The sequence below is a fragment of the Saccopteryx bilineata genome, chromosome 6, assembly GCF_036850765.1.
Source record: "Saccopteryx bilineata isolate mSacBil1 chromosome 6, mSacBil1_pri_phased_curated, whole genome shotgun sequence".
Taxonomy (NCBI): domain Eukaryota; kingdom Metazoa; phylum Chordata; class Mammalia; order Chiroptera; family Emballonuridae; genus Saccopteryx; species Saccopteryx bilineata.
The window spans coordinates 66181102-66253190 of NC_089495.1; positions in this window are offsets into that span (position 1 = coordinate 66181102).

The following is a 72089-nucleotide window of genomic DNA, read 5'->3' on the forward strand; positions in this document are numbered from 1 at the left end:
GACATACTTCAAAGATATAGAACACATATTCCAAAAATTTATATAGAATCAAAAGAGAACACGAATAGCCTCAGCAATCTTAAAAAAGAAGAATAAAGTGGGAGGTATCACACTCTCTGATATCAAGTTATGCTACAAGGCCATTGCACTCAAAACAGCCTGGTACTGGCATAAGAACAGGCATATAGATCAATGGAACAGAACAGAAAACCCTGAAATAAACCCACAGTTCTATGGACAACTGATATTTGACAAAGGAGGTAAGGAAATACAATGGAGTAAAGACAGCCTCTTTAACAAATGGTGTTGGGAAAATTGGACAGTTACCTGCAAAAAAAAAAATGAAACTAGATCACCAGCTTACACCACTCACAAAAATAAACCCAAAATGGATAAAAGACTTAAATGTAGGCCGTGAAACCATAAGCATCTTAGAAGAAAACATAGGCAGTAAGCTCTCGGACATCTCTCGGAGCAATATATTTGCTGATTTATCTCCACAGGGAAGTGAAATAAAAGACAGGATAAACAAATGGGACTATATCAAAGTAAAAATTTTTGCACAGCTAAAGACAAACTACACAATGCGAGAACATATTTGACAATACGTTTGATAAGGGGTTAATAACCAAAATTCATAAAGAACTTGTAAAACTCAACACCAGGAAGACAAACAATCCAATCCAAAAATGGGCAAAAGAAATGAATAGACACTTCTCCAAAGAGGATATACAGATGGCCAATAGGCATATGAAAAAATGCTCAACATCACTAATCATTAGAGAAATGCAAATTAAAACCACAATGAGATATCACCTCACACCAGCCAGAATGGCGCTCATCAACAAAACAACATAGAATAAGTGCTGGCGAGGATGTGGAGAAAAGGGAACCCTCCTGCACTGCTGGTGGGAATGCAGACTGGTGCAGCCACTGTGGAAAACAGTATGGAGATTCCTCAAAAAACTGAAAATTGAACTGCCTTTTTACTCAGCTATCCCACTTTTAGGAATATACCCCAAGGAGACCATAGAACGGCTCCAAAAGGAGAAATGCACCCCCACATTTGTGGCAGCATTGTTCACAATAGCAAACATCTGGAAACAGCCCAAGTGTCCATCAGAGGACGAGTGGATTAGAAAGCTTTGGTTCACATATACTATGGAATACTACTCAGCCATAAGAAATGATGACATCGGATCATTTACAATAACATGGATGGACCTTGACAACATTATACGGAGTGAAATAAGTAAATCAGAAAAAAAATCTAAGATGAATCCATACATAGATGGGATATAAAAATGAGACTCAGAGACATGAACAAGAATGTGATGGCAACAGGGGTGGGGGTTGGGGGGAGGAGGGGATGGGGTGAAGAAGGAGAGGGGTTGCGGGAGGGGAGGGGCACAAAGAAAACCAGATAGAAGGTGACAGAAGACAATTTAACTTTGGGGGAGGGGTATACAGCACAATCAAAAGTCAAAATAATCTAGAGATGTTTTCTCTCAACATATGTACTCTGATTTATCAATGTCACTGCATTAAATTTAATAAATAAATTTTTTTAAAAAGGTAAACAAGAGAGAAGAACCTATAAATAAACTCATCAAGGACAAAAAAGAGAGGATCCAAATAAATAAATTTAGAAATGAAAGTGGTAAAGTAACAACTGACACTGCAGAAATACAAAGAATTTAAATTTATAAAAAAATACTATAAAAATATATTTGCCAAAAATTGGACAACCTAAGCAAAATGGATAAATTCCTAGAAACATTTAATTTTCCAAATCTCAATCTGGAATAATCAGAAAACCTAAACATCATGATTACAACAAATGGAATTGAAACAGTTATCAAAAACTCCCAGCAAGCACAAGTCTCAGACCTGATGGCTTCACAGGTGAATTTCACCAATCTTACAAAGAACTAACACTTACCCTACTCAAGCTGTTTAAAAAAATTCAAAAGAAGAGAAGACTTCCAAACTCCTTTTATGAATTAAGCATTATCCTCATTCTAAAACCAAGTAAAGGCTCTACAAAAAAGAAAACTATAGGCCAATATCCTTAATAAGAATAGTTTCTAAAATTCTCAACAAAATATTAGCAAACTGGATCCAGCAATATATCAAAATGATCATATATCATGATCAAATGGGATTCATTCCAGGTAGGCAAAGCTGGTACAACATTTGCAAATCAATAAATGTGATTCATCACATAAAAAAAGAAAGGATAAAAATCACATGATTTTATCAATAGATGCAGAAAGAGCATTTAATAAAGTCCAGCACCCATTTATGATCAAAACTATTAGCATAGTGGGAAAACAGAAAACATACCTAAATATAATAAAGGCCATCTGTAACAAACCAACAGCCAACATCATATACTCAATGGGCAAATATTAAATGCAACTCCTTTAAGATCAGGAACAAGGCAGGGGTGTCCCCTTTCACCACTCTTATTCAACATAGTTTTGGAAGTCCTAGCCACAACAATCAGCCAAGAAGAAGAAATAAAAGGCACCCAACTTGGAAAAAAAGAAATTAAAACTCTTATTATTTGCTGATGACATAATACTGTACACAGAAAACCCTAAGGTCTCAGTCAAAATACTACCTGACCTGATAAATGAATTCGGCAAGGTGGCAGGATATAGAATTAATATTCAGAAGTAAGTGGATATTTTATGTATCAACAATAGACTGTCAGAAAAAGAAATTAAGGAAACAATCCTATTCACTATTGCAACAAGAAAAATAAAATGCCTAGGAACAAATTTAACCATGGAGGTAAAAGACTTGTTGTACTCAGAAAATTATGAGACATTGAAGAAAGAAATCAAGGAAGATACAAACAAGTGGAAGCATATACTATGTTCATGGGTAGGAAGAATAAACATCATTAAAATGTCTATACTACCTAAAGCAATCTATAGAATCAATGCAATTCCTATTAAAACACCAAATGGCATACTTCACAGATGTAGAACATATATTTTGAAAATGTATGAAACCAAAAAAGAACCTGAATAGCCTTAGCAATCTTGAAAATGAAGAACGAAGTGGGAGGTATCACACTTTCTGGTATCAAGTTATAATACAAGGCCATTATAATCAAAACAGCTTGATATTGACAGAAGAACAGACATACAGATCAATGCAACGGATCAGAGAACTCAGAAATAAACCCATGCGTTTATGGTCAATTGATATATGACAAAGGAGGCAAGAGTATACAATGGAGTAAAAAATATTCTCTTTAATAAACTGTGTTGGGAAAACTGGATAGGTACATGCAAAAAATAAAACTGGACCAACTTATACTATTCACAGCAATAAACTCAAAATGGATAAAAGACTTAAATGTAAGTCACAAAATCAAAAATCTAGGCAGTAAACTTTTTAATATCTCTCATATCAATATTTTTGCTGACTTATTTCCATGGGCTAGTGAAATAAAGGACAAAATAAACAAATGGAACTATATAAAACTAAAAAGCTTTTGTATTGCGAAAGATACTATTAACAAAATAAAAAGATAACCCACACAATGGGAGAACATATTCGCTGATATGTCTGATAAGTGGTGAATAACCAAAATTTATAAAGAACTTCTAAAACTCAACACCAGGAAGGTACACAATCTAATTAAAGTATGGGCAAAGGAAATGAACAGACACTTCTCCAAAGAGGATATACAAATGGTCAATAGGCAGATGAAAAAATGTTCAATGTCCTAATCATCAGAGAAATGCAAATTAAATCCACAGTGAGATATCACCTCAACCTATCAGATTGGCTTGCTTTAAGAAATCAATACAAAACAAATGCTGGCGAGGGTGTGGAGAAAAGGAAACTATCCTACACTGCTGGTGGGAATGCAGACCTGTGCAGCTACCGGGGAGAACAATATGCAATTTCCTCAGGGGAAAAAAAATGGAATTGCCTTCTGACCCAGCTATCCAACTTTTAGGAATACATCCTAAGAATTCCAAAACACTGATTCAAAAAAAGATATGCACCCCTATAAATATTGCAGCATTGTTTACAATAGGCAAGATCTGGAAATAGCCCTAATGTTTATCAGTGGACATGGATTAAAAAGCTATGGTACATTTACACAATGGAATACTACATGCCCATGAAAAAGAAAAAATCTTACCTTTTTGTGATGGCATAGATGGACCTGGAGATTTTTATGCTAAGTGAAATAAACCAGGCAAAGAAAGACAAATATCATACGATCTCACTTATATGTAGAATCTAATGAATACAGTGAAATGAGGAACAGAATGGAGGCAGAGGTGGGGTCATGGGGAGCATAGATACAGCTGTCAGAGGGAAGGGAGGTGAGAGGACTGAATCAGAGAAAGTAAAGAGATTAGTGAAATTATATATATATATATAAATTATATATATATAATTATATATATTTATATAACATATATATATATATAACACATAAGTACAGAAAACAGGACAGCAAATCCCAGAGGGAAGACGAGAGGGAATCACAGAGAAGGAGTCAAACAGGGTGTAACAGGGGCTCATTGTCGGGGGGTGTGGGTGTTATATTGAGTGGGACACTTGAATGCATCTTAACACAATATATCATATTTTAAAATTAATAAAAGTACAATATTTTTTAAAATTGCTCTCAAAAGAAGAAAAAAGAAAACTATCACTATCCATTTGCACCCACGAGTCTTCTCCACTTAAACATACAGATTTGAAATTTGTATGATGATTTTAGGTAACTTAATGAGAAAAGACAAATAACTAAATGAGGAAATATAAAATAACCCATGGTATTATTGTAAGGATAAAGTTTTCTAGGAGTAGAGATCTAAGAACTCATTTAAAATGTTCAGATTTTGACTCATTAATAAAATTAAAGATGCAAAAACAAAGCAAGGAGAGATATTTTGTGGCAAAATCCATAAAAATTGTGGCATTATTTTGTAGATAGATAAAGATAGAACTACATAGCTATAAATTATGCAAAATTAAAAATGAGAGAGCAGAATATTTTAAATCATTTTATTGATTTGAGCTAAGGAATTTATTATGAATTACTCTTCAAGTTTTGTGATGTATTTTAGAATGAAGAATGATCAAGCCAGGTAATTGGGAACTAGCCAGAAATAAAATTGGCTGCATATATTAAACATTATGTCTCTGTATTTTTAGGAAGCTCTCAGAAAAACTCGTCAGTCTTGCAGTACATGAAATCTTGAGCAGAGATTGTGTTAGACTGCCTTGCATGATATTCTTGGCAATAAATAGCTACAGGTTATCAGGCAGCTTGTCAACCACATATCATATATTTGTTCTTCTGGAAAAGAAAACTCATTTTTCAATGGAGAACTAAAATCTATGCTATGGCAAGTCCTCTTTCTGGAATGAAATAGAAAACTATGGGACAAGATATTTCTTATTTGCCCTCAGAGATGTCAGTTTCTTTTATTAAGTTAGCTAGATTTTTTTTCTTTTTAATTGTAGTGTGACTTATTTCCTATCTTATGTGCTCTAAATTAAACTGGGGATTTTACTTTCCCCGTGTAGAGTAAGATGACTGTGAATTGCAACAGGGGAAGTAGATGACTGGAAGTATGCCAGTATTCATGAAAAAGGAGTGTGAATGTGAACTCTGTGTTTTTCATTTAAGCCTTTTCTGTCTTGCTGACAGCATCAGGGAGGTGAGTTGAGCAAAAAGCAGCTGCTGATATATAAAAAAAAGAAAACAAGTAGCTGAGAACTGAAATGGATAAGCGGCCCCAGTTTTTAACTAAGAAGGTTAGAAAGCAGTCATTTATAGCAATCTGCTAAATGATGTAGAAACCATTTGAACTCTAAAAGAACTGAAGGTTCAGGAAAGCCTAGTGGAAAATAATACAGAAAATGCTTAAAGAAATGTGTCAAGAGTGAAATTACGTGTTTTAAATTATATATTTTATATGTGAAACTCTATTCAACATTCTTTTATAATTCTACAGTGTAATAGGAACCCAATGTTAAACATCCCGTCTTGCTTTTAAGCAAGTTTGGTAATTAAAAATTTAATGACAATGTGGGATCAGTGGTTCTGTATATTTCTTATTGGTTTTCAAGTTATTTTCATATATTCCTTCCTAAAAATCTTAATAATGTCAATATACCCAGGTGATTGTACTAGACTTCTATTTTATCGAATTCTCTATCTTCACCTTTACCCTATTTCTGCTATTACTGTTATGCTCTTGCGACTCTCAAAAATTAAATCCTCTATCATTTCTATTCTGTTCAGCTATCCCTCTCTGATTATCACCTTTGATTCCTGTGAGCTTCCTCTACCAGAATTCCATTAATGTGGTTCCATGAGCTTTTTGCTGTCTCTCAATTTGTTTATGTCTTTTCTTCTGTTCTTAATCAATTTAAATCCCATGATCAGTCATTATAAAACTATCTTACTTATCCCAGAACCTCACTGCCTTTCTCATTTTTCATCACTCTGTTGACAAAACCACAGCCTTGTTTAAATTAAACTCTCTACCTACCATATCCTTGCTCCCATGCAGCTTAATGTGGCGTAGGAAAATATACCCACAGTAATTCTTTCCACTTTAAATTTCTAATTATAAACCTGATGTTGATTTTAGTGCTATCCAGAAGTCATACTATATTCCTCTAATCTGATCATTGATTCACTCTCCTAGATGCCCCTCTGACAGTGGCTCCTCTCTTTGTACTTCCTACTCTATCCTCAACCTTATTGTGATTATTCTTTACAAAATTAAGTAATCAAAAGAGAACTTCCATAGCATCTAATTTCAGATTTACTCCCATCCTCTGTTTATCTTTTGCTGTACATTAGCTGTTTACATTCCTATCAAAAGCTAATACTTACACCTGTAATCTTGATTGCACCTACTTAAAGACATTGCTTCAGCAATCCCTCTTTATTTCACTTATATTACCACTTTCTACATTTCTACAGTCATTTCTTGCATGATATAAAATAATGTTATTTCTTGATTCCTTTTACAGTACAATGGTTTAAAGAATGTGTTTATATTTACAGATTTTATTCTTTATTTTTCCAATTTTATTTTCATCCTATACCATTCAGTCTTCCACTCCCATCCTTTGATTGAAATAAATTTTTCACTGTCAATAAATTCTATGTCACTAAACTTAAAATTTGGTGTCCAAGAGTCGTGTTTTATGTTGTTGATAACTCTTTTTCTTGACAAGCTACTTTTCTTATACTTCCAGGTCATTGGTCATTGTTGCCATTATTTTCTGTCTTTTATCTTATTCAGTTGTTGCTATTGCTCAGTCTTCATGACGGTTCTTCTCTCCCAACATCACAATGAACCAGGCTCAGTTTGAGAACCCATTTTTCATATAACTATGCTCATTCTCTTGGTAATATGATCCAATTTATGACTTTAAGTTTTATTTATTATTATAAATAAAGTGAATACATCTAAGTCCTAATTTCCAAATATGTATCTTCTACTCAGACATATCTTTGCAAATTCATTTGTACAGAAGCCTAGCTGATAATTTCACTTATAAAATTTAAATGTATTTAAAATTTAACTCTTGGTTCTCACCCCCCATTTCAAAAGAAAAAGAAAAAGAAGACATTCCACCCACATTCTTTTCCATTATTCTCAGTTGATAATAACATAATTCCTCTAGTTTCTCGGTAAGAAAAGTTGCAGTTATTATTAATTTCTCCCTTGTCTCAAAATCAAGCAGTCAAATTTTCCTGTTGGCTCTACTTTCAAGTGAATTTCTTTCCATCTACCTTATTACCACTTCGACCCAAGCCACTGTGGCTTTTAACTTGAATTCTGCAACAACCTCTAAATTGTCTCTGTAATTTCATCCTTGCTGTACACATCCTACATCTTAATCTCAAAATGCTTCAATTATTGCTCTTTGAAAAACTATTAAGACCTTATCATGTCCTGAATATCCCTACATTATTTGCCTCCAATTCATTGTCTGTCTTACTCCTCCCACTATTATCTCTCTCTTTTATACCTGTAGACCCACATTGATTTTTTGATATTCCTTAACTGTTCCAGACAAACTTCCCAATTAGACCATTTGTGCTTACTAATCTCTTTGCCTAAACATTTCCCCCTAGATAACTGTATGTCATCCCTTAAGTCTTTGCTTAAAAGATCTCTCAATAAATTTTGATATGACTACCTTATTTAAAACTACAATCTTCCCTTCACAAATTCCACATATTTATCTTACTATATTTTATTGCACTTATCATAACCTAATATAACATAAAATTTTTAAATTTACTTTTGTATTTTGATTAATATTATAATCCCCATTAAACTCCAGAAAAGCAGTACTTTTGTCAGCTTTTGTTTACAGACTATCTCAAATTCCTTAAATTGTGTCTGCAGTGTATATTTAATATATCCTTATCAGAAAAAAAATTATTCTGTCAATGGTAATAAGATTAATTTAGAATGATGGGTTCAACATCAGACCTTAGCTTCTTTTATTCACTACTAGCTGTGTGACCAGAAGTAACTTTAATCTCTGTAAATGTGTAAAATAGAATAACAATAATATCTACCATGTACAATAGTTGTTAATGACTGAATTTTTTAGTCATTATAAGCACACAGTAATAATAACAGTAAATGATAGCTCATTTAACACATGATAACCATTTTTGTTATTATAATTATTTTAATAAAAATCAACATACTTAGAATTAATTTAACAAATAATTTGTTTGTAAAAGTGAATTTTCTCCAAACTATATAAAGCTGTTCAATTGTCAACAATCTGGATACTATATTATATTTAGTAACTAAAATTAAACTTTTAAAATCTAAGATGGCATAAAATTTATCATCTTACTTTTTTTACATTTATTAATTAATACAGTGGGCACATAGGAGATTCAAACTGTCCATTAGTATTGAATTGAATTGACTACAAAGTAGGGTTAATGAATTTCTCGGTTTTTCACTTTCCCAATTTTAATGGTCTTATATTGTTGGAGCATGCCTGCTCCGTGAGGGATGATTTGGCTGAAGGCAGGGTGGTACATTTTCTAATGCTTTTTTGCTGTTTTATCTCTGCTGCTTCTGATAGTCCTGTTGCTGTTGCTGTTATTTCTGTTTTTGATGCCCCTCCTGGTCTCCTCAAGTCTCAAGTCTCCTGAATTCTGATGTTTCCCATTTCCCATCTCCTCTGCCTAGTCATGAGGGGGCACGTAGATATAGGGTTTAGGAACAATAGCGGCATGGAGCCAATATCACATCAACCATTACCTCAGTGTGGTGATGTAAAATTGCTGAGCCCGCTAGCCTATACTCAAAAAGGTATTCTTCCAGGCAGCTGACCTAGAAGCTCCTGGAAACCAAGGCTAAACTAGCCCAAATATGTAGGGGAGCTGACACCTGGGCAGGCTGCCCAGGACAGAGGAGTTAGTGCTGCTTGTAGTTTCTCATGAGAATCAGAACTCACAGCCTGGTCTTCAATATTAGTTTCCTCACACAGATAAAAAGAAAATTATTTTTGGTGCTCCCTTGCTTCCAATATAAGCAAAGAAACCAATCCCTCATTTCACCATTTATTGAATACCTGGGAGACTTAAATGATTTCATTACTTCTATGTAATTCCCAGTCAAGACTGAAAAGAAAAAGTATTAGTTTGGGCTACTCCTAGATTGTTACTGCAAGTCTTGGTTGATGTGAATAACAAAGGTGGTTGAAATCAATCGAACTGGAGTGTAAATACTAAAAGCAGCCATTTATCTGGTAGAGATTTATCAAAAGATTAAAGAGACTTCATGGAAAAATCACATTTGCAGAAAACAGGATTTGCCTGTTGCTGTTAATTCTATTTTGCTATCTCTTAGAGGCCATTTGAGGAAAATTTAAGATCAGAAAGTGAAAACATTGTGCTGGCAGTAATCAGATGAGGAAAGACAGCTGAAAAGTTACCTGCTTGTCTGAATCAATTTGTATCATTTTTTATGTGTGGAGATCCTTGCTTTCCTGCTACCTCTACCCACTCTTCAAGTTTGATAGCTTTCTAACTCCTTAGTCATTGTTATTGTGTCTGAAGCTGACCTGGGCATTTTGGCTTGAATCCTTTAGGCTTATGTGATTCTTCTTCTATGACAGTGCCTGCTCTTATAGGTTTTAGTTATATGTTTGTCTCAGTCTATGTTTTTAGACGTATGTCCAGCTACATAACTAGGAAAGGCTGCCAACACACCATTCTCCTCCTGTTAGGGACCTCCACCAGGTTTAGCTGATCTCTTAGTTCTTCTCTAAAAGTCCCCAGCCTATAAGTAGAAAAACCAGTGAGGCTTTGAAAATCTTTTACCGACAATTATTAGCTGACTAACCCCCTTCTCTTTCTCACACAGCTACAATATTGCTATCCAACATTCCAGCAAAGATTCTCTGGAGAATCCGTAGTGATTTCTATAAAGATGATGACCACTACAGGCATATAATCACATACACTGTATTTCACTGCTATCATGGAAAAGGAACTTATGTAAAATAAGTAGCTGCTTTTCTCCATTGTTTTGCTACAGAGAGTGGTTCCTTTACAGCAGGCCAACTAAATGTTATAAAGTCTATAATTTAATTTCTAACACATCATTTTAGAAAGCCTAGACAGCACAAGACAAAAAGGGTGTAATGATGTCAACTACACTCTAAGGCCCACTCTATTTGCCCCACTTCAGTGCTGGTCAGCTGGTAAAATTTGTCTATCATTAATCAGCTCAAGAACTATTAGTAATTGGTTCTCTGATTAAATTTACAATTGTTGATATATGAAAAATTGCTAAAATATTTTATAAAGGTAAGACTCACAGGACTGAGGAGCAATATATGTATAAATGAAAGTTATAATCAGATAAATAATCATAGTTTACATAAAAATTTTTATTCATTCGATGTTAGAGTGGCTGAATGGAATACTTTTTCAGTATAATTTAAGGGTTTTTCAATTAATGTAATTTAGAATTTGACTAGAAAAATTTATTTTTTTCTTACTAGCTAAAATTGAGAAAGCTAAATAATCTTACTAAAGGGTAAGATATTTGAATAAAATTTATAGATGTATATAATTAGAATTGTTTTACTTAGCATGCCATAATGACAGGAAAATGGAGTATTTAAAAGCCTGGTACATAATGCTCATTTATTTTCCTTAATCACAGAAGTCATTTGAAGGGTAAGTCATCTGTTCTTCAGGCAAGATCAGAGAATTATTGCCTGCTAAGATTTTTTTTGATATGTTTTCAGAAACAGAGCAATCGAGAAATGCTTTTTTAGTGGGAAAAATATTTTAAGAAACAGGAATTAATGGAAAATTATCTTCAGAAATATTTAAAAGGTAGAATTTGTGAAAAGAAATGGCAAATATAATGAGATTAATTCCTTTGTGTGTCCTTAAGTTGTTACATATTGTCACAATCACAGATAGTTCTGATCTCTTTTTTTCCAAGCTTCCGCACTGACTGGCAGAATCCAAGGATTTCATGATTTGATATCAAAGCAGTATATATATTTTTTTCATCTTATGTGTCAATCTCAGTATTTCCTTGAAAAGAAAATAAATGAGCTGAGCCAAGAAAGCACAACTATAATCAAAGTTTGAACAAAATGTGGGAAAGGATTGAGAGACTGTTTTATGGCCTTTAAACCTAGTATGAGAAATATCTACCTTATATGTAATAGTCATTAGGAATGAATCAGAAAATAAAAAATAATACACTGACAAGTATATGCCTCTTGTTTTATGTTATATTATACAAATTCAGTCATTATGCATGATATCTAGTCACCATCCCACTCTAGAGTCTTGTGATAGCTTATATCAAAATTTCTTAATATTAAAAAAATTCCAATCATACTATATAGTCATCATTGTAGTAAATGCAGTTTCTATTTGTTTTTATTTTGATTTGCCTTTATATTTTTAAAGTTTCAAGTAGATGTTTTGGCTAATCATCTAGTTTTAAATGTTTTTCTATTCTAGAAGTTCTTCTTCAAGTTATATCTTACCAAAAATTAATATATACAGTGGTACCTTGAGATACAAACAGACCAACATATGAATTTTTTAAGATATGAGCTGTAACTCGGTCCATATTTTTGTTCAAGATCTGAGTGAAATTCTGAGATATGAGTTGTGATTCAGGAAGCTGCTGCTAGTTGGCGCGTTGGCGCATGGGTCCAGTATAGGCAGTTTGATATACAAGTTGACTGAATTACAAGCTCAGTTATAGAACATATATTATCATACATTCGTATCTCAGGGTACCACTGTACTTGTAAGTAATCTTGTTTATGCTTTAAATACATATAAATTTTCAAAGCTGTATACAATTGGTGGTTTTTATTTTGATTGCTTATTATATCAGTTCCAGGTAAAATAATATGTTTATCCTTTAACTCCACATTATTTCCACTGTCAAATTAGAAACTTGGTTTATTATGTCCCAAAAATATCCAGTTTCACTTTATATAGATTTTAAAAATAATTTTATAATTTTCAGATATTCTCATATCTGTTCTAAGACACATTGCTGTTTTTATGTTACAAATTTAAGATATCTGTGTGATCATGAAAGTAAAATTAATATAATCTCTTAGAACCTCAGTTTTCTCACTTGAAATGTAGTGAAACTCATGATAGCCACAGTCGTGCATTTTGATCATAGTTATATATTTATGGCAAGAGTTTTAGCCTTGCTTGAATTCCTATTAAGCCCAGGACAAACTGTTTTAGTTAGATTTTACACCCACATTGTTATATAACATGCTCTATCAGAGAGACTCTACTTTGGAATAGGAAAAAGAAAGATAGATTAAAAGCTAAAAGTTTACCTATTATTATATCTGTGTTTTTGCCTTCCACATTTGTTTTGTGGTTTTTATATATAATAGATTACATTGTATTTCCATGCATAATGTAAAAATTTTTCACAACACAAGTATTTTGTAGACATTAGCAATACTTTCTTATAGTTAAATATGGTTAAAATAATAGTAACACTTACACAGCATTTACTAATTGCCATATACTGTCCTAAATTTATGTTTCAAATATAAAGAAGGTATAATTATTGTGTCCATTTTTATATTCAAGAAAGCTGGAGTACCAAGAGGTGATGTGAATTTTTCATAGTTTCCCAATCTGAAGTTACAGTGGTGGGGTTCACTTCCAGACTCTCTAGGTTCAGACCCCACTTATTAAACAATAAATATATTGTCAAGTTCTGAAGAAGTACAAGCAGCCTAAATAGAAAAGAGTAAAAAAATCTGTTTAAGACAGAGACAATAAAATTTATAATCAATTGGACTATGATAACAGACATCAATAAATTCACCTGAAACCTAAGAGATACTACATCTCTCATTGCAGCTATACAGTGTCAAAAATGAGAGAGTACTATAGCCCTCCTTTTTTTAATGAATCAAGGTCAGTAATATTCAGTTTCTGACCTCTATCGCCTTATGACAGCAACAAGTCCTGAGCTCAAGACTACTTCTCTTAATTCCACCTTAGAAACTGCAATCAACCCAGACACAGGAGAAAAGAAAGAATTCCATGGTGAAAGGCCAAGCATGGACATCAAGGTTAAGATGTTTACATTTCATCTAGTTAGTGGGAAGTTGTTAAGAATTTTAAGAATGGGATGCCAGTATAAAAACTGACCTGGCCTTACATTTGTATATAGAACAGATTGAACAAAGAAATAACTAAATTTTGGGAGTTTAGTTAGAAATTTATTTCACAAATTCAGACAGGAAAATGAAGTAAGTCATTGATGTCAAAAAAAGCATAGAAACAAATTTGAGATAAATTTTACAGTAAAAATATTTGATAGTGTTGCTATCAAATGAAATAGTCGATAAAGACAAAGCAGCATTGAGATAAATTGAAAGTATGATTATAATATATTACATTTAAGGTATCTGTGTGATATCCTTTGAGAAGTTATTATGGAAAATTAGTTATGTTTAAATTTATTTCATAGCAAAACTGTGAATAGATATTTAGTTTTAATATATAACCTGGCATAAGCTGATGGAAACTGTGGAGGTGTTTACAGTCACTCTAAAAGAATATACAGTGTGTCTGTAAAGTCATGTGCACTTTTGACCGGTCACAGGAAAGCAACAAAAGACTATAGAAATGTGAAATCTGCACCAAATAAAGAAAAACCCTCCCAGTTTCTGTAGGATGATGTGGCAGCATGTGACCATGTGCAGATGATGACGTAACACTGTGTATACAGCAGAGCAGCCCACAGCCATGCCAGTCGAGATGTGGACGGTACAGAGGAAAGTTCAGTGTGTTCTGTGGCTCAATAAATTCAAATCTGTGACCAAAGTGCAACGTGCATGTTTATAACAAAACGCCACCACAAAGGAATAACATGACTCTGTGGGATAAGCAGTTGAAGGAAACCAGCAGTTTGGTGGAAAAACCCCGTTCTGGTAGGCCATCAGTCAGTGACGAGTCTGTAGAGGCTATACGGGATAGCTACCTATGGAGCCCTAAAAAATCTGTGCGTGAGCCCATATCGAACTACACTGAATAGGTATGAAACTGGGAGAGTTTTCCTTTTATTTGGTGCAGATTGTACATTTCTATCGTCTTTTGTTGCTTTCCTGTGACCGGTCAAAAGTGCACCATGCCTTTATGGACACACTATATAGGTAATGAGATTTTATTTATTTATTTTTATTAATTGAATTTATTAGAATGATATTGGTATGTAAAATCATACAGATTTTAAATGTATAACTCAATGATATGCTACCTATATACCACATGATTATGAGATTTTAATCAGTGGCCAAAAATCTACAGGGGTAAACATGAGCATCCAGGCATAGGCTTTATATGTCTTAATCACCCTAATGTATCTTTTCTTATTATTTGAAAACTTTTAAACATTATTTTTTTATTTGATACTTTTAGCAAAGAACTTTAAAATTTCTGTATATATTTTATTACAAAAGTAATACACATTTTCTATGGAAAAAAAAGAGCTAATGTAGAGAAATGTAAAGTACAATGTACAAAAACCTCCTCTCCCTGCTCTGCAGTCTTCCCCTGAATTCACTTCTTTAGGAATACAGCTGCTAACAACCCAAAGTATAGTTTTATTCCTTTATTATTAATATATTGTTCCTCTACAAACCAATTCAATTATCATTATCATAATATCAGTATATATATATATGTGTGTGTGTTTATATATATGTGTGTATATATGATATATATATACATACATATACACACATATTACTGGTATATATATGTGTGTGTGTCTGTGCATATATATATGTATTTGTATATATATATATACACATACATACATACATACATAAGGTGAAGCAATTTGTTCTAAAATATCTGAATCAAGTTGTGATTTTTGGCTTGACAGCAGAAATACAATAAATAAAATGCCATTTGACACATGACAACCTACCAACCAACATGCCTAAATAACATTTATTGTGGTATTTTGAAACTAATCATGAAAAATAGACTGTACATTTTTCCTTTTAACACACGGTTTGATAAGAATGCTCTAAACACTCTCTGTGACCAGGTTCTGTGCTCACCCTATTATATAAGTCTCATACCACTTTATTAATTTAAAAAGTGTCAAAGGCTTAAAGGAGTCATAATTTTATTTGAGAAATACATCTTCAAATGAAGTGGAATGATAGTACTTTGTGTGTAGTTGAACACCTTTAATATTTAATGTATTTAATTCTGTGGCATTGGAGATAAAACCAGCACCACACAACATCAAAATCATAGCTTGAACATTTTTTATATAATATGATAAATCTCAGTTTATACTACTGTTATATGTCTTGTTTACTACACTGAATGCCATCAGCTTAATTAGAGCCCAGATGAATTATTTTCTGTATCGGTGATGTTGCTTTTTACAAAATGGTAGCATAATATTTTATTTTTATTTATGTGTAGAAAGTTCCTGAATTTCCAGAGTAAAAATAATAAAGAACTTTTTTTTATTAGATTCTATTTATTTATTTTTAGAGGGAGAGAGAGAGGGGGAGGAGGAGCAGAAAGCATGAACTCCCATATGTGTCTTGACCAGGCAAGCTCAAGGTTTCAAACCAGTGACCTCAGCATTCCAGGTCAATGCTTTATTCACTGTGCCACCACAGTTCAGGACAAAATAGTAAAGAACTTGATTGAACTTCAAGTACAAGTTTTATCTTTTATTTTTGAAAAGAAAGGGAAATCTCCTTCTTAGAACAATGTGATCAGAAAAAGTTCTTTTATGGCAAAGTTTAATTAGAAGATTGTTTACTTAGAGCAATGTGTTTCAAACTGCAATATGCAGAAGAATCACCTGGAGGGTGTGGTAAAACACAGATTTCACGGTCCCACTCCCATAGTTTTTGTTTCTGGGGTAAATCCAAACATTAGTACTTCAGTACCCAATGAGTTAGACAATGTTTTCATTACATGAATAATTAATTATTTATCTAAGACTTCATTTAGTTTGTTGAATGATGATGATAAACTAGGAAGTCTTTTGACTGAAATGGTACTCTGGAAGAGCAGATTAAATGAACTACATAAACTTTCTGATGATATGGAGATATACCGGGTATGAAGGTGATCCAGTTTTATACATTGACAGTCAGAACAGCAGACACCTGAAAATGCTGTCCATTTTTTAATGTTACATTAAAATAAAAATGTAGAATTCTCATAGAAAAGAGGTAGAATTATTTATCAGAATCTTCACCTTTGACCTCAGAGCGAAGAACAACATGGCCAGTTAAAACAATATGGCTTCAACTTGAGTCTTGGTGAATTTCACAAATAATATTAAGCTTACATTGCAAAGGGAACTGAGAGAAGTATCACTGATTACAAGTATCAGGATGTTTGTAAACCAGTATTCTCAGCATTGTTGATTAAGATGAGAAAAGTTTTCTGGTTAAATTAAAAGGATGATATGCATACTTCCAATGAACTATTTATGTAGATCATATAAATATGATCTTATCATAAGAATTTTGAACAAAATTAAATTATTATTGTAGATTTTGACTTTCTGAAGGTTTTTTTGTCAACTGAGTATAATATATGCTTAGTAAATTCTTTGTTTGGATATATTAATAATCTATTAATAGATAATACAGACAACTTGAAGTATGAAGAGTCATATCCATTTCATTTTTTAATACTACTTTATTCTCCTCGATTTCTGCAATGGCAATTAGTATAAATATCTATCCTTGAATATTTCCCCTTTTTTCCCATCTCAGAATATTTTCACAAAATCTTCAGATGTTTATGCCATCCAACTCCTACATGCCATACAGGTATAGAACTGGTCACCACACCCTTTCTGAAGTATCCCTCATGGGCTATGAAGTCACTACGTACTAGAAATTGTTTCTGCATAGCCAGAGATTTTATTACTGCTGAGACGACTGACTGGTGTCTAGATCCTGGCATTGAATGCAGTGTTTTTTCACAGAATGATGATAGTCATTCCTCAATGTAATAGTTGCCCATGCTTGTAATCTTATGGTTGCAGCCCATAGCCATCACTGGTTTTAGTGCACATGTTCTGCTCCAGGTAGAAAATAGATACTAAAGTGCTGGGCAAGATGAGATGTAACAATTTCCTTCTCAGGAATCAGAACTCTTTCCCAGTCTTCCTAGGGATTAAGTAACATCTTTACTACTGCCTTAAAACATAAATTATCTTATTTTTCCCTTTGAAAATCAATAACCCCTGCCTTTTCATCTAATATGGGTAGAAAGACTATATAATGCTTTGCCTTTTTAAGAAATGTTACCATGATCGATAGATTGTTTATTTTCATCCTAGCTTATTTTCATATGGTACTTTATTCATTAAAAACAGAGGAGAGAAAATAAAGTATATGTGTAGTAGACAGTTTTAAAGTCAATGTTCAAGTGCAGGTGTTCATGTGCATTTTTAAAGGGGAAAAGATCTCATATATACTATTTTTCACTATATTTCAACATGATCCAGGACCAAAACCAAATTCACAACCAGTTGGTTAGGCTAATGCAATCTTAGGATGGAATACATAAGGGCAGTTTTTAGAAAGGACTCAGCACAGAAAATAGCTAGGATATATCACAGACAAAAAAGAACAGAAGACACTGGCATTATGAGATTCAGGGAAGAAGACTGTTGAATACTGAGGACTCTTCAGGTAAAGAATAAACTGTGATTCCTGCTGTTGGGAGCATTTCTGGACTGTTGCTATTAAGATCGTCACTTTCAGTGTGAGTTACCTTGGGCAACACTGTCCATGAACACAGCCTCCAGGGAGAATACCCAGCAGCAGCAGTGGAGGAAGATGACAACTTAAAGGAAGCTGTGGGAGGCACAGAAACTCTCACTGGCTCCTCATGGCTCATAAATAATTGAGAACCCAGACCATTCATTCAGGCACCTTTATCTGGCCTTATTCTGCCTTGTCATTTCCACACATCGTCATTTATCATGTGCTGCTACTACTCCATACGAGTGCTTCTCAAATTAAAAAAAGGTTTAAGATTTTATCCCAAACTTGTTGTGAACCAATATTTTCATAAAATGTGATAAAAATAATGAGAAGAAACATAAAATTTTAAAAATGCATATAAGGTACAAATATCATTTTTAATATTAAAATTCAAAAGTTCCATACTGCCCTGGCCGGTTGGCTCGGTGGTAGAGCATCGGCCTGGCGTGCGGAAGTCCAGGGTTCAATTCCCGGCCAGGGCACACAGGAGAGGCGCCCATCTGCTTCTCCACCCCTTCCCCTCTCCTTCCTCTCTGTCTCTCTCTTCCCCTTCCGCAGCCGAGGCTCCATTGGAGCAAAAGATGGCCCGGGCGCTGGGGATGGCTCCTTGGCCTCTACCCCAGGCGCTAGAGTGGCTCTGGTCGACCCCGGTCGGGTGCATGCGGGAGTCTGTTTGACTGCCTCCTCATTTCCAGCTTCAGAAAAATACAAAAATACAAAAAAAAAAAAGTTTCATACTGAACAGTTTCAGTTGCAGATCATTTTATAATGACAAAATTAGAGAAATAGAGGACAAATCGGTGGTAGCCAAGTGCTAAGGAGAGGGCAGGAGCAAGAGGTCAAATGGTTATGGATATAAGAGAGCAACATGAGTACTTTGTGCAATATACATGTTCTATTTGGCCATATTTCACTATTCTAGTTATAATATTGCTTGTAGTTTTGCAAGGAAATGGGGAAATTGGGTGAAGTATATATATTATGTCTCTATGTTATTTTTACAACTTCATGCGAACCTATAATCATTTCAAATGAAAAGTTTATATAGTGTAAAATAGACATAAATACTCTGTCAAAATGCAGCAAATGTTTTTAAATGCTTGGTCGCATTGAATACCTCATGCAATGGATAGGCACTGGTTCACAGACCACACTAGGCATAGCACAAACCAGCACATTTTTTAATGTTTGAGTTCAAAATCAATTGTACAGGCTTCCGAGTCTAACTATACTTCTGAAAGCAGACTGTTCTTTCGCCCAACTACCTTTTCAGCCTCACTACCCACTTCTTTACCTCAAACCATCTTCAATATATGACAGACTTGTGCTTTCCATTTCTTAAAGTCATCTGCTTCCCCCAATTCACCTTCCTTTTATATGGCAGCACAACTATCTTCATAAAGTTTCTCTAGATTCTACCACTCTGAATTAGTATCTTTTATTGCATTTTCCTGTGGTTGTCTTTATCATTTATAATAAATAACTACTTATGCATTTTTCATTCTCCTGACTTTAATGAAAACGTATGAAAAATATTACACCCAGGAGTCACACAGTAACTATTGGCTGAAATATGTTAAACCAAATTGGAAGAGTAGCCAGCATCTAGTTGGTGCCTGAGGCGGTCCCTGTCTGATTGAGCATGTTTCCTAAACTCAGCAATGGGAACCAGTAGCTGTGACTTAAGTTCAGGGGATCTTTGAATATGTTTTATTTCAAGTTGATTTTTCCATGTTCAGATGAGCATTATCTAAAGAGAAAATAGTAAATCTGCATGCAGGATCATGGTGTGGTTGGAACTCTAGAAACTTAGGTCTGATAGTTATTCAGTATCTTAGTCGACAGAGTTCTGGTTGAGCATACCAGGAAAAACATGCCACGTTAATGTAGGAAAGCTATATAAAAAATAGAAGTTGGTGAAGGAAACAATTGCAATGAAATTTTCAATGCTGCTTAGGTAGCTTGATTTCCTATTTCCATTATGTATACATGCAGATAATTAATATAATAACTATAGTAATATAATTAAAAATAGCATCACAATCATTACTTTAACAAATGACTTATTTTTTAAAGTTTCGCTACATGTAGCTAAAAAGCTTTCTGTATTTTCATGAAGTTTATTTCACTTATTTATATTTACAGAATTTTATTAAAAGTAGTAACTGGAAGGGTTAGAGCTCCAGTGGCAATAACATACTCCAACTTGGCTCCATTCTCTGTATTACATTTAGCTTATTTAAATTTCCATTTTTGTGATTAGCACACACTGCTAGACTAAAGGCTGTGCAAATTGCACTTCATCTTCAACAATAAATTTAGCTCCCTGTGAAGATACATAATTAAACTGGGCAGTGCAATCTGATTATTTGTCAAATATACATGAGTCACCCTGCTACCTTCAAATACTAGTTCTCTGTGTCTATAATGAATTAAAACACTTCAGTCCAGGATGCAAAAGCGATAATAAAATGTCCATTCATTCAGCACATATTTATTGAATGCCTGCTGTGTTTGTTCCAAGCAATCTTCTATTTGAAGAGCAGTTTTCAGATAAATTTTACATAAATTTTAACAGATCCTCAGAATAGTGCTCTAATCTATAGAAGCAGAAATATTGGTCTCAATTTACAGATGAGGAAACAGTGTTTCTGACAGGAAAACTGATTTTATGGGTACCACATGGTTTTAAATGATGTAGTTATGAATATTACTTGGAACTTCTGACTCTTCATCATTTAATCTTTTCATAGAGCATGCTCTGTTTCAAAAAGTAAGATGCTCTGTGAATAATGATGAAGTTCTGGTATCTTTTGCATAAATTTCTTTATTATTAAACTGCTTATAATTATGGACAATCTGTTAGTCCAAAAATATTGGTCCTGTGGCAGCCCAGAGAAAATTTGTAGATAGGAAAAGCTTAACTCAGAGCTTGTCTTTGTCAATTAACAGTTTCCTAAAATTTGGCAAGTTAATCTTTCCAAGTTAAATTTTCTTTTCTTCAAAGTAAGAGTAATAATAGTTACACTTTATAAGGGAGTAATAATAGTTACACTTATTAAGGTGGTAAGGTATAAAGTTAAGCATCTTGTAAGAGAGATACTTGAAAGATTAGTTACAAAGCAACATATGCATATTTAATAGTTATGAAAGAATTTACCTTGATAGGTATTATTTTTTGAGCTAATACTGAAGAACATTACTGATTCAGTGAAAATATGTTGTTACCATTAAAACATTCTTTGTCGCAGGTTCAAGTGAACTATTCTCTGAAGTAATGTTTGCAACTTTTATTTATTTAATTTTAAAGATCTGTGATACATGACTTTCATTGGACTGCCACAGGACGAATATTTTTGGACTGAAAAGCAGATCTTGGAGTCAAAGGAATGGGATTACATTAAAATAAAAAAGAATGACCAAATTGTATGTTATATAATTATATTTTTACTTTTTTGTTTTTATATTCTAGCTATGACAAACTTTTGGCCTTTTGCACCACATAGTTACCTAGTTACCCAATACCTCATTGGACCATCCTCCTCCATTTTGTGCTCTCCTCTCCTCTCCTCTCCTCTGCCCAACTTAAAAAAAAATCTCAAGCAAAATAGACATTTTTTCCCATTTATTTCAGCATATATTTTTGTCGTAGTCATGAATTCAGGGTCTCACTTTTACTCCAGAGAACCTAAGAGCCCCTCTCCCAGATAAAAGTAATTCTTTTCTAAAGAGGAATGTTATCCAAATGTTGCAATAACGTATTTCATACATGAATACTCAAAACTAACTTCTAATACCTGTTGTCATGAGAAGACCGGATGTCCCCTATTGGCTTCTTTATTGTTACTACTGCACTATATTTACTCCAGCTACCACTACTAATTGACGGTATGAAATACTGACTCTACATCTTACACTGGACCACTCTTCCAGACCAAAGTTTATTTCTACTGGTCATGATTATTGTTCTCCTCATATTGACAGAATTAAATTTAAAATACGTGTATGCTGTGTCTGTGTGTGTGTCCTTTGAGGTATCCTCAATTGTTCTCATAATGCTGTGTATATTTCCCACGATCTAACCTTTCTATACGTGCTCTTTACTTGCTATAAATATCCCTTTTTTTAATTTTGTGAATTCATCACCAACTGCCATTTTCTTTTCCTTTTGGTACCATTTTCCAACTTCTGTTAAATTTTTACTTTCTTGGAAGACTTCAGCATGTTTCCACTGTTTCTCTCTCCCTTCTAGTTTCCTAGGAGCCACTTCCATGTGATCTGACACATTCCCTTGGTTACTTAAGGATCATTTTATTTTTCATCAAGCTCTACAGATGCCTTTTAAAATCATTAATGAAAACATTTCTTATGTTGACCATATCCAGCTCTTCTAATCTAGTTATTCATGAGCTCATTGAGACAATCGATCAATTAACCCTCAATCTTTTAAATATATGTTATCAATCCTCTAACTTCAGTTCCCTTCTCCCAGCAGAGCTTTATGACTTTATTTGCAATTACTCTCTTAAAAATACCTTAAACTTTCTATTTTCCTCCAGAATCCATATGGTTAAACACTAACATTAGAATATGTTATGATAGGCTATGATTGTCCTTAACTGTTGTATTACTTAAGGTGAACAATTTCTGTTTGAAAACAACACTACAGCTTAGTGGTTTATCATAACTACAATTTATTACCCTCATCTTTATCCAATTCAATTAGCTGAAGGGAGGAGAATGGGGACCTTTCCTTATGCAGTCATTCGGGAATTCTGGACTTCTTCCACTATGGTTGCCATGAGCCTGTGTGGAGGAAGCATGTCTTTTCTTAGCTGCTTTGGACCCAAAATAATATATCACATCTTCACACATTTAACTTGTGGAAACTAGTTACACAGCCCCAACTTGATGTAGACAAGCTAGAAAATGCTGTTTATCTGTGTTTTCAAGAAAAAATAAAACCTTTTGCTTAGCAATGACTGATTATGCCACAGTAGCAATGCTTTATCCCAGCAAGCTGACTACTAATAATGAAAAACAAAAATAACACAACAGTGACATCAACAACAACTAGTATATAAACACATAGTTTTATAAATCTGCCCTGCTCAGAAGTTCTGCCATATTTCTCTAGTTAGTTCACTCTTCTTTTATATGTTCTCTTTTCTAATCTCTGGCCTCCTTTTTACCTTCTTCTCCACCTTCAATGGTCATAAAGGAAAAAATAAATCTCCAAGTAGAAAATTTTATCTATTTCTTGCCAACTTATCTAAAAATATTGCTGTCTGAATCTGAATCTATCTTCCTCCCTTGTGGTTCTGTTGCACTGAAGAAATCACCCATCTTTTATTTAAAAAAAAAATCTTCCAATGTATGATTTCTTGCATCATTATATCCCTCATATAGAGACATTTTTATTAACATTTGTTCATGCCAGAGCCTTATCATAGGATATCTTTGCACTGATTGTACAATGCTTTCCTACTCTGCTGTCCTTTCTCTTCTTCTCTCCAAATTATTAATAAAGTACCTTGGAAGGGTTCTCTGTATTGCTGTTTCTGTTTTTTTGATACCTCGAGCATTTCAACTTACTTGCAATCTGTTTTTTTCCCATAATAGTCAATGGCACTTGCTCTTTCCAAGATGTTGTTGACTTCTGAACATCCTCTGAATTTTACAATTAAGATTAAGCTAAGTGCATAAAGACAGGCAATTTTCCCTTTATGATATAGATATATAGATGATATCATTTGAGCATCTTATATAGTAAAACAAAATGTTATACAGCTTTATGATTAGAAATAAGGGCCCTATGCTACACAGTCTAGCTTCATATCTCAGCTAGTGACTTTAAGCAAGATAGATATTCTTTGTAACCATTACTTTCTTCATTAAATGATAAAAGAAGTATATATCCTTAATGTTCTTGTAAGTTGAATGAAGTCACATGTGAAAAGGACTCAGCACTCAGTAGATGATATGTGCTATTGAAGGCAAAATGCACTGAAAGGGCTTGGAGTAAAGAAATAACTGCTGTCATATAATCTGTAGAAAATGTTACTAAATTTTCAATTGTTCTCTCAAGAGAAGTTTTTTCAGATGAGGAAAATCACACTATAAATGTAGTTTTACTTGATTTCCTTCGAACCTTATTTCATAGAAATTGTCTTCAAAGAAAAAAAACAAATTTTATAAAATAATTGTAATTTAAAGTGTTACAATGCAAATATATATCCAGCACTAATATAAACTGATAATTAATAAAGGAGAAGAGCAATACTTGATAACAAATACCTTTATGTTTAATTTAGAATTGAAAGAAAAATATAATGGCATTGGACAAAAGAAAAGAGAAGAATAACAAATAAGAAATGGGAATACATATAGATTTTTTTCCATATTACTATTTTTTTCTAGGAGAATTTCCTTCAACAGATGGGACATAATAGCATAAGCTTATTCTAAATAGATAACTGTAGCCATCATCTATGAATCACATTGTGTACATGTGTTTTTAAAAATATGACTCAATACAATGTATGATGCTGATTTAGAAAGTTTTCTTTTTTAAATAAATTAACAAAATGTAAATTATGTCATAAATTTCCTTGGAAAAGTGAAATCTGAATGGAGAACTGAATATTAGGGCTAATTTCCTAGGTAAAAATTGGAGCAAGTAAACTTAAATATCTCAAAATCTTCATGGCTACAAGGAGCTGGATGTGTTTGAAACACCAAATAAAAACAAATTTGACTATAGCAATAAAATTGGAAGAGAGCATGGCCAAACACAAATTAGAAGAATAAGATTGGGCCAGACAAAGGCCTTATAGACCAAGGAAAATAGGCACGCTCTTTAGAGTTTTAAGATCACAAAGTCTAATTAGTAAGATTATTCTGAATGTTGTTAAAAATATTTTTAAATAGTGATAAATAATATACTCAAGGAAATTAAGATTTTTATGCTTTTGGCATGATGTTGAGAAATGATGGTGGATTCAGTTAGGATGTAAACAATGGAAAGATCACTTTAAAATAAAGAGGACTTCATACCTGATTTGGTTTGGTGGTTAATGGTGAAGAGGTATTTTCATGATTCCCAGTTTTCTGAGGTAAACTTCCAAGACAAAAAGATAGGAGAATTTGGAGAAAATATAGATTTGGGAGTTCTTAGCTTAATCTTAATTGTAAAATTCAGAGGCTATTCAGACCTTAGACATCTAAAGGTAAATAGGAAATTTTATTAGGATCACTATGGGATTTATTGAAATTCTATAAATAGATTCTGAATAAGACAAGTAAATAACAATCATTATCTATTTTAAGGGAGCATTCTAAAATTATAAATTTTCTTTTGATATCAGTAATGAGACGTCTCTTATTGAGAACACTTCTTGATCTTTCCTATGACTCACATAGGAAAGATTTCCCTGCCTACTAAGACATTGCTTGTGTTAGTGTTGTTTTCTTCCCTTGCCTGTATTATTCATCAGAGATAATTGTTGATAATTGTCTTTCTCTCTAACCTAAATATTCTGTAAAGACTCTCCAAGAATTCAGGGTTCCATTAGGAAAGAAAGAATGTTTAATATCCTTTCAGTAAAAATATATGTGACTTAAACCACTACATTTTCAAAATAGTAATATTAATTTTTACAGACATCATAGCTAGAAGTGGGCTAGTACTTAGACAAGAAAGTATGAACACACACAACAAACACATATGCATACCTTGAGTGCTCAGTCAGTGCCAAGCACTGTATTATGTACATAAATCCATATTATAAAATGTATGTGTTTGAGCTAGCTCAAATTACTAGCAGAAGCCAAATATCAATTATTTTGGTGTGTGAAAAAAAAATGTCTAGCTCCTTGGTCCTTCAATTAAAGGACTTACTACCAAGTGCCTCAGGTGCTCATAATAATTGGACCAAATAATAAATATATGTCTAGATACATGAGCAGAGAAGGAAAAGCTAGACATTTGCAATCATAATTATCAGGAAAATTGTGGAGTTACTATTGCTTAGTGCTGAAATACCAGATTTGTAAGTGTTGTAACAAAGGGTATACAACATTTAAATATTTCTTTGGATTTTAAACACAAAGGCTATGTGGTAATTGAATGCAACCCAATGATAATTTCCAAGGTAATAATTCTCTTTTTGAAGAGTTCTATGACTTGTATTAAATTAAAATCTGATTATTTAATGGATTATGCACAGCATGATGGATAGAAATACTTTTCTCCCACCTCACACACACTAGGAAATAAAGTCTTACAATGGACTAAAATTTCAAAAATCCACATACATTCAGAATGTTCCTTTAGAGTCATTCATAACATAGAAATTTTTTCTTTCATTCATCACCCTGTTGTGGGAGGTTTTTCAACTATTTGTCAGCTAGTACTCTAAGCAAAAAAAAAAAAAAAAAAAAGGAGCTAAATTAAACAAGTTGTTAGTGATGTTGATAAACAGAATATTGAATCTGTAGATTATAATAATTTTAGAATACTAAAAATATGTCATGCTTTCTGACATTTTGATAACACTTCTTCTTTTTTTAAAGTGTGGTAAGTAAAATATTCCCATTAGAAAGCAATTGATAATCTATTTTATTAAATGCCCATATTGCATAAATTTAAAAGAGTAAATCTTACAATATGAAATTATTTTAATTTGGAAATTAAAATCTGAGGTTACATATTGGTTATAAATGAGGAGAATGGGATTAGTTAGAAATTAATACAAAAAATTGGGCCTGTCACAATTTTTAATAGACTATTTTTTTTTCTAGAGACAGAGAGAGAGTCAGAGAGAGGGATAGATAGGGACAGACAGCTAGAAACGAAGAGAGATGAGAAACATCAATCATCAGTTTTTTGTTGTGACACCTTAGTCATTCATTGATTGCTTTCTCATATGGGCCTTGACCATGGGCCTTTAGCAGACTGAGTAACCCCTTGCTCAAGCCAGCAACATTGGGTCCAAGCTGGTGAGCATTGCTTAAACCAGATGAGCCTGCGCTCAAGCTGGAGACCTTGGGGTCTTGAACCTGGGTCCTCCGCACCCCAGTCCAACGTTCTATCCACTGCGTCACTGCCTGGTCAGGCTAGAATATACAATTTTTAATGTATTTTTTACATTGTTTCTATAGTCCTCATTAGTGTCTTCTTCCTTAAGATATTTAAACATATTTTTAGTATTTAATATTTTTCTCCCAAAAGTATACTTTATAAAAAAAATCATCTCACTTCTTTATATAACCTACCATACAGAAAGTTTCAAATTTTTCAGACAAAATTTTAATCAAGAAATCTCTTGCTTGCCAATATTTCTGTAATGAAATATAGTTTTATGTGTTGAGGTTAAGTAAAAAGGTAGAACTACCCTTCAAAATATGTCTTCTTATTCTGATGTAATACTATTAAAAGTTGAATACAGAAAAGGCGTCAGTACTATTAATTATTTTAACAATTATCAAAAATGTTTAGCCCTATATTTATATTTTTGTAAAGGTTTCTATCTAGCAAAGCTATATATATATTTATATATATTCAGAATATATAAATATATATATAGCTTTATATATTATAATATATAAATATATAAATATCAAGTTTTAAACTGTTATAAGAATTTAAGTAATACCTGGAAAATCTGTTAAAAAGTAAAATAAAATACAACTTTTGGAAACTGAGAAAATCTGAAAAGGAATAATGCAGAGAAGGAAAAGAGTGCAGAAAACTGGAGGAGGAGAAGAAATAAGAGAGTCAGAGAGATATCAAGTAAAGAAAGATAATGACTGAGAGAACTTTTATCTCTTCTCAAAATGTGCAGTCAAATCAAAGCAATGACTAAAAGCTGCTTGGGCTTAACAGAAAAATATCAGACAAGACAAAGAATAAGGCTAGCAATCACTTGAAAGGGCAGTTGTGATTCAATACGCATTGGCTAACGAAAATTATCACTATTTATTCTAAAGCAGCAGGTAGTTAGGATTAATGGATCTTGGACTTCCTATAGAATTGTTATTTAACATATATATATTAAACATTATTGAAATGTTAAAATTTCTAGAATTAAAATTTAAGTAATTACAGAGGCAGATGTCTATTGCCTTAAAATAGAGAACAAGGAATCAAGGAGTAATCAGGAGAGAATGCATATATCCAGGCGAGAAGGAGTGTCAGAAATAAGAATTTCATGAATAGAGTTACAAAGTGAGAATTGTTAAAATGGAGAATTGGGAGAAAATCATTTTTATGACAGAGTTTATACAGCAATCTTCAGCCCATGAAGGAAGAGAAGTATTCTTTTAGGAGTGACCGAATGGAGAAGAAAATGTTACATAACAGAAGTGCATGTAGGCTGTGGAGATAGATAAAAGCAGCAAAAATAAAAGAAATACTGCCTAAACGTAAACGTGCATGCCCTAGCAAGTATAAACAATTATGTTACTATGCCTGTGCAGGCTTTAAAACACAAGTATATATGTGAAGGATGTTCTGTGGGTTAAAGCTGTTAAATACTACAGACTTTTAAAAACTGAAGACAGTATTACTGAGTACAGCTATTGTGTTGTATCTATAAAGATTGTTTCCAGTGATAATTTACTTCAATTGAAAATACTGCTAAATATGCAATTTTAGCCATTATTTATGGTATCCATCACCTGTATCTGTAAAAAATATAATAGCATGTGGAAATACAGCTAAAATCAATGCTTATTCTATAAGTATTCTCATTGTTGCTGTTTAAATTTAACCAAGGAGGTAAAATAGTTATTTTCCGATCCCAAAACTATATGAATTAAATTGGAATTTGCAGATATTGTAACAGCCTTGCATCCCTGGAACAAATCCCACTTGATTATGGTGTATAATCTCTTTAATTGATTGCTGCATCTTGTTTGTTAATATTTTGTTAAGGATTTTAGCATCTATGTTCATCAGGATTATTGGCTCATAATTTTTTTTTGCTTTGTCACATCTTCCTCTGGTTTTAGAAATAGAATAATGCTGGGATCCAAGATAGCATGTCCGCATAGAGTTAGAGGTGTCAGTGACTGAGCTGTTTGGCTTAGAGGCAGAAGCCATTTCCCCAGTCTTCCTGTGAGCATGACCAGTGCCTCCTACTTGCAGGAGATCCACTAGCTCCACCATCTAGGCTCCCAGTAGACTCACCCTCATAACTCCTGGCATACCCACCCTGCTGAGTTTAAGCTCTACAGAAGCTCGGGGAAGAATCCCAGACAGAATGAGTTGTGTGGCTCAGGGAAGTGGGACTGACCTTCCCAGGAACCTGACCAATGCTTCCCTCTCATGTAAGACTCACTAGCTCCATTATCAGAATTCCTGGAGGTCTTGTGCCAGGCAGCTGTGGCTCTCTAGGAGGTCTTAGCCAAATCTGATACAAACTAGTTGTGTTTCTCTGAAGCAAGGGCTATTTTCCTCTCCACAGGTGACCAGTGAGAGCCCCCCCCTTGCTCTGTTTGCACCAGATAAACATTGCTGGCCCCACAGAGACAACCCCTGACAACCTGCATCATGACAAAGGTCTTCAGGCACCCACAGGTGGTACCTAGATTTGGTTTTAAAACGAATATGCAAGGGACTGACCAGGTAGTCGCTCAGTGAAGAGTGTTGGAATGGGATGCAGAGGACCCAGGTTCAAAACCCTGAGGTAGCCAGCTTGAGCCCAAGGTCACTGGCTGGAGCAAGGGGTCACTGGCTCAACTGGAGTTCCCCAGTCAAGGCCCATATGAGAAAGCAATCAATGAATAATTAAGGTGCCACAACAAAGAATTGATGCTTCTCATGTCTCTCCCTTCCTGTCTGTCTGTCTCTCTCTCTGTCTCTATCACAAAAAAGAAAAGAAAAGAAAAAGAAAAAAATTAAGATGCAAGGTTGGTACAATATCTGCAATAAATAAACATGACATATTACATAAACTAAATGAAAGATAAAAACCACATGGTCATATCAACAGATACAGAAATAATATTTAAAAAATCAGCACCTATTTATAATAAAAACTCTCAGCAAAGGAGAAATAAAGGAAAAAAGCTCAATGTAATAAAAGATAAATGTGACAAATCCACAGCTAACATAGTGCTCAATGGGAAAAAAAACTACAAGCATTTCTCTTAAATTCAGAAACAAGACAAAGATGTCCATTTTCACCATTTTTCTTTAACATAGTATTAGAAATCCTTGCCACAGAATTCAGTCAGACAAAAAGAAGAAATAAAAGTGATCCGACTTGGAAAGGAAAAATTAGAACTGTCATTATCTGTGAATGACCTGATACTATATATAGGTAACCTGAAGATGCCATCAAAAAACTGCTAGAACTGGTAAATTATTTCAGTAAAATAGCAGGATACAAAATAAATATCCAGAAATCAGTTGCTTTTTTATATACCAATAATAAAATATTAGAAAGGAAAATTAATAATATTATTCCATTTATAATTCTTTTTAAGATACCAATGGCTTATTTCACAGGACTAGAACTAATATTCCTATGTTCCAGTGATTCCACTTCTGAGAATGTATCTGAACTAACTGGAAACACTACTTCCTTAGAATATACACATCCCCATGTTCCTTGCAATGCTATTTATAATAACCAAGATTTGGAAGAAACCCAATTGCCCATCAGTAAATGAGTGAATAAAAGGTGATACATGTACATGTACAAAATAGAACACTACCTGGCTGTGAAAAAAGAAAATTAATTTTTTTGTGAGAGCATGGTTGAACCTGGAGATTATTATGCTAATTTAAATAAGAAAGTCAGAGTGCAACAAATACCATATAATTTTACTTACATGTGAAATCTAATTAACAAAAGAAACAAAATAGGAACACTTATAGGTACAGAGAAAAAAAATGATAGTTGTCAGAGGACAGGGGAGGGAGTTGGAGGCCTGCGTGAGATAAGTGAAGATATTAACAGAAAAAGAAAAAAATAAACTCATAGAAAACAATCTGTTGATGACCAGAGGGAAAAGAGAGTGAGGGCATGTGGAAGAGGGTAAAGAGGAGATAAATGGTGACAAAGGTGACTAGACATTGGCTGATGAATACATAATACAATATACAGAAAATATATTCTAGAATTGCACACTTAAAGCCTACATAATTTTATTAACTATGTCAACCTAATAAATTTAATAACATTTATATATATATACAGATTTCAAAAACTAATTTTATTAAATTCTTTGTGGCAAGTATGAACTGAGACATAACTATGCCAAGTAGATTTATAGCATATCATGTACAATTTTAATAGTGATCCATATATTGTCACTTGCCTGCCTAATAATGAGCCTTATTTTACATCTTCAAAAAATTAATATCTCAGTCTCTTAGGCTTTTAGATAAAGAGTGTATGAGATAGAACCTCATAAACAGTATAAACAGATGCTTCTTTGGAGAAGAACTTCATAAAAAGCTATATCTTTTGATTCACTATATTTTTTTTATTAAAAATACAGCTAGAATGGGCCCTGGCTGGTTGGCTTAGCGGTAGAGCATTGGCCAGGTTTGTGGAAATCCTAGGTTTGATTCCCTGCCAGGAAACACAGGAGAAGCGCCCATGTGCTTCTCCACCCTTCCCCCTCTCCTTTCACTCTGTCTCGCTTTTCTCCTGCAGCCAAGGCTCCATTAGAGCAAGATTAGCCCAGCGCTGAGGATAGCTCCATGGCCTCCACCTCAGGTGCTAGAATGGCTCTGGTTACACTGAGCAATGCCCCAGATGTGCAGAGAATTGCCCCCTGGTGGGCATGCAGAGTGAATCATGTTTGGGCACATGCAGGAGTCTGTCTCTCTGCCTCCCAGCTTCTCACTTCAGAAAAATACACACACACATACACACACACACACAAAATATATATATATAGCTAGAATGAATGTATGATATATCATTGCTTTGATATAATCAGACATTATGCAAATATATTATATTGGTACTTTGATGTATATAGTATCAGTATATTAATATAATGATATAAAACTGGTAGTCCTCTCCTGTGTCAGCAAGTGTGCATATTTGACCTTTGCATTATTCTTATTCTAGTATGGAACATATACTTGATACTGGAGATAGAGTAACATCCTGCAATGAAGGTGAAGCTAAGGCAAATAAAGAAATAGGACAAATAAAGAACCAGAATAAGATAAAGAACCAGAATAGAGGGACTTGGCATGTGACTAACTGTACCAGTGATAGTTGCTCATACCAAACTGTGAATTACCTAAGAAAAATAAGTGAATCTTTCCTCTGTTAAGTAACTATTATACACAACCAGAGATAATCACAGTAGATAATGTTCCTGTTCAGAGTCAAATATATTTGTGAAGACTAATTAATCCAAATATCAAGACATGGTATTAAAAATATTAGTCTATCAAATTAATAGAGGCCACTAAAACTGAAGAACAGTCTGGCCTGTATTCTCAAATAGAAATTATGCCTTTTGTGAGAGTTTTCTAAAGTTTTTCTGCCTACTAAACTAACTGAAAAGTCTGTCTTTTGTTTCAAGGTCATTGGCAAGATAAGTAAGAACATGAATTTTTGAAAAAGGTACTGGTCTTAAATATTGACTGGTAAATTTTATTAGATGAAAGATACTGAATTTTTGTTTTTAAACACCTCAATGCAGAATCAGCTCTAAAAATCATCACCACAAAGGAGGGGATTCTGATCTTTCTTGCTGACTGCAAGGCCTTCCTTAACTCCCTAAAGCCATTGATACTTAATTTACATTAGAGTCAGAATCTTAGAAGACAAGCCCATCCACTGAGGAGTGTCCTGGTGCTTCCACTATAACATAAATGAAATGACCATTTTTTACTATGTACGGTCTTATGAATACAGATTTAAGTGTATAGAAGAAGTATAATAAACTTAGAGAAAATTTTGTTGGATTATTTCTGGAACTCTCTTGGTTTGCTTAGAGTCTGAGGTGAAATCCATGACTTTGACAATTATATAAATTCCACTATGCTCAGATGATGCAGAACATGGTTTAAAGCCATTTTCCAAAGGCTTTAGTTACTTTAAAGTGAACAGAGCCTGTACTTCACAGCATGACTTCCTTATTCAAGAATAAAATAGAACTTGCAGAGTAGTAATAAAAATGATACCAAATAAAAGCCTGTGCTTTGTTGAGTAGGGTAAAAGCCCAGAGCAATATTTTAATTCAAGCAGAAAAGCAAAAGTTTCAAATTATTGGTCTGACACACCACTTCATGCTCAAAGAAACACATCTCTCTTGTGATGATATATGCATAGCAAAGAAGCCTCTTGTTCATACCCTTAGCCTTAAAGGAAAAAAAAATTTGTACAATATTGAGACTTTGAAGTTATATAGGTTCTCTACTTAAAGACAAAAAGACATATAGATTTGAAAAGATAAATTTCACAAACATCAAAATGATATTAATGTCTTTTAATAGTTTTAGCTTCATAGGTTTTTACTGTTTGTTATATCATTGGGGGGCAATTTGTTTACTTGCAAATATTTATTCTTTGAGTATTGATAAGAAATTCTCTATCAAGCTGGCATAATTTTATACAGGGGCCGTAAAAATAATTTGCTTACACCTTGACACCAGCTCTAAATAATTATCTATGATGCAAGAAAAAAAAATAAGAGGAAGAAAATATATTTTGGAATTAATGTTTTGATATATGAAGCATAACAATTCAAATATTAGAATAAATTCATAGTATGATTTTTCTTCCTAAAAGTTAGAAAAATATTAAAAAGTCTAAAACTAGTATTGCTCAGTAAAAGCTTATGCTGCCTATGTTTTTGTACCATAGCTATAGAATAATTACAGAGGCCAATGTCATAAAAATTTCTTTACGATTTCCTCTGTGGAGGCCCTGATTATGTTTTCTTTGAGTAGCCATTGTGTCTGCCATATTCCTCTAGTAATATTGCTTTCAACTTTTACATTGAATTCTTTAATTCATCCTGCCAGGATGTTTATTATTCAAAAGTAAAATAAAAGCAAAACAAGTTGGTGAGCATGTGAGGGAATTGGTTTTATTGTTACTTTTTAAAGTTATCCTTCCATCCTAAAATAGTCTCAGAAGAGTAAACATGCAATTAATATATATATATATATATATATATATATATATATATATATATATATAAATAAATGCAGATAGCTGTGTCTACAACCATGGGACATTGTTTTCTCAAAAAATGTCAAATGCTTTTTCTTTAATTTCTATTTCTCTCATCTAATTAGAGCCTCATTCACTTATTCTCTCCATTATTGTCTGACAGAGAAAGTGGATCTAAATTATTTGTCATGCAGATTATTGTTAAATGATAAACACAAATAAATAGCCTCCTGCGGCTTTTCATAGTTCTCATCAAGCCGTTTTATTTTTAACCATGAGACAATAGGTTTAAAATAATCTCTTTAATATTAGAGCCACTCTTCAGCTCTAACATAGATCACATTTCTTGCAAGAACTTACAATTTACCTATTTTAATCTCATCCTTCTCTGTCATCCGTGAATGAGATTCCATTCTATGCGTTTTAGGAGATAATCATTTTTATCCTCATTTAACTTATGAGAAGACAAGAGATTAAAGTCTCAATGCTTGTCACAGAAATAACCAGTGCATTTTAAAACCAGCCTTTAAATCCGAAGTAAGCCAACCACACAGCTTCTCAATAACCAAATTACTAATAAAGATAATAAATGAATAAGAGATAAATTTGCATTGTAGAAATCTTCCTTGAGGGAAGGAATCAGGAAACACATCCCCCAAAAGATAAAAAGAAACATGGTAGGGCACTTCCAGTTAGACAGCAGTGAGGACCACCTTCCTCCACAAAAACCTACAATTTCTGCACAAAAGATGATGGAAAAAATACAGCTGGCCAAGCGTACAAGAAATAAAAAAAATTTTTTGTTACTAAAATCAAAAAGAAAACTGAAAGAATAAAGTCTCCAAGCATATAGCACATTTACTATATTAAAGGGATAAATAGTGATGAGTAGAAATAAATTTCATATCAGCTAAATTTATAAAAAATTTGCAAAAAAAAGTAGATATTTTTGAGTTGTTAACATTTTGGTTTATTTGATGTATCATTTTCCATTTATTTATATATACATATGTAAATGTATAAAATATATACATATATGTGTGTTTGTTCTGGAATGTTTAAAAATAAGTTGCAGTTTTCAAGCCCCATTTATCCTTAAATATTTTAGTGTGCATTTCTTAGAATCAAGAGGTCCTTTTTTATAATCACAGTATAATGATCAAAATCAGAAAAACTAGCATTGATGACATTGTTAACAGTAACTCATAACCCAAATTCAAACTTTGTCAATTATCCTGATAATAATGTGCATAATAGAACTTTCATCCTTGAAGAAAGAATCAAGTAAAGATCATGCATTTTATTAAACTCCATTGTCATTTTAGACTTCTTTAATCTGGAATGATTTTTTAATCTTTTTTTTGTTCTTTTATAAACTTGATACTTTTGAGAGTACTGGTAAGTTCCCTTGTAGTCTATTACTTAATTTAGGTGTGTTTGATATTTTGTTTTGTTTTTTTATTGTAGTTGGATTATACATTTTTTAAAATTTAGCAAGACTGTTACAGATGTAAAGTGATCTCAGTGCACCATTATCAAAAAATGTGTGGTGTTAGTCTGCCGAATTATTGGGGATATTTAATTAATCAATTAAGTTGGTGAAGTTACCAATTTTTCTTTATAAATCACATATTTACAATAATTTGTGAGATGATACTTCTTATGGGTAAGAAACTAGATTTTAATAATTCTCACCTCAAAAAAAGAAATCATGTGACACCACAGAGAGGTGTCATATAAGGCTACAATGACAATCTATCTTATTGCAATAAATAAACGCATCAACTCAACATTGCACATCTTAAATTTACACAATGTTACATGTCAGTTATATTTCAACTGAAGGGTATTTCAGTTTGGGAAGATGAACCACTAATTTGCGTCTCCAACTCTGCCCCAACACGTCTTCTTCTTACCACACTTCTCATGGTTCATCTTCTCTGAATAGTTTTGAGCCTCTGTAAAGTCCTAATCATCAAACTTCACTATTTTCAGCATCCATCCATTAATGATTTTTGTTAATTATGACTATGTTAATTTTTAGTCAAATAAGTTTGTAATAATGATATATATGTTTGCTCTATTATAGTTTGCATTGGACTTGGGAAACAGGCTGTAAGCTCGCAAGGTCCTTATAGCATAAGGCTTAGTTTTAAACGTAAGCCTTTCCCATTCTTTTAATACTAAGATCTTCTCAACACTAAGCTTTTCCCCACACCCTTGACTGTAGCATGATGTGGGGTGATGCACTCTTATGAGAAATCCCATTTATGCCTCAGATGAGTGGCTTTGTATCAGAGACTTCTTTATTTGTATATTGGCTTAAAGACTTTAATTTCTTCACTATAACATAAGGCAGACTGGGGACACTCTCACTCAGATCCTGTCATCAGCATTGCAGAGCAAAGGCAGCCAAGATGGTGGAGTGCTGAAGGAGAAGCCAGTTTGTGCTGAGTTTGTGCAGAGAGGAGATAGGGAACAGAGGTGAATAAGGCTGGTGAACTAGAAACCTTTGATTTTAGGAATACTCGGATGAGTCAGTGGTTTTGGGAGCCCTGAAAAAAAGGGAAGTGTTTTCCCACTGTGTATATTTCTCGCCCATCAGATGAGAGCTAGGATTAAAGGCAATGGTCCACCAGTTCTTGGCTCCATTGTTTCATTATTGTCTGTCCAAATCTAATGCAAACCTGCATGGGCCAGGCAGCTGTTATGGTGGCTGCGGCCCTTGGCTTTACATTGATGAAAAATAGTATTTTCAAATTTCATCATTTCTTCTATATTTATTTAGTTGGAATTATACTATAAAGAAAAGGTCTCTCTCCTACAACATTTATGTTTGTATGCATTAATGCACTTTATTATTGGTTGATCCAATTTCAATATCCTTTCAGGAACAGGACATGTGGCCTTATGGACTATGCAAAATTTTGGCTCTGGAACTGAAAAATTTTGTCTATATTTGAGACTCTTCAACCTAAGTTAAGGGAAACCAGAAAATCTGAACATCAGCCAGGGAAGATGTTGTAATAAAAAATAAAAATTAAAGAGATACATGCTTGCCTGACCTGGTGGTGGTGCAGTGGGTAGAGTGTTGACTTGGGATGCTGAAGACCCAGGTTCAAAACCCCAAGGTCACTGGCTTGAGTGTTGGCTCATCCGGCTTGAGTGGGGGCTCACATGGTTGAGCACGGGGTTGCCGGTTTGAGTTTGGAATCATGGACATGACCCCATGGTTGTTGGCTTAAACCAAAAGGCCACTAACTTGAAGCTCAAGGTTGTTGCCTTGAGCCCAAGGTCGCTGGCTTGAGCAAGGGGTCACTGGCTCACCTGAAGCCCCCCGGTCAAGGTACATATGAGAAAGCAATCAATAAACAACTAAGGTGCTGCCATAAAGAATTGTTGCTTCTCATCCCTCTCCCTTCCTACCTTTCTGTCCCTGTCTGTTCCCCCCCCCTTACAAAAAATATATAAATAAATTAAAGACACATGCTTGTCTTAACTACATATTTTTGGTTTGAGTTTATAAAATCTTCATGGTTTAGAAATAATCAAGCTTCAAAAGAAATATAATTGTGATTTCCTGGAAGAAGGCAATGTACATTACCCTTTTATAACTATTCCCAAAAGAAAATAATTGAAATTTCAAAAGTATAACAGTAAACAATTGAACATAATAAAGTCAGAAAATTAACCAAACAAAAAGGATTAATAAACTATAAAAACTCTTTATAGTAAATAAATATTTATAGTAACTATATAAAGAAATATAAGACATTAAGCAAAGCAGTTTTTACTATGAGAAAATATAAAGAATATGAAAAGGACCTTCAAATATGAAACTAATAAGTAAATGGCCGATTAGAACACACGTTATGCACCTAGAAGGCAACTAGAAGGTGGATTAAAACACAGATTGAATATAAGATTAAAGTGAGAAATTTTTAAGAAATGTTAAAATGAATAGTGAAAGAGGTTAGACAAATAAAATGAAGAGAGGGAATTAATCATTCTGAATTAAACTAAAAATAGATGAATCCTGGTCTTAGTAAGGAAAGATCATAATGAAAAAGTGATTGCAATGAGAAAGAGACTAATACAATACAGAGAATATGCCACTAAACAATCTATAAGCCTCTCTTTTCTTTTACAGTGGGGGTAAATGAGACTACAAAGAACCATGTATGTGTGTATGGCATGATTAGACAATTGATCACATTTCTGTCAGAAAATTCTCAGGAGGGGATACGGAGGAGAGTTTGTATGCTGGTTCAGGCTGGGTGCCATTCAAAATTCCGAGGCCTAGGGAAAGAGACAAAGCTTAACTAAAGTTAAGTCCAGTCAGATTTATGATGCAAGGAATGGGAATTTGAGGATATGTGTTTAGCTTTGCCATAAGTAAAAAAAGAAGTTTCTTGTGTCTTATCTAAATCTTATGAGAGCATAAAGGGTGCAGGCATTTTTTTATTCATCACAAGATTCTGAAAATGTTCAATATTTTCAACTTTTAAACCAGAATAAGTGGGAAATGGAGAAATAACAGAATATCACGGCAGAGTGATAGAAACAGGCAAAATATAATGCAAAATTTCCTATGATAGACTTCTATCTATCAGGGGTTATATAATGGGTAACTTTAAAATCCATGAGTAAAATAAATAACGCCATAACTTCAAGTGGCATCCAATCTAAAGTAAAAGTTTACTTTTTTAGGCCTATAGAATAACTCCTATAACTTAGATACAAGCTAACAACTTTTGTATCCCAGAGGGAAAAACTGATTTTTCTTACATATGGAACAAAAAATGCTTCCTAAACAAAGTATATTTGAGTTGGTGCAATCTAATAAAGCATTGCTCTTTTCAATTTGCTTTCATAAATGTAATCTACCTTAAAAATCACAAAACATCCTGAGTTAATCATAAGAGGGGTTATTTTCCTCATTAGAATACTGGCTTGACTGCCTGTACTGTAAAATTTTTCAAATATCTTATACTATATTTTCAGGACAGGCAAGGGTAGAGAGTGCAAGAATGTATATACTTTTAAGATGAAAAGAAAAATTAAAAAGAAAATAGACAATAAAAATAAGACAAGTTGAGGTAGAAATATATACCACTGGGCCTAGAGTTTGGGAAGAAAACTAATGAAGAAAAAGGGGAGCATAAGTAGGATTATGGCCTTACATGGCATACTAGAATTGACCTTATGCTATGTACAAAATGTCTGAAGCTTTCTAGCAACACTTATACGATGGCTTTCTTTTCTCTCAAATCTAGCCCCAAATCAATTTCTCTTTAGAAATCTTGTATTATCACCCTGTGTGGTCCTCTGTATTTCTCTTTCAGTACTTTATTAACTTTTTTCTTTAATATAATTTTTTTTCTGTTTGGAATTGCATTTTCCTTTTCTTTCCAGGTTTATTGAAGTATAATTAACAAATAAAAATTGCATATACTAAAGGTATGCAACTGATGATTATCATAATCAAAGTGACTGACACATCCATCACTTTATATAGCTATCATATTTTTTTCTGCATCTGGGGTGAGAATGTTTAAGATTTACTCTCTTAGCAAATTTTAATTGCACAATACAGTATTATTAACAATAGGCACCATGCTGCCCATTTGATCCCTAGAACTTACCTTATAACTAAAAGTATATATTTTTTGACCAACAACTTTCTATTTCCCCCATCCTGCAGAAAAAACATGAGTATAATTTTGTGTGAACATATGTGTTATAAAATATAATAAATATATGTTTGTATTTGTATGCACACACATATACCTACAATGATTATGTGCAGAAATAATGCAAACAACCATAAATGACCTACAGTTAATACTAAGGCACTTACACAAATTATCATGCAGATTAAATGGCTTATAAAAATAATCCATTAATAAAGGGAAATATATATATAAATGCAACATTACTGATATAAAACAAAACATTGCAGATTTTACAGGGAATAAATCTTTTGCTTATTTTTTAGAATTCTTGTTTCATCTACTTGAAATGATTTTCAGTGAGCTTTAAAATAGATTATTTAAGCTAATGGTGAGAACATTTTATCATTTATGTGATTGCACCTTAAGTATACTGATGTGATTAATAGCATTCAAGGCTAGGCAGTGTCATTAGATAAAAAGAATCACCTTTTGAAAATTATATCTTCTGATTATTTGGGTTAGCAATATTCTCTATTTAAGAAGATAAGTTAGACATACATTGATCATGTATTGTTAAAAAGAGACCTGCAATAAAAAAATGAAATGTTCACTCACAACTGTTGCACTTTTTCTGGCTAACCATCAAATTCACTATATTCTTCTCATTGTAGCTACAGTCACTGATATAAAAGCCAGAAAATAAATTCAATAAAAATCTATAGTGTCACATACAGAAAGAATTAAAACAATATGCATGATAAGTTTCGTCTTCACCATGTGAAGGACTTGAAGGAGCTATAATTGAAATATCCTGAAACAGAACTGTCTTTTAAGTTGCAATTGCTTGTGGCAGACACGCTGGCTGGCAGAGATAGAATATCAGCATTAAAGAACACACACAAAGAGAAGATCCTAAGCGATCCAAGAAAAGAAGCTGCTGAAGTGAGCCAAATACTTTTTATGGTAAATTGAAAATCTTAGCAATTATTTTCCTACATAGTCCCAGGCTTCTGCTATAAAGCTGACTAAATGAAATCCAAATAAGCAAATAACAATGTTTTCTTTTTATTTATCACAACACTATAATACTTTAAAAACTTTAACCTAATCTATACTGTAAGCATGGTATCATAGATAAGTGCTAATTAATTTGAAATATGAGTTAACAAATATTGATGCAGCCATGACTGTGTTGAATCCTTACTATTGAGTAGGTACTAAAAGGCATATACCAAAATATGAACCAATCCTGCTGCCAAAACCTTGTCATCTATTGAAAGCAAGAAGGAATAAATGTATAAATGGTTAACAGCACCGCAAATATTAAAATGGCACATATAGTGAACTTTGTTGCTTTGTCCATTTTTAATACTATCTCTTTTGAAGTCTGTGTTCCTGTCCTCCATTTTTTGAGAGCCTATTTTTACTGTCGTAACTCTAATGCCTTTGGAAGAATAGCTATGTGTTATATAAGCCACATGACTCAGAGAAACAGTAAGAGTCAGAAGTGATTGGAGTTGCATCCTTTCTTCACCTCATCTTATGCTAGCCCAGCACCCCGCCCTCCCAGATTGGCTTGGTGTTACTAAACATTGAATCACTGCTATAGCATTACAGAAATCCATCTCATTTCTCTGGAGGTGAGATACACTTTGCTATAGATTTTGCATGCCAGAATTCCCCTAGGGATCCTAGTAAAACTAGATTTCTTTCTCTAATAACACATTTACCTGACTTCTTCTTCTTGCCCAGAAACCCTAAGCTGTTCTAAAAAAATATTCTAAGAAATATTGTTATTAGTAAGTTATTAATTAAAAATAAGTAAAAGTATACATTGATTCCTTGGAAAAAAGAGACATTGGGTTGAAATAAGTGAAAGAAATCTTTGGTTCTTGACAAAAGAATAAGGTTTTGAAAAAGAGAAAATGAGCTATTCTGGTGTAGGGAACAATATATAAAAGTTTTTAAGACAGAGTGCTCAAGTTTTTTCAGGATGAGTAGAGCAATTCTGACAGAGTAAGTCTTAATGGTAGGTGGTGATTTTCCTATAAATAGATTTTGAAGGTCCATGAACAAGAAAAAAATTTTTTTACAGAGAACACTACTACATAATCTAAAATGTTCTCTCTAGAATTGGAGGATTCTTTAATATTAAGAAATAGAGGGATGGTATAATTATAGTGGTGTACTAAGATTTGTCTAGGAGACTGAGACATCAGAGAGACAGAACAATTTAGAGCCTATTTCAGTTGTACAAACATGAAGCAACCAGTAGCTCTAAATATAGAAGTTGAGAATGAAGCACTAATAGGAATGAAAGTGAAAGGTAAGTAGAATGACTAATGCTCTAAAAAGTTATGTAGAATCACTTACAAGGCTCTATAACTGACTAGATGAGGAAGAGGTTTGAACAAAATTTTTTTGTACAAGTTTTAAAAATACAAGGAGAGTAAACATGATGCCAAGGAGACATTTTGATTGTTAGAGAAAAAGCAATTAATAGCTTTCATGAAAAATGGGCATGTGTAAAGTCAGAGTTCTGGTGGAAAGAACACAGAACCAGAATTCAAGAATTATGCATTTTAGTGTTAATCTGTATCCAAGCTTTTATATAATCTTAGGTAAACTATCAACTTTTTTTTTTTTTTTTTACTTTAAATCCATCCTGAGATAATTCTGATGGCCATATTATTTGTCACATTATAATCTGATTTTTATAATGAGGGAGAATATTAAAATTTTTAACTTAAAATTTTCTCTTTAGTGAGGATGTTAGGGCATATATGTTGAATTATTTAGAAGGTAGTTGCAAGAAATTAGAAGTGATCCTGAGAAGGTTTGATAGGGACAAGAGGTTCAGATAATGGCTGCAGAATTTCAGTTGTAAGTACTGGCATCTAGTGGGTAGAAGCCAGGGATGCTGCTCAACATCCTACAAGCTACCCAACAGCCTGCACATCAAGCAATTATCTATACAAAAATGTCAGCAGTGCTTAGGCTGATAAACACTGGTGGCATCATCCTGGAGCTGATGGGCATAGACATCCCAAACCAATCTGAGTTGAGTAATGGTTTCAAATCTGCTTCATATTATTTTTTTTGTTTTGTTTTGTTTTTGTTTTTATTTTTCTGAAGCTGGAAACGGGGAGAGACAGTCAGACAGACTTCCGCATGCGCCCGACCGGGATTCACCCGGCACGCCCACCAGGGGCCACGCTTTGCCCACCAGGGGGCGATGCTCTGCCCCTCCGGGGTGTTGCTCTGTCGCAACCAGAGCCACTCTAGCGCCTGGGGCAGAGGCCAAGGAGCCATCCCCAGCGCCCAGGCCATCTTTGCTCCAATGGAGCCTTGGCTGTGGGAGGGGAAGAGAGAGACAGAGAGGATGGAGGGGGCGGGGGTGGAGAAGCAAATTGGCGCTTCTCCTGTGTGCCCTGGCCAGGAATCGAACTCGGGTCCCCCACACGCCAGGCCGACGCTCTACCGCTGAGCCAACCGGCCAGGGCCTTCATATTGTTTTTTTTTTTTTGCATTACATATCTCATTATCTTTGCCAGTTTATTTTTAAAGTTGTATATCAGTATTCATGACCCAACAAAATAATCTTCATGCATTCACTACTGTCTGTCTACTCACATATAATATTAAATGGTCAGTAGGTATCTTAATTCCAGTTTCATTGCTATGACACTGAATTGTCATCTTTATTTGTATAGTATGAACTTTTGTAGAACATTGATGGCATGACCAAAAATTAACTCATATAACCAGATATCTATTTGATGTTATCACTAAAATATTTAATAAGCACTTACATTTTATCATGCCTTGTTCCTTCTAACTCATTCCTTTCTGATTCTCACCCATTTTGGGACATGGCATTACCTAGTTTTCTCTGGAGCTTAAACTCAAATTTAAATGTTATTTTGCTTCTTCCCTCATCCTAAAATCCACAAGATGCTTACCTTTTTCTCTTTTATTTACTGCAAACTTTCACTGTCTTCTTTAATACTTTAATGACCATTGCACATGTTGCTCCCACTTTCTAATACTCTGTGTACTGGCCTTTATAATGTTGTCTGTTCATAATTTAATTCTTAAACCAAATGCTACATCTTCAGAGAGGTTTCCCCTGATGGTCATACCTGATATTCCTCTTCATGTTCATGAGGCACTTTTCTATTACATTATCCCTTTTTATTCTAATAGTTGAAATAGAGTTTGACACATAGCGGATATGTATTTATTAATAATCAAAAAAAGTGATAAATTTTTATAAGAATTACGTATTTGAGTAGCTGCTCTATTTTATAAATATATACTGTAATATAATTTTTATACTATTTAACTAGCAACAGTTATTTTTGCCCCCAAATATAGTACCCCACATCCCAATTACCCCTTCCTGGGCTTTATTTCAATCTTTTTCTTAATTTCTATTTTTATCCAAAAAATTTAATAATTTTCATCTATTCTTATAACTAACAAGAAGAAAAATTTATTTTTTATATTGCCATTTCAGTTTGTTTACTTGTTCTATAGATGAATAAAAAAAGCACCTGACCCATGGTGGCGCAGTGGATAAAGCGTCGACCTGGAAATGCTGAGGTCGCTGGTTCAAAACCCTGGGCTTGCCTGGTCAAGGCACATATGGGAGTTGATGCTTCCTGCTCCTCCCCCCTTCTCTCTCTCTCTCTTCTTTCTAAAATGAATAAATAAATAAATAAATAAATAAATAAATAAATAAAACGATACTGAAATGTACTGACACTTGCCACAAAAGTTTGATGTAGAGAGTGATGAATTTTGAACACAGAAAAAGGAGGAAGAACACCCTCTGGTACAAAGTACTGTAGTAAAACAGATATTTTTATTAGCTGTAGAATCATTCACTTCTCCCAGGAAGTAGGAAAAACAAGCTTACTTTGCAGCAGTAGAGGGCATAGGATATTCACTTCGATGTCACTATTCAGTTGACTTTTATTCTTTTATTTCAGTTACCTTAATTTAAATTACTGAACAGTAAATGAATGGATCGTTGTAACAGCAAAAATAATAATAATAAATTGAAACCATAAGTCATAGAAAATTTGAAGATTATTTGTGACTATCCTAATCTGTTGAGGTTGAGGAGAAGGAGACCATACCTGACCATACATCCTACACACTAATTTCCATTCATTATAGTGACATATAGGTAGGTCCTAAACTCTATTGGGCCTGAGTAACAGGAACGTATCTCACCACTTAGAACTGTTTGATGATAAGTGTCCTATTTAAATGAGACTAGAAGTAAAGCCATTGTTATTTTTCCAACATAAGACAAGACAAAGCACATCAGCATCTGCAGTCTTCAGTCTTGTGCAGCATTTTAGTTGAGAAGAAATAACGTCTCTAGCACTCTACTATTCTCATTTCTGCAGCCAAAGGTCACAATAATTTTTTTAACTGTAAAAATAGTCACTATTAGTCTTGTCATACAAAACTATTTAACACAATTGATTTGCTATTATGTTACTAAAAACACAAAGAAAATAGTTATCTTTGTGCCAACATCAGACTGCATTGTGAATAGTTTTTCAAGCTTTTATTGTTGTGTACTCAATAAAGAAAGGTGGGATGAGGAGGAACTATGTACCCACAGACACCAAATACTTCTAAAAAGTCAGGTACCTAAAAATCTTGTTTGCCAGCAAATAAACAGTGCTAACACTTAGACACTTCAGTTAAAACCCAAATGGACACTGGGAGTTACACTTTATGTACACTGCATAGGGAATTAGTCCTGCAGTTTCCAGGGACAATAGCAAATATTGTCTGTTGGGTTTCTTATGCGTTATCTAAAGTGATTGTTAGATATTTCTAAATAAGCTAATTTAGGGAAATTGAAAATATTTCTTAAGTGATTAAAAGGAGATAGGACATTGTCTTGTGTTATTTCTTTATGTAAGAAAAATATCAATGGCTTATATTTCTAGCCATTTAAATAAGACCTCTGATTTATATAGTTTTTCTTCTATTTATATTTTCAAAATCCAAATAATTATTGCAAATATTCTAGTTACGTGCTAAAAAGAACAAATATTTTTCTTCATAATGTTAAAGAAATTAGAGGTACCTAAATGCTTAAAATATGAGAGCTGTGTTTTTCTTTATAATTTGAAGTTTAGGAGAAAATTTTAAAGGTTTTAAAAAAAGCATTGTAATTTTTTTTAAATTTAAGTCTGAAACTGAATGCCTATTTTGAAAGGAATAAAAATTGCTAACATAAATTGCCCACAAGGCACTAGGAAATTCTACAGTGGTGAAGTGTTGTATGAAATAGGCATATTTCCTTCATTTCACAGTTGAAGAATTAAGCTTAAAGGGGTAAAATGATTTATCTTTCTGTTCCTGGTTATGATTGGTTTGGGTTTGTTCTAACCTCTAAGTACCTGATCAATGAAAGCCTTTCCTGGTCTTTACTCTCTTTGGAAATCAATTAGTGACTTCATAAATATTCTGTCCTTCATTACTAAATACTCCTGAACTCCAGCATAAAAGAGCAATGAAGATAATAATGCATTACAAAAAACATAGTCATAAGGAAATAAGAAATCCAACATAATAACATTTAACAATAAGAATTTTTTATATTTTATTTAAAAATAGAATATTAGAATTTTTAAATATAGAAAAATAATATTCCATATATCTTCCTAATAATGTAACTTTTATTTAAATTATATTTTAATTAGTATGAATAGTTCATTGCTAATATCTAAAATGTCTAGGATATTCAGGCATTTTAACATAAATAGTGTATGAATAATCTTCATTGTACATAATAAACACAAAATATATATTATTGAGTATTATATTAGAAAAATATAGCAATTTGAGAATTTTGGACCATTTTTGTTAATTTAACAAAGTCATACACATTACCCACTATATCAAAGGCACTAGATTTTGTCTATTGTTACTTAATTAAACTTCATCCCTTTTCAGCTGTGATATGATGGCCAAAATAAAAATACACCTAAAAGCAAAATGAAATATATTACTTAAATAAATCTTGCCTTTCTCTTAGAGTTTGTTCATATTGATGTCGCTGATATTCACAAAGTAAATTTTACTTATTTTCACTTGAGTGAACAAAACTATAAATATATAAAGATATTTTATTTTGATACTTAATAAATTAGACTATTAAAAAATTTTATTGATTAACTTTAGCAAGAGAGGAAGGGAGAATAAGAGAGTGACAGGAACATCAATCCAATCCTTATGTGGCCTGATCCACGTTCAAACTGGCAGCATCTGTGCTTCAAGGATGGTATTCTAACCAACTGATCTATACAGTCAGGCAATACTTATTAACCCTTTGAGTAGTACAAATGTTCATGTACATCCTTGTACCTCCTGACCATCCAGAGTACAATCGTAACAAAAAATTTTAATTTAAAAATGTGTAAGGCAATATTAAAAAAAGGCAAATGTATGTTCTTCTTGTTTCCATAAATTGGTTATCAAACAAACATGATTTTAAGTTAATAAAACTATAACTGAAACTAATTTCATTTTTTGAAAAAAAAAAAAAGGTTACTTCCAGGAGTCAGTAAGCATAAAAAAAAATTCACTACTCAAAAGTAAATTAATATGTTTAATAACTTCTGCACTAAACTCTGTATTTAAAAAGTTATGTATCCACTAAAGTAGGTGGATACCCACTCAGTAGGTAAAACAAAACCTAATAACAACAACAAAAAACCCCACATACCAGAAATATGTTAGAAAATGTAAAGTCCTTTTAAAATAATACCAAAAATAACATCCTTAAAAATTATGTTTAAGTAATAGATACATGAGACTTATATTAAAGATATAAAAACAAACTATTTTTTTAATACAAAATAAGTCTTGCAAATATTAAAAATAGAGCGTGTTTCTCTTGCCACAGAGCTGTAACAAACTGGGAATTGAACAAGGTAAAAATCACTCAAGCAAAACATGGAAACATTTATTCAAATTGCATAAAAAATAATGATAAAGTATCCATTTCCTGAACACTGTGATATACAGTAGGAATAAACTATGTTTTTGTCTTTAGGATTTGTCAGTTATGAATAAAATATATTTTTTAAAAGATTTTTGAAGCTTTCTTTTACTTCATATCAGAAAATATATTGGAATTTTAAAACATGTTCTTACCGAGTATGTTTTTATGTAAAATGTTCATCACTTACGATGATATCTCAAGTTGGGTAAAATTTTGCATTTCAAAACTGAGCAGAAATATCTTCTGGAGAAAAAAAAAATTCATAATTGTTAAGGCTTGGAAAGTTGACCCTACAATATTTTTGGCAATTACTACTGTAAGTATAACCTTTTATAATGTCCAGTCAATGGTCTTAATTAGACTTCATTTTTGTTGTAATATTACATTTTATTATTGTGTTGAAATATAAACATATATATATATATATATATATATATATATATATATATATATATATATAATTATCTTCATGAGTTTTCCAAATTACCTCTACTCTATTTCCAACGGTAGTAAGAGTTATAGATGTTATTTCACTTTATTTGGGAGGGGCATGTCTCTAGTGGTGAGGCTGTGGAGCAAAAAGAATCTGAGGCAGAGTGCTGTGAATCAAAGCTCTGAAATGTGCTGGCTTTTGCTACAAAGAGCCCTGGAGACCCACCAGTCGTACTGTGGTGTTCTGTGAGTTTGGTATTGTAGCATATCCTTCTAAGGTTGGAAGGTGAAACTACTTCCTGGTGAAGGCTACCAAAGAGAGTAAGAGGAAATTTAACTGACCTGCTCACCTTCCATTTTCTATTTTTTGTTGAATAAGATTAACACTCTCCACCTCCACTCCTAGAAGCTCACTCACAGTGCTGTGCTCTTCATCTGGCCCTCACTGGTTACTTAGAAGTCAGATCCTATGTGTCCCAGCATGATGTCTCATAAATCTGAAGTGGAAGGGCATCCAAAGATGGGGGCGTTAACCTTCATAGAGAAAGCAGAATGCAATCTCAGTGTATCTGAGAAAATGAGAAGCTATACTAGGTGTATGTCTAATACAAAACTTCTTTCAATATTATAAATAAAATCTTTAAACTAACACTATTACTTTGATCAATATTTTCTAATGATAATCTCTTCAAATTTGCATAAACATTATCCGTTGTTTAATACAAAGTAAAATAGATGTTGTCTCTATAGTAAAATATTTTTATTTAAAAAATAATGACCAATTTAATTTTAAGTATAAATACATAGAATTTTATGATTGCATTCAATTGTATAAATTCTGGTTGAAAGCATTATGAAAGTGTACAAAAAAACAGACTTTAAACTCTATTAGAATATTTGATTTTAGATAAAATGTTGCAAGTATTTTTATCTCATGTTTCTCTTTCTCTCTGTGTCTCTGCTTCTTGTGTTTGTATGTGTGTGTACACACATATACATAATATATATGTACATATATATAAATGTTGACTTGCAATTAATTTATTTTTAAAATATTTTATGGTTCCATCTATAATGTATTTCAACAATTTATATGCTACAATACTCAATACATTACATTTAAAAAATGTTTATGTCTTTCTGGTGATTTTTATGTACTTTACTGTAGAAAAAAGGACAATGGTAGAAAAAACAGTGCTCGTTTCCGCTCTCCTAATTAATTCAATGTCTCATTTTGAATAGGTCTCTTTACTTCTCCTAAAAGAATGGCTTAAGATAAAATAAGTAATTTCTAGTTTTTCTCAAGACTCGAGATTGTATTTAACCGTATTTTGCTCATGTTGTTCATCATAAAAGCTTGTTTCAGTTTAGGTTAAGATAATAAATAAAATTCAAAAGAAATCAAATACACTTCTCAGATATCTAATTTATTTTAGTGATTGATCTTAGGAATTATTTTACTTTAGATAGTGATAAAAAATATAAAACCAAGAAAAATATAGTGAATCATTGGCTAGTTGCTGTGGATAAATAATTTTGCTAAAAAACTACATTTCTTTACCTTTTTCCCTTTGATAAATATGTTTTATTTAAATGACATTAGTGGTGTACAAAGTCTACTAGATATTATTCTTTTCATCTACAGGATAATAGTGGAAGAATTACCAAGTACGAATGGATTTATCTGACATGTTCTGCATCTGAGATGCTCTGGTTCCAATGGTGTACAAGTTTTTGATTATCAATCCCTACTGACAAAAGAACATAAGAAATTTTATATTTATATATGTAGTTATACATTTATTTATATACTGTTTATTAATATACCATGTAAATTATAGCCATAAAAAGTATATATCCTTTTACAGTTAGATTTATAGTAATACTTATTTTCTACATTTAATTAAATAATTTTGCACAAAATCTGGAATAAATATACTTCAATTTATGATAGGGAAGCTCAAAAGTTTCAGTTCAGTAACAGTAGCTTTTCAGTTGTAATGAATAGGAGATACCTGAGGGTTAGGAAATAGTTATCTGCTTGCTATTCTCCCTTAATAGCTTCCTGGTTTTTACTTAGCAAAAAGTTTACCTTTGAAGGAATGTCAGGGAAAACTTGCATTGGGGAGGGACCTGACAATTAGGGCAGTTAAAATCACAATAGTTGTTTGTCAAAACCTAGCCACTGCATTTACTGTGAAAAGTTAAGTCTTATAAATTAATTAAAAGCTTCATTCACCAATCTTAAATCTTTACTCTGTATCCTAAGAAAACAGAGAGTCTTTTAACAAATAATTCCCGGAGGCAGATGGGTCCAGAACTGCCAGGTCCCAGCTGTTCCTGGGAGATACCTGACCCTGCTATTTTTAAGATTTACCAAGGATGTCAAATAGGAGCATGCTGATTGGGCCTGTGCTGCATCAGAAAAACTTGCAGAGGAGATGTTTCTGCAGCTGAACCTCCACCTCCTGAACACTGTTACTTAACTAACTGCATTTTTTCTTTTACTTTTCTTTTTCCCTGAGTCCTATAAAACCTGTCAGCACCAGGAGAATGTTGAGGCAGCTTTGTGGACAGAACTCCCCTGCCTTGCAGGGTATCATTATTTCTTAATTAAACATAGTCTTATATACTCAGTCTGCTTTACGTCTTTTGATTGGCTGAATGTGACAAGCTGCTCTGAACCCAGCTTGTTCCAGTAACACCTAGAGATCAATGCTTCAAAGTGACTATAATCCCCATATATTTATGCATTCATTTATCAAATCAGTACATATTCCCAAGAAACCTATATGCAAGTCACAATGATGAAAAACACCAATGATCCATATTCTTTTACTCACATATTGGAATATTATCATATTCTTATATTATCATATACTCTGTTATTATATACTGTAACCAAGAAACAATACATCTGGAACTCAAGTAATCTACCCAGACATAACTTGATTTTTCCTTCCTTGTCTAATTTTGAAAACAAATGCAATATCCAAAAACTGAGAAGACCATGATGACTACAGGCTCACATGTCACAGGGATGGACATTTTGATCACCCCATTAGACTTACATGTGAGGGTAATATTAAAATCAATATTTTAACAGATAAAAACAAATTTAATACTTTGTCTCAGATTATATTGGAACAAGTAGAAGTGTTGGGAGATATAACCAATCACTTTCTGGAATATTTGTTCTTAATTATTATACTCTGGCTTCCAGAAGATAACTTGGCACCAGCCTGTTATATACAGTATATATAACAAAACTTTTCTTTTTTAATTCCTAGAATTTGTTTCCCAATTTAAGTTCAATATTTATTGAATAGATTAATAACCCTCTATGACATTTCTACCAACAAACAAAAACAAAAATACAATCCCCCAAAACCCCAAATGCTTTACATGTTCTAAAAACTAGACAACTCTTAATGGTACAGGTTTTCTCAGATACCCAGTCATGGGTTTTTCAATGGCTAACCTATTTGACAACAAATTGTACTATTAAGCCCAGAGGCTATTAGCAACCTAATTTATACTCTGAAAGAAAAATAGATTTCACAAAACAAAAACAGTAGGAAATCAACACTTGATTCTAATATGAGAGAATTTCCCTGTGATTAGCATGCATATATTTTATTAAAATATCACTAAATAAAGTAGGCTTTTTGAACAATAAAAACATATCACTTATCTTTAGGGAAAATGTGTCCATGAGGATTATATTTCTATAATAGGAACAGAATATATAGAGACTGGAACATCAGCTTGAGAGTTATTAGTACCAATGTTTCCAGAAAGACGGAAGGCTCTGTTTTGGTATGTATTGAACTTAAGCAAGATAACCTAATGGACTTCGGTAGAAAGCTCTATTGATAGGGCAGATGTTCAGAATTCTCAGAAGGCATAGGCCCAGGCATGCAGGGCACACTCTTGCAAGCAATAAAGACCCATTGCCAATGAAACCAGCTGTCCCAGCATCTGTGTGTGCTTTCAGTGAATGAAAAAGATGAGAAACTGACACTGTTAAGCTCTCAGATTTCATGGTTTTGCAGCAAACAATGCTAGAATTATGACTTTAGGCATCCTATTTTTAATTCTAGTTTTTTAATGCCTAAGAGATCTTAGGAAAGAACAGGGGTATTCAAAAATTCCTTAAAACTCCTCCTGACCCAAATCTATAAGACTTTTTCACAGTATGAAAGGTGATCTAAAGCCTAGGATGAACCCCTAGATCCATTATGTACCTATTTATCATGGCATACTTCTGAACTCAATTCCATATAGTTCTAACTCTTTTTTTTTCAGGCCTGGAGCAACCCAGGGGCTCTACAGAGGACCCCTTAATAGACCTTTGATGCTTGTAAGCATAGCAGAGTACAGGGAATAGCTGAAATTCATCTATTTTTAATGTACCTCCCAGGTTGTGCTTTCCAAACAGCCAGGCTATCTCAAAATAAGCAAAACTATTTGAGATAATGGAGTTTTCCCACTGAAGGTCAGTGATCAGTGATAAATAATTTTTAACAATCACTAATTCACACCACCCACCTCTTGCAAGTCTTATAAAACAAGACCTTTGAAATAGAATTTAGAAGTGAGTTCCTGGGGCTTAGAATTTTAAGTTGGAATACAATAGTGGCCAGAGTCAAGCATATGGTGAATATTCCTTATAAAAAGATGATTTTATGCTGAATCTTAGAGCAAATTAATGAAATTTTAAAATTACCTCCCTACTAAGACCAGAATACAGTTGAGTTCTATAAAACCAAAATAAAACTGAACATGTTTTTCATAATCAGTTGGTACCACTGTAGAAGAAATAGAATGTGTAGATTACAGGACAATAAAACAAAACTAACAGGATCTAGCAAATTTGTAACCCATTATGTATCTTTCCCTCAATACTCATTCGAGAAGTTCTATTTTTTCATGGCCTTTATGTCCTGACATTTCATGTACACATTCCTATCGATTAATGGAGATACGACACTAATCAAAATTCATGGTATCAAACAGTGGTGTTTTCGGCTGTCATTGTTCTGTGTAGTGACCTTCGTCCTGTGATACAAGGCAGATGATGATGGCAGAGCATGATAGAGAAGCCACAGTGATGCAAAGTGATTAAAAGTCACAGATCTTTGAGGAAAGGGTCATAGCTACATTTCACATTTACTATGTTTGTTTGCTTGTTTTTTTAACTGCAGTAATTATTACATTAATTTATATTTGTGTTGTGTTGGAAAGGCACATTTTAACATTGATACTGCAGTTCACTTATTCTTTCAATAAGCATGCATTGAGCCCAATTTTTCCAATGCCAGATAGTGAGACAATATAGTTGTTTGAGATATAATTAGTGTTCAGGTCTTATACTTTTTCTGCATTATTTTTTTTTTTCACGTTTGCTGTCTTCTCTGCATTGGCCTAAAATGTCATTGACATACTCACTTTCACATCCTTGAAAATGTTAGGTCACTACTTTTCTCTATGGCCTATAAATTGTGTGACTAAATAAATAAATGGATAGGTATATAGGTGATTAGATAGAAGATGGATAATAAATGCTACAAGTAAAAATAATAACTTGTATCTCAGGATCAAATTTAATTAAAACAAGATGATTAATATAGACACAGCTCAAAAACCATATGTTAAAGAACTTGGCCAAAAGAACAGCTGCATGCAATATTCTCAAGAGTTTCTCAATTACAAGATTTACAATAATATTCTATTAAGACCAGTATTTCATTTTTCTGAAGCCACCTGAAACAATGTTAAGAATTAGGTCTATGGATTGGTAGCTGTTGGACACTATGTTTTAATAAAATAATTCTACTCTCATCACAATAATGTATGGGCTTATAGTGGTCTAAATTTTTACTTTAGTGGCCTGACTTGTGGTGGCACAGTGGATAAAGCAGTGACATGGAAAACTGAGCTCGCTGGTTTGAAACCCTGGGCCATGCCAGGTCAAGGTACATATAGGAGTTGATACTTCCTGCTTTTCCCTCTTCTCCTTCTCTCTTCTCTATAACAAATAAATAAATTTTTAAAATTTTACTTTATTTATATGTATTTGAGTAACTTTAATGTATTTATTGTGATTTTAAAAATATCTCCAGTTCCACAAATGCTCATATATCAAATTGTCAGTTAATGTTATGTGACTACATTTTCCAAAACTATCCATGAAGAGTAGCTTCCTGGTTCTTGTTGGTACTCCAGGATAATTAAACTATTGAAGTAAATTATGGATGATTTATATTCTATAATATATAAAACTAAAGCATAAAAATAATTTTTTTGAAAAAATAGCATAAAAATAATTTTTTCTTTCAGAGAACGATTTTTAAAACTACGCAAATTTGTGCTATTAAACTTGTAATTAAATAAAAGGAAAACTGGCTAAGAACACTTGGTGCTAATATAGCATAGTTGCTTTTATACATAAATAAACATTATTTCTCATATATAGCATATAGTTTTATTCAGTGAGAGGAAGGGAGGCAGAGAGGTAAGACTACTACATGACTTGATTGGGATCCAGCCAGCAAGCCCACTAGGGGGCAATGCTCTGACTATCTGGGGAATTGTTTTGCTGCTAAGTTACTGAACTCTTCTTAGCACCTGGGGTGGAGGCCATGGAGCCATCCTCAGCACCTAGGGCAGGGGTCCCCAAACTTTTTACACAGGGGGCCAGTTCACTGTCCCTCAGACCATTGGAGGGCCGGACTATAAAAAAACTATGAACAAATCCCTAAGCACACTGCACATATCTTATTTTAAAGTAAAAAAAAACAAAACAGGAACAAATACAATATTTAAAATAAAGAATAGGTAAATTGAAATCAACAAACTGACCAGTATTTCAATGGGAACTATGGGCCTGCTTTTGACTAATGAGATGGTCAGTGTCTGGTTCCATATTTGTCAATGCTAGCTGTAACAAGTGATATGACGCACTTCTGGAGCCCTGATGCATGCGTCCCGCACCGCTGCGCTTTGTGACGCCTCCACATACAGCACACAGGATGCATCCTGTGCTCTCTCACTGACCACCAATGAAAGAGGTGCCCCTTCCGGAAGTGCGGCAGGGGCCGGATAAATGGCCTCAGGGGGCCGCATGTGGCCCGAGGGCCGTAGTTTGGGGACCCCTGACCTAGATCCAACTTGCTCTAATTGAGCCATGGCAGTGGGAAGGGAAGAGAGAGAAAGAGAGAGAAGGAGTAGGAGGGGTGGAGAAGCAGATGGTGGCTTCTCCTGTGTGCCCTGTCCAGGAATCAAACTTGCAATATCCACATGCTGGGCTCATGCTCTACCACTTAGCAAACCAGCCAGGGACATATTTTTTATATATTTAGAAATTAAAATGTTATTAATTTAAAAATAAAAGTAGGTCCTGGTCATGCAGATCAGTTAATTAAAACATCATTTTGATACTTCAAAGTAGCAGATTCAATCTCCAGTCAGAGCACATACAAGAATCAATTGAGTCTGACCAGGTGGTGGCACAGTGGAAAGAGTGTCAGACTGGGATGTGAAGGTCGCCAGCTTGAGTGTGGGTTCATTCGGCTTGAGCGCGAGTTCATCAGTTTGAGCATGCTATCATAGACATAATACCATGGTCACTAGCTTGAGCTCTAAGGTCACTGGCTTGAGCAAGGAGTCACTTGCTTTGCTGTAGTCCTCTGGTCAAGGCACATATGAGAAAGCAGTCAATGAACAATTGAATGCTTCAATGAAAAATTGATGCTCCTCATCTCTCTCTTTCCAGTGTATCTGTTCCTATCTATCCCTCTCTCTGTCTCTATCACACACAAAAAAGATGAATTTAGGGCACAACCAAGGAATACATAAATAAATGAAATAACAAACCAATGTTTCTCTCTCTCTCATTCTCTTTTTCTTTTTTCTCTCTCTAAAAGAAAGATCAAACAATAAAAATATTAAAAAATGATAGTAGATATTTCTCCTAGGGATTGAAATAAAAGCATTTTATTTGTGAAGTCTAAACACATTTAAAAAAAGCATAATAATAATGATTAAAGTAAGGACTGTAGAGATGGTTTACCTGGGAAGGAAAGGGGGTAGAGGAAGGTAGAAGGAGGACAGATGGTGATGGGAAGAGACGTGACTTGGGGTAGTGAACATACAGTGTAATATACAGATGATGTATTGTAGAACTGTGTACCTGAAACCTGTATAATGTTGTTGACCAATGTCACCTCCAAGAAATTCAACACAAATTTTAAGAAATTAAAATTTTACCTTCAATATTAGTACATGCTACATAACTATGGGTTTTTTTTTACTATATTGTCTCAATTTTCTTACCTAAAATGGTATAGTAATGTAATCTATTTTGTAGGATTATTGTGAAAACTAAGAGATAGTATATTTAAAGCCATGAACAAAGCACCTGATACATGTAAATTTTCAAAATGAAAACTTTTATGACTAGCATAGTTACATAACATGATGCTTTCTTAAAACATATCCTTGAGCATAGAATAAAACTACACCTTAGGACATGAGTAATGTAACTTTCTTGAGCTCAGAAAAAGTCTCTTTAAAGTCTTAATAATTTGATACTTACTCTTGAACTCTAAATAGGATGTGCTATTTTTCCTGTGCCTATCGCAGATATACTGCCAAAGCCTTTGAATTATCCACTAGGTCAACATAGTAGTGGACCTAGTATCTCTGAGAAAATGGAAAGAACTATTGATAATATAAAGACTATCTCAATGGCAAAATTGCTCAGTACAAGAATATATATACAAATATACATATTGTCTTATACATATATATGTATTTTTATACTGATTATTTAAGACATAAAAATTACATATTTTATATATTTACACTATATTATTACAGTTTGCATATGACTTAAATAGTAAGTATGAGAATAATAATTGTGTTTTCCTCTTAAAACAAACCTGTGATAAAAAAGTAAATTTTAATTTAACATATTCAATATTGTGTATTTGAGTTTTAGGCAGCATAAATAACTAATTATTTGCATTTTATATTTTCCTGTGTTTTATGTTTTACTTTTAGTTTCTTCCTCTGGAGGCATTTCTATTACATAACAACAAGAAATCAAATTTATCACTTTTACCTCAATAACTAAAGTGAGATGTAACATATAGAAATTTGTTTTTATTATTAAATGATTATTACAACAATATTCTGCTTTTAGCAGCTTCTTCTATAATTGGTTATCAGAATCATAAATATACCTTTGCTTCACAAATAACTAAAATAGGAATTATTTATCTTCCCCTTTTAAACACAGATATTTATAAATAATAAAATAAACTTCAGTGCTTCAAGCTATACTATAATATTTGACACTTTGGAAAAATGAGATATAGATCTTTGGAATTGTCTAGTCTTTTTACACCTGATGGTTTAAGGTATTATTCAAAAATGACTGATATTTATTTAGATCATAATCAAAAAACCTTCTGCCAAGGGACATAAAAATACCACACTTATTCTTTAAAACATAATAAAAATATCCAAATCCATCTCTACATTCTTGCAAGATTTTACTGCTCTTCATAGCTTCTCAATAAGGTGGATACTGTGTAGAGTTAACAAATAACGAAGCTGTAGGTCAGAAAAAAAATCTAAGGTCACACAGGAGCCAAAAGGCAGTCAAAAGATATAAACTTGTTATTTGTGTTCATAATCTCAGAACTCTATTATAAAAAACACTGTCAGCTTATAAACTGACTGGATTGTGAAGGACTGTACTGATAGCCAAAGTCAATGTATAATAACCAATAAAATAACTTTTCTAAATCTTTTGCTCATTCATAGAAAAATATTTTGCTAAGCATATGGCAAACATGTTACTAGTCAGATATCTTAACATTTCAACAAAATTTTTTTTCTGTAAACAAATAAAGAAGTAATCTTAGAGTTATATTAGGTAAGGGAAGCTTAAGGGAAAAAAATTTAAATGTTTCATAATGCAGTTTGGAGAAATAAAGAGTTTCATTTCAGTCTTCTTGTTTTAGGAATAAGCTTTTCAGAAAAAAATTATTCTCTTTTTAGAAATCTTTCAAGTATCCTTTGGATATAGAAAGTATTTTGTTTAAAAATAATCTGTTTCTAGTAGAGGAAAACAAATGAGGTATTAAGAAAATCACCCATTTTTTTATATAAATTCAAAAGTGATATTGTTTTTATGTAGTAAAAAGAAATGTTACAATTTTTTGTCTGAACAAAATATTATTTTTTGAGTTAATCAAATTAAATTATATGTACAAGAGTATCCTACTGCCAACTAGAGTACTCTCCCTCAAAAAGCAAAGTGATAATTTAGGAAGTAAGCACAGAAGACCTTTTCAGAAGCTCAACTTTGTAACGAAACATAGATAATAAGGAAACCTTGGGACCTACAGATAACATTCACATAAACCAAATTTGCAAACAGTCGTTTTTGACATTCAAGTATAAATCACAAGTGCATCAGTTAAGGATTCTTCCTATGACTATTTAATGTTTTTTGTTTGTTTGTTTTGTTTTGTTTTTGATGGGTAAGTATGGAGTTTCAGGGACAGACCAGCCACAGCCTCAGGAGTTACTTGAGTAGTCACTGAAGCCAAAACCACAGGCACATTAAGCAGCTTGTCTTTATTACAATGGCTTATCAGGAAGCCAGAGTGACTTCATTCTGACCACATTTTTCTCTCGTACTTTTAAGGCTGTTGGATCATTAAATATTCTTTCAAAATTTTAACACACAATGTACAAGAAAGAGAAAACCTTCATGATCCTTTGTATTGACTATAAAGACTAGAAAACTAATTTATAAAAATTTGAAACAAATATCCAATTCGATCATCACTTATTTTAAATTGCTAAATATGAACCAATGAAAATGTGATGCAATAAAAAAGAAAATAGAACAAAGAGATGTCTTACTTTTCAATGAAAAAGATAATAAAATATTTAGATGATAACTATAAAATATTTTTAAAAAAACAACACAGAATAAACATACAAATAAAAATTTGTGAAATACACTTGAACATGTCAGTTGTCCTCCAAAGAAAGATCATTGGGAAAATGCATGTAGTCATAAAAATTTTGAGTGTTTACTTGTTGAAGCACAGGAGACAGCACAGCATGAAGAACAACATTAGGGAGAACTGAATAAATATGGCTTGTGTAGGTAATTTGGGAGAAGCTATAAGGAAGAAGGTATTTTGTCTTATTTGGGTGCTTTTAGAATGTGGGAATAATTCAATAATTATCTTAAATTTTTTTCTCTAAAAGGCAGAAAAAATAAAATATGCAAAACTATAACTGGTAAAGAAATCATTCGTATTTCCTGGCAAAAGGGGAAAATACAGTCCTTTTTATGGTATGCACAGTGTTCTTGCTTTTATATGTGTTTGACTATGATTATGGGTTTTTCTTCTTGTGTACTTGATTGTAGGCACAGAATGACCTTGCAGAGAAACAACATGACCAGGCAGTGTGTTTTATGCCAGCTCTCCTGGAAAGTGTTCAGGCTGTTTTTTGCTTTCTTAAAAAGTTATTCAAAATAGGAAACTACAGAGAAAAAGTTCAAAGAAATAAAAACAGATAAAAACATGGTTTTTACAGGTTCAGGACAGATATTCCTCTTCTAGTAGAGACAAATGGTGTAAACACAATTATCAAAGTTATAATAAGACAAAAACTGTGGTTCTAAAAATATAAAATCAGCATTAACTCTAGTATTACACCTACAAACAAAAATTATTTGACAGTTTTACAACATAAAATTTTATTTAAATGGGTATTAGAATTTTAAAAAACAGACTATAGCTATAAAAGAAGAAAAATATAAGTGGCTTTTTATCTCCTTTGCAAAATAACAATCAATCAAAAGAAGCTAGTCATTAAAACTTAGGAATATATTTAATATATGATTCAAAAAGTCAAATTTTCCTAAAATATTGGAAATTCAATAATAATTAAAGCAGAAAATATCTGTGTCAAGCAAAACCAAGTTAATAGTATAAAGTAGAAAGACAGACTGCAAAATCAGGAATACACATGTATTTATTATAAATTATAGATGATATTTTAACCAGTGATAACAGAAGAAAGAAATGATAATGAGAATTTTAATAAAGTACAAGATTCCCCCTTATCTAAAGGGGATATGTTCCAAGACCCCCAGTAGATGATGAAAATGATGGTTAATACCAAACCCTATATATACCTTTCCTCCCTATACATACATACACATAATGAAGTTTAATTTATAGATTAGGTGCAGTAAAAGATGAACAGCATCTAATAAAATAGACTAGAACAACTATAACAATAAACTGCAATCAACGTTATGTGAATGTGGTCTCTCACTCTCAAAATATCTTCTTGTACTGTACTTACACTTCCTCCTCTAATGATATGTTAACCTCAAATGGAAAGCAAAACCTCTCAAGTAAGAGGGTACTACTGGCCCTGGCTGGTTGGCTCAGCAGTAGAACATTGGTTTGGTGTGTGGAAGACCCAGGTTTGACTCCTGGTCAAGGCACACAGAAGAAGTGACCATCTGTTTCTACACCCCTACCTCTACCCTTTTCTCTCTCTCACTCTCTCTCCTCCTTTAGCAGCCATGGCTCATTTGAGCAAGTTGGCCTCAGGTGCTGAGGATGGCACCATGGCCTCACCTCAGGTGCTAAAATAGCTCAGTTGCCGAGCATAGGAACCACAGCCCCAGATAGGCAGAGCATCACCACATAGGGGGCTTGCTGGGTGGATTCCAGTTGAGGCACATGAGGGAGTCTGTATCTCTGCCTCTCTGACTCTCAATAATAATAAAAAAGGATATTACTGCAGTTAAACATTTCAGGGAAATTATAATATGAATGTTTCCTATACATCTGTGTTTTTCAATCATGGGTCCGCAGACCATTGTCAGTCCATCAGAAATTTTGTGCGGTCTGCAAAAGAGTTAAGCACCCAGACCTGCACAAAGTTACTGGTGGACCAACACTGCTATACATCATTTACAACAGAATAAAATTGAAAAGTTAAATGTAAACTTTAAAAGAAGTAAATATTGGTAAATGTATATCTGATGATGGTACACAGATAATCTTTTCATGCATTAAAAATGGTGGAAATGCCTGACCAGGAGGTGGTGCAGTGGATAGAGCATTGGACTGGGATGCGGAGGACCCAAGGTCGCCGCTTGGGCCCCCGAGGTCGCCAGCTTGAGCGTGGGCTCATCTGGTTTGAGCAAAAAGCCCACCAGCTTGAACCCAAGGTCACTGGCTCCAGCAAGGGGTTACTCGGTCTGCTGAAGACCCGAGGTCAAGGCACATATGAGAAAGCAATCAATGAACAACTAAGGTGTTGCAATGCGTAATGAAAAACTAATGATTGATGTTTCTAATCTCTCTCTGTTCCTGTCTGTCTGTCCCTGTCTATCCCTCTCTCTGACTCACTCTGTCTCTGTAAAAAATAAATAAATTAATTAAAAAATGGTGGAAATAAAAATAAAGACTTAATTGAAATATTTGACTAAAAACTTTCATACATTTACATTTCAAAGAGCCCAGTCAAGGAAATGTTTTGAAACAAAGTATTTCATAAAATCATTTACAAAATATACTGATAAAAAGATGCTATTGATATTGAGTTACTTAATGTAAGTGATGTTTTAAATTATTTGTGCTATAAAATTGTAAAAAGGCAAAATTAAGTCATACTCTCAAGCAGTGATACATGTATCATTTAATCACGTGCAGGGGGGGGAACAACCTCATTGGACATAAAAGAATACAGATTAAATTTTCACTGTGAGGACCCTAATAGTAAAAGCCAGGATGTGATCTCTGGTTCTCAGGAAAAACTGTAAGCTGTACCAACTCTCCCTACTTTATGGACCGCATGCCCTAGTACCAGCTCCCATGTATATTTGGGCTAGCTGATTCAGTCATGGTTCCTAGGCATTTCTAAGTCAGCCACCTTAAAGACTGCATTTTTGGGTATGGGCTAGCTAGATTAGCAGGTTGACATCACCACACTGATATAATGGTTAATGTAATAATGTTGGTACCATGCCACTGGTCTCTACCCATGCTAGCACTGCTGGTTTAGGACAGAGCAGCAGCAGAGATGAAACAGCAGTAAAACATTGAAGCAGATATTGCCTCCAGATCCTCATGCTTTTTTCACCTTGAGGATTTCACTGCCAAAGTCATTCCTTGCGGAGCAGGTATGCTCTTACATCTGGGGTAGTTGGCAAGATCTGGTGAGTATTCCCTTGACCTACACACCCCTAAAGGATGGTGGGAATATGTGGCCACCCATCAGGTTCTGGCACTTGGTAGCAGTGGTCCTGTCCAAGTGGTCAGCCCCTGCAGACTGGGAGGCTGTGGAACCTACACCTGAGGCCATGAGGAAGGCTTACGAGGACTTGGAGCTGAACCTCCTAAAGTCATCTCAGGAAGCAGCAGGACGTGTGCCTTGGCTGCTTTTGATGCTGATATAGAAGCAGCATCTTCAACTCTTGGAACAGACAGCACAGATCTCACAGCTGCAGCAATTGAAGGAGGCTCTGGTGGAGTGGTTAGAGGCCCTCAAGCACTTGCAGCTGTTAGAGGAAGCCTTAGAGAGGAGGCTGCAAGCCGTGGAGGTGGCCCTCCATGGCTCAGGTCGGAAACTGCTGGGCGAGGATTCTGCCTCCATATTCCCAAATCTCCCCACTCAGTTCCTAAGTCCCCCTCTGTCAGTATTACAGGCTCGTCCATTAATCAGGAGGCAGATAGGGCATGATCAGACCCTGGCACCAGAACGAGGTACCACCAGAGCCATGGATGTCAGCCCGCACATGATATATAAGCAATATACCCCTACTGTGCTCCAAGATCTGGGCCAGCAGTATCATCAGCAGGTTGGAGAGACCATACTCAGCTGGCTGTTGTATCTGTGGGATGATGGTGCAGACAGCATAGAGCTAGTACCCAATGATATCACCCAGTTATTGGCAATAACAGTGATATCATCTTTATGGCTGCACATTCAGAACTGTCAACGATTGGTTGCTGGTTAAGGAAATGAGACCCTGATCAACATTCCAACTGGTGTAGATGAACTCAGGAGAGCTACCAGAAACTGAGTAAGTAGAGAACATAAATGGACTGGGTTCAGTCATATGGGAGATGGGTATGAGACAGATGGTGTTCAGGGAGTGGTATCAGAGTCCAGAAGAGGAAGTGTTCACTACTCATATAAAAAATAAAATATTCACAAAAGGCCCACAGGGTACCTTTGGTTATATAGATGCCATTCTACCCCATTTGTAGACCACCATATTAGTAAATTGACCATTGCCATGGCCAATTTGGGATATATAGAGGTCAAGCAGAAAGAGAAAGGGTTGGCTGTACACCCCTCGGCTAACAGCGACTCAGCTGAAGAAGTGAAAACGAAGGCACAAGCCCCTGAGGAGCTATTGAAGGTTTCTAGACAGCAGATGTGGAATGATTTGGTAGCCCAGGAGTGATCCCACTGAAAATACATGGGCAACCAAATAAAGTTTTGCTGGCTCTACAGCGGCAGCTGCACCCAAAACATGGTTTTCTGACGTGTGCTGAGCAGCGTGTCCAGTAGTAGGCCAAAGGTCCAAAAAATACCCATGAGCTAAGATCCCAAGATTTAGTGAAACCAGATTCCCTGCTGGACTGAGGTGCTAGCCAAGGTGCTCAGTTGGTGGGGGAGCCTGGTGACCAGAGGTCACATGTGGAAGTGATGATTCACTGGTTTCCCTGCAATATCCAGTGTATCCTGGCCCTGGTGGACACTGGAGCTGACTGTACCCTCCTTTGCAGTAACTCAGAATGTTTTGAAGGCCCAGTTTCATATATTGAAGGTTATGGAGGCCATAAGATCAGTACAAAGGGTTACCTTAGTCTTTGGCATTGGTTGGCTGCTCGTTCAAGCTTATATTGTATATCTCTCTTCCCTGCCTGAGTATATCCTGGACACTGATATCCTGCAGGGCCTCACAGTCTCCACCATACAGGGTCTTGAAGACTGTGGTGTGAGGGCATCAGCTCCAAGCCCCAGTAGTGCTGCAACCCCATCACATTGTGCAGATATGACAATATCAGCCCCAGGAGGACATGAAGAGATTGGGCAGACTATCTTGAAATGAGAAGAACCTAATATTGTCTGACCAACCCAGAGCCCTTTCATCTCTCCAATATGGAACATGGCATATGACTATAGACTACCAGGAATTGAACAAGGTCACACCACTGTTACATGTAGCAGTGTCCTCTATTTTAGACTTGACGGACAAGCTCAATGTGAACCTGGGAACTTACTACTATGTAGTGGACTTAGAAAATACTGGGTTCTCCATAGACATTGCTTTGGAAAGTCAGGAACAGTTTGCCTTCACTTGGGAAGGTTGCCGATGGACTTTTGTTGTCTTGCTGTAGGGCTATTTGCATAGCCCAATAATTTGTCATAATTTGGTGGCCAAGGACCTAGCCACCTGACAAAACCCCTTACGGTGTCACTGTTACATTATATTAAAGATTTGATGCTAACTTCTGAGTATCTTGCAGATCTAGAAGCAGCTGCAACCAGGATGAACAGTCAACAATGTCACGTCAGTTAAGTGTACAAGCAAATAAAATTTCTTTAGAAGAGTATATAATAAGTGTAAAATCATTAAGTATAGTCAGACTCTTTCATCTCACTCTTCCACTTCTTAAAATCTAAAGAAATCATCAGGCCTGATCTGTGGTGATGAAGTGGATAAAGTGTTAACCTGGAATGCTGAGGTCCCAGTTCAAAACTCTGGGCATGCCCAGTCAAGGAACATATGGGAGCTGATGCTTCTTGCTCCTCCCCCCTTTTCTCTCTCTCTCCCTCTCTTCTCTCTAAAATGAATAAATAAAGTCTTTTTAAAAAAGTAAAAAAAAAATTCAGAAATGTTCACAGACAATTTACACAGAAAGAAATCAAAAGCAGAACCATTTATAATAGCCAAACAATGCAAATTATTAAAATTTTCAGTAATAGGTGATTATGGAATAAAGCACCTCACCTTTTGGGTGATAAAATAATTTAAAATTGTGTTGTGTAGTGGGACTTGAAGATAGCAGCGGAGTAGGCAGATGCACAGACTCCCAGCTCACACCACCGAACTGGATTATAAACTAATTTATGAACAATCAGTGTGAAAAACCAAATCTGGACTACAAGAACAGCTTTCAAAAATCAAGAAGCAAAGAAGAAGCCACAACAAACCTGGTAGGGAGAGCCTCAATCTCCCCTGCTTACAGGAATGGGGGGGGGGGGAACGCTGAGGCTGGGCTCTCAATTCCAAGGATAAAGAGCAGTAAATATTGCTCACAGCCACTTACCTGGCGACCAGGGAACAAGGAGTGTTGAAAGGGCCCGCTTGTCTTCCAAAAAGAAAGGAGAAAGAAAGAGCCGGATGGTGAGGGGGAGAGGAATATAGGTGATGACATAAAAAGCTGACTCATTCAGTGCTGGAGGCGGCCATAACTGGGGGAGGGGCTGATCCTTCCACAAAGCAAAATACAAAAGTACTTCCAGGTCACAAGAAACAGACATCTCTCCAGCTCCAATCAGTGCAACAAGACACAGCTGAAAACAAGAAGTGGGGAGGAGGGGCAGTAACTCAGGTCTCCTTGGAGATCTGAGATACACCTCCCCCTACTGAAGCTGAGAAAGCAACCCACCCCCAGAGAGATTAACTGGCAGAAGAGGATTTCAAAGCCTCAGGTCACACCCACCGCATTCCTGAATACAGTTTCAAATAAGCCCCCTGCTGAGATCAGCAAACAAGACAATCACCTGTTAAGAAAACAAACAAATCAAGACTTCAAAGCGGCCCAAATCCTAAAGTGGATTACAAATAATAGCTGAAGCCAACCCAAGAAGACTTAGAAACAACACAAGTAAAAACTAGAGACAGACAATACCAAGCCTAGACTCAACCAGCTCTACAAAGAAAACACCCAGATACCCAGGCGCAACGAGAAGACAAAGAAGTACAATCCAAATGAAACCACAAGAGAGACCTTCAGGAGATGAACTGAGTGATATGGAAATAATCAAACTTCTGGATGCGGAGTTTAAAATAATGATTGTAAGGATGCTTAGGGATCTTAGAACAACAATGGATGGTCATCACAAACACCTAAATAAAGAAATAGCAAGTATAAAAAAGGATATTGAAATATTAAAAAAGAATCAGTCGGAGATGACAAATACAATATCAGAAATGAAGACCACAATGGAAGGAATTAAAAACAGGATGGATACAGCTGAGGATCAAATCAGAGAGTTGGAGGACAACTGGAATGAAGGCATGAAAGCAGAGAAGAAAAGAGAAAAGAGACTCAAAAAGTCAGAGGAACACTTAGAGAGCTCTGTGACAATATGAAGAGAAATAACATCCGCATCATAGGGGTTCCTGAAGAAGAAGAAAAAGAACAAGGGATAGAGATTTTGTTCAATCATATCATACCTGAAAACTTCCCTAAATTAATGCAAGAGAAACTCTCACAAGTCCAAGAAGTACAGACGACTCCATTAAAGAGAAACCCAAAGAAACCTACACCAAGACACATCATAATTAAAATACCAAAAGAGAAAATATTAAAAGCTGCAAGAGAAAGAAAAGCTATCACCTACAAAGGAGCCCCCATAAGGATGGCATCCAACTTCCCAACAGAAACACTTGAGGCCAGAAGGGAATGGCAAGAAATATTCAAAGTAATGCAGAACAAGAACCTACAACCAAGACTACTTTATCCAGCAAGGCTATCATTTAAAATTGAAGGAGAAATAAAAAGTTTCCCAGACAAAAAAAAAACTCAAGGAATTCATTACAATGAAACCGATGCTGCAGGAAATGTTAAGGGGCATGGTGTAAACAGACCAAAGTGGGAAAAGAATATAGCAAAAGAGAAATATAGCTTTAAAAAATAAAATGGCAATAAACAATTACATGTCAATAACCCTAAATGTAAATGGATTAAATGATCCAATTAAAAGACATAGAGTAGCTGCATGGATAAGAAAACAGGACCCGTACATATGCTGTCTACAAGAGACACACCTTAAAACAAAAGATGCACATAGGTTGAAGATAAAAGGATGGAAAAAAACATTTCATGCAAATGGAAATGAAAAAAAAGCTGGGGTAGCAATACTTATATCAGACAAAATGAACTTTAAAATAAAGAACATAGTAAGAGATAAAGAAGGCCACTACATAATGATAAAGGGAGCAATCCAACAGGAAGATATAACTATTATAAATATCTATGCACCTAATATAGGAGCACCTAAATATATAAAGCAGACTTTGATGGATATAAAGAGCGAGATCAACAGCAACACTATAATAGTAGGGGATTTTAATACCCCACTAACATCACTAGATAGATCCTCAAGAAAGAAAATTAACAAAGAAACAGCAGACTTAAAAAACACACTAGATCAACTCGATTTAATAGATATCTACAGAACCTTTCACCCTAAAGCAGCAGAATATACATTCTTTTCAAGTGCTCATGGTACATTCTCTAGGATAGACCACATGTTAGGGCAAAAAAGTGGTCTCAACAAATTTAAGAAGATTGAAATCATATCAAACACTTTCTCTGATCACAATGGCATGAAACTAGTAATCAACCACAACAGAAAAGCTCAAAAATTCTCAAACACATGGAAACTAAATAGCAGGTTGTTAAATAACAAATGGATTAAGAATGAGATCAAAGAAGAAATAAAAAAATTCCTAGAAACGAATGATAACAAGCATACAACATCTCAAAATTTATGGGACACAGCAAAAGCAGTACTGAGAGGGAAGTTCATAGCACTACAGGCACACTTTCAGAAGCTAGAAAAAGCTCAAATAAACAACCCTGCATCTAAAAGAACTAGAAAAAGAACAGCAAGTAAAGCCTAAATGAAGTAGAAGGAAGGAAATAATAAAGATCAGAGCAGAAATAAATGACATAGAGACTAAAGAAACAATACAGAGGATCAATGAAAGTAGGAGCTGGTTTTTTGAAAAGGTAAATAAGATTGATTAACCTTTAACTAGACTCACCAAGAAAAAGAGAGAGAGGACTCAAATAAATAAAATTAGAAATGAGAGGGGAGAAATAACAACCGACACAACAGAAATACAAAGGATTGAAAGAAAATACTATGAAGAACTGTATGCCAAAAAACTAGACAACCTAGATGAAATGGACAAATTCCTTGAAACATACAATCTTCCAAAAATCAGTCTGGAAGAATCAGAAAACCTAAACAGACCAATTACACCAAATGAGATCAAAACAGTTATCAAAAAACTCCCAACAAAGAAAAGTCCTGGGCCAGATGGCTTCACAAGTGAATTCTACCAACTATTCAAAGAAGAACTAACTCCTATCCTTCTCAAGCTATCTCAAAAAATTCAAGAGGAAGGAAGACTTCCAAGCTCCTTTTGTGAGGCGAGCATAAGTCTGATTCCAAAACCAGGCAAAGACAACACAAAGAAAGATAATTATAGGCCAATATCCCTGATGAATATAGATGCTAAAATCCTCAACAAAATATTAGCAAACCAAATCGAACAATATATGGAAAATATCATACACTATGATCAAGTGGAATTTATTCTGGGGAGGCAAGGCTGGTACAATATTCACAAATCTATCAATGTTATTCATCACGTAAATGAAAGGAAGGAGAAAAACCACATGATAATTTCAATAGATGCAGAAAAAGCATTTGATAAAATCCAGCACCCATTCATGATCAAAACTCTCAGCAAAATGGGAATACAGGGAACATAACTCAACATGATAAAAGCCATCTATGAGAAACCCTCAGCCAAATCATACTCAATGGGCAAAAATTAAAAGCAATCCCCTTAAGATCAGGAACAAGGCAGGGGTGCCCCCTTTCACCACTCTTATTCAACATAGTCCTGGAAGTCCTAGCCACAGCAATCAGACAAGAAGAAGAAATACCAGGCATTCAAGTTGGAAAAGGAGAAGTAAAGCTATCATTATTTGCAGATGATATGATATTGTATATAGAAAATCCTAAAGTCTCAGTCAAAAAACTACTGGACCTGATAAATGAATTCAGCAAGGTGGCAAGATATAAAACTAATACTCAGAAATCAGAGGCATTTTTATACACCAATAATGAACAATCAGAAAGAGAAATTAAAGAAACAATCCCCTTCACTATTGCAACCAAAAAAATAAAGTACCTAGGAGTACATTTAACCAAGGAGACTAAAGACTTGTACTTAGAATATTATAAAACATTGATAAAAGAAATCAAGGAAGATACAAACAAGTGGAAGCATATACCATGATCATGGTTAGGAAGAATAAACATCATTAAAATGTCCATATTACCCAAAGTAATTTATAAATTCAATGCAATACCAATTAAAATACCAGTGACATACTTTAAAGATATAGATTACATATTCCAAAAATTTATATGGAACCAAAAGAGAACACAAATAGCCTCAGCAATCTTAAAAACGAAGAATAAAAGGGGAGGTATCACACTTCCTGATATCAAGCTATACTACAAGGCCATTGTACTCAAAACAGCCTGGTACTGGCATAAGAACAGGCACATAGATCAATGGAACAGAACAGAGAACCCAGAAATAAACCCACAGCTCTATGGACAACTGATATTTGACCCCAAGGAGGTAAGGAAATACAATGGAGTAAAGACAGCCTTTTCAACAAATGGTGTTGGGAAAATTGGACAACAACCTGCAAAAAAATGGAACTAGACCACCAACTTACACCATTCACAAAAATCAACTCAAAATGGATAAAAGACTTAAATGTAAGCCGTGAAACCATAAGCATCTTAGAAGAAAACATAGGCAGTAAGCTCTCTGACATCTCTCGCAGTGATATATTTGCTGATTTATCTCCACGGGGAAGTGAAATAAAAGACAGGATAAACAAATGGGACTATATCAAATTAAAAAGCTTTTGCATGGCCAAAGACAATAAGAACAGAATAAAAAGACAAACTACACAATGGGAGAACATATTTGACAGTATGTCTGATAAGGGGTTAAAAACCAAAATTTATAAAGAACTTGTAAATCTCAACACCAGAAAGACAAACAGTACACCCAAAACACACCCATTGTAATACTTCATTGATAGGAAAAGTCCAGAATAGGTATCGGAGAGGAGACACAGAGCAGATGGGGGGTTGCCAGGGCGAGAGGAGTGGGGAGTGTCATTTTGGTTCAGAGTTTCCATTTGGGGTGATGGGATACTTTGCAAGAAGATAGTGGTGATGTTTGCAGAGCATTGTGAAGAGACTTCACACTGAGAAATGGCACAACTTTAAAAATAAGCAGTCACCTTTATTTTTTACTTATAATGAATCACGCTATGGAAAAACTGAGAAAAAGAACAGTAACAAAATAAAATAAAGATACAGAACAATTCCAAATAAAATTAAATTAATAAAAACATGAACTACGCCACAGAGAAAAAAACCCATAACGTTAAAAGAAAACTGTCAAGGAGAGGTGGTAAATCAGATTTTTCTGATGTGGTGGGGACAGCTGGATGAAGAACAAGCAGCTCTGGAGCTGGCCCTGATCGCTGCCCAGAGGCAACCCCATTTCTCTGGCTGAACCAGGGTAGGTTTTGCAGGGCATTCTTGAAACAGCAGTGGTGGGGCCTCAGTGTGGTCCGGAGACGCTGCACAGGCGGCCCCGCTCCAGAGCTGCAGCTGGAGTGGCTGCTGGAGGAAGCACGGCTGCTGGAGTCGGGCGCCCCTCCAGGTCTAGGTCGGCAGCCAGGTCTGCCCGTGCAGCCGGCTCCTACAGGTGTCCCTCAGGTGGAGCAGGAGCCAGCTCTGCCTCCTGGTCCCCTACCCTGAGCATCTCTTCAGACAAGAGCAGTGACATCACATCTTGCCAGAACAAGACGTCACCACACAGTGTCCTCACTAACTGACGAGAGAGACCAACAGAATTCAGAATCCTGGTAACCAGGGAACCACATTCTCAAACAACCGCTAGCCAGCTCAGTTGACCAGAGACTTTAGTTGAGTCAACATGTCCTTGTGTTGTCTTCCCCGGTCCCAAGGCCGTGGGAACCAAAGAAACAGCGCTGATGGTTTTTTCCGCCGTGGCCGCCGCTGGGTCCAGACTCTGCGCAGACGTCCGTGGCCCTTTTCTCGGAGGAACCGAGAAATAACCCATCGAGGCTCAGAGGTGGTGCTTCCGGACCAGACCACCACTGTGATTTCACCTGAGCAGGTCTATTTCCCCTACGTGTGTGTGTGTGTGTGTGTGTGTGTGTGTGTGTGTGTGTGTGAGTTTTGGGTGTGAGTGTATGAATATGTGTAAGAGGGTTTCAT